The 72,089-nt window shown below is 32.4% G+C and overlaps 1 protein-coding gene across 2 annotated transcripts; it reads right to left on the reverse strand.

Moving 5' to 3' along the window:
• Positions 1–10,029: 10,029 nt before the first annotated feature.
• On the reverse strand, positions 10,030–42,851 carry LOC118199077 (peroxisomal sarcosine oxidase-like). Of its 2 annotated transcripts, none has more exons than XM_085817522.1 (8): positions 42,661–42,851; positions 34,991–35,139; positions 33,273–33,498; positions 23,885–24,073; positions 19,659–19,801; positions 16,008–16,158; positions 12,263–12,338; positions 10,030–10,355 (listed from the first exon to the last, which is right to left on the reverse strand). In XM_085817522.1, exons 1-8 carry the CDS (start codon positions 42,760–42,762, stop codon positions 10,186–10,188), a joined length of 1,206 nt encoding a protein of 401 aa, XP_085673648.1. In that variant the 5' UTR covers positions 42,763–42,851; the 3' UTR covers positions 10,030–10,185. The 2 variants fall into 2 exon arrangements, with proteins under 2 accessions (XP_085673648.1, XP_085673647.1); XM_085817521.1 differs by lacking the exon at positions 42,661–42,851 and adding an exon at positions 39,346–39,564.
• Between the last annotated feature and the right edge of the window lie 29,238 nt (positions 42,852–72,089).

Raw genomic sequence — 72,089 nt, forward strand, 5'->3', positions numbered from 1 at the left:
ATGCAACCATAAAGTAACGTTTTTAATCAACAGTCCGGTATGAAATTTCGAGCATAATCTAAAATGCAGTAACCTATATCTCTGGTCCTAGGGAATCTAAAATTAACAGTTGTATAACAATTCAAAGGAAACAACACGAATGCAAATCACAAGCATGTTTTTCCTTTTCGTTGTTTTAAGAGTATCTTCTTCCCCAAATATGCTTCCTTTTTAACGAGGAAAAGCCTATTTGGGGTTCTTCAATAGCACTTTAAAATTGAAGTTTTTAAATTCTTTCAGAGCGTTCTTTGCTTTCTGAAAAGCGACCCTGTATAACAGTGTATGTTCTCGAAAGCACTACATTACAATGCTTTTATATAGGGGAAAATCTAAGATCACTAGATTCGGAGTTTCATGAAGAAGAAAGAAGAACTGTTATCTAAGGTATCGGTCATTTATAGGAACTTTCATTGTTGGTCAATATTTGCTGATCATGTTGCTTGTAGGTGATATCATCTTATGGCATTTATTCGTAATGAATAACGTCTTTAAGATAACAAAATTGTTATCTTAACTTTCCACCGTGTTTTTGATGATTAAGAAATTTTAGCAGTTACAAGAAAGTCGAATTCCAGTTTCAGAGTCGTAAAGAAGAGACCCTGAAGTCCCTTTCAGAGTCTTTGTTTTTGCCTTATATTAATGATTTTGTAAAATTCAATTACAGAACATTTCAAAGACCTAATGATTGTTTTTTACGGGAGGTTTAGCTTTCTGTAAATTAGGTAGTTCTAGAAATTATAGTATAAATTTATTTCACGATATCAGATATCGTATTCGCCAATTCTCAAAAATCTGGAAATTTAAAAAAATATTAGACAAAAATGTACGCTTTAACAAAGAATAACAATGGAGAAGAAATCATAAGTCATTCAAAATGAAAAACAAATATACGTTTGTATTATATTTTTAACTCAGTAGCTTAATTACTTTAAAAATAATAATATCTGCATTGTAACTGATGACAATTTTTCTAAAAATAATTTTTCGGTACTCACAAATAGTTTCTTTATTGCTTTACCTGCAAAACGGGTTCTGGGTTTGGTTGTAAGAATTCAAGAAATGGAATTTTATGTCCAAATACATACCTTTATGATTTGCCGTATAAAAGTTAATCAAATAAACATTTCTAAATCGTTCATTTTAGTACTGTATTTTTTATTTTAAATAATTACAATATCCCACATCGGAAATTTATCTTCTACATCATCGATGAAATCCATCATTCGATCATCCATCATTCGATGGAAAAAATAACTTTATGATTAGAGAAATAATAATGTTTCAGTTCACAATATACGTTTTAATTTCTTGAGATTTAAAAAAAAAATTTGTAGAATTGAGAACTTCTGAAAGTTATAACACTTTGTAAGCTTCCAATTATAAACTGAGCTCGACGTTAGAAGACTGTTTAGTAAATAAGCATTACGCACTATAAAGTCAGGGAAGGGTGTAAAGAACCCTTTATTAACTGAAATCAGATTTCACAGACGGCACATATACTCGTGCTTACAAAAGCCAACACTTTTGGCTTCAAGCAAAAGGTAACGAATAACGAATAACTTAAAATTTATTGCAGATAGCTTAACGGCTTCACAGGTTAGCTATTGCGCAAGCTGGCTCTGACTCGAGAAGTCGGCATAAACAAACCTAATAGCAAGAACCACAGAAATCTAATCGCTAGAAAATCAAAGACCACACGCAGCTTTCAGGCAGGCAGAACACGCTGTGGTTTCACCTTCCGAAACTTCCCTTAAATACCAATTTCTTTCTACCTTATTTGAATACACGTTTGCTATTCGATTTGCATTCTGGCAAGAATGAGTGAGTTGAAAGCAAGAGACATAGGAAAGCTATTTCAGCATAAAAGAACTCTTAAGTAAATTAAATAAATCTCCACAGTGTAAATAAAGAAAAGGAATTATGTTTTCATCTGCAACACAACTTCTAGATAACTCAAAAGAGAGTTCTCACCTTCTATACCATTAAATAAATGGCAAGTTGCTCTTAGAATTCCATAAGGGTACTTGAAACAGTACAACACCCTGCTCAACTAAAGAACAAAATTTAACGTTGAGGTAATCATAACTAAATGAGGTTACTTCTACGAAAGAAAAGTGAGATAAAAATATGTATTGTTGAACTATCTCGGGTGGACTTTCTTCTTCGATTCGACATGAACAGTAAATGCAAATATTCTGCGGAGGTCATAAAATCGTTTAATCGTTTCGAACTGTGGTCTGGTAGATTCGGTTCTATTTTTGAATAATTTAAAGAAATAAGTGAGTCTTCACCGTAGCTACAAATGGGTACGATTGCATTATAAACTAAATATTAGCAGACGTAAACAATATATAAGCATACAAATAAATATTTGCTACTTATGTTGAATATGTCACTGTAATCATTAAAGTCACTAAATGTTCGAAAATCAGATTGATAAAAGTAAGTATTACATTAAAAATAAGAAATCAAATCAGATTATGTGAACTTTCACACATCTTGATAGACTTTAAATTGAAATTGTATATAATCCTGAAAATATGTGTTTAGTTGCGTAGTTCAATTTTTGTAGCATTCATATCCATCAGAATATGAACTAAAGTAATGGAAAAATCAAATCTTACACATTATTTAGATGCATTACTTGTAAAGTAAAGTAAAGAAGTTAATTTGATGAAATGTATGCTTTATACAATAAGGACACATAATTCAAAATGATTGGTCCAATTTTAAATAATGTTATCTTTTAAGTTTGGAAGTTCAGAGTAAAAAATAATATATATTACTATGTGTAGCAAAATGATAATTATCTAAATTACAATGCTTCTACAACTTCCTACAGTTACATGAATAATATCAAGATGATAGTCGAAATCTTTTTCTACTTGTTGCAGCATACATATTTGATGCTGTTTCCAATGTAAGAAAGATACAGTTTTTGAATCACTTTGAGCTTCAGAGAAATTCTGTAAGAATACAAAATCGTCGTTATATTACCAGAAAAATATTTTGTTTCAGGTTTCCTATTCGTATGAGTTGCCATTCTCAACAGGAACACATCACCTTTAATAAACCCAGAGCCAAAAAAGTATTTTTCTAAAAAAAAAAAAAAAATGGCATTCTGTATAAACATTTAGCTACAAGACTAGAAGAGAAACACGCTAATGTGACAATCAAAATCGTAAAATTACTTGACTTACACTCTTGAAATTGAATCCAACAATTCCCTCCCCTTCCTCGATACCCTTATAATCCGCAATGAAACTGATTTTAGCACCACTGTGTACCGTAAACCCTTTGCAGTTTGTTTACCATCCCATACCAAGTCATGCCACCCTGTTAAGCAAAAAACGGCTTCCTTTTACTATTATGTATTCCGTGCGTTTAAAGTTTGTTCCTCTGAATCTTTGCTTACCAATGAACTTAATTATTTGAGAGCAGTTGCGATTGACCGGGGATTTTCTCCCGTGATTATTGATAAAGCCGTTAAAAAATTTTCAGATTTCCATCAAAGAAGACATTCCACTATTAGAAATAATATTAATGACCTTGTTGTGCTTCCATTTTATCTTTCTGTTAGCTATAAAATTGCACGGATTCTCCAGAAATTCAATTTTCAAGTCGGTTTCTCCCCTATTAATAAAATTCACCCTTCGATTCTAAAAGATTGCGTTTCTGTCTTGAATTCTTGGGGAATTTATAGTATATCGTGTCAATGTGGTTTAAGATATATCGGCCAAACGAAAAGAGCGTTGAAGTTTCGTATCAAGGAACATGAATCTTATGTCAGAAAAGGCGAAATTAACAAGTCTTCAATAGCGTATCATAGTTGGACTTTTAACCATAATTTTGATTTTGGCTCTGCAAAAATTATCCAAAAGGCTCCTTCCATAGATGAATTGGGTTTTCTTGAGGCTTTTCACATTCACAAAGATTTAGCAGGTTTAGTTAATGATTTGAAGTCCAATCCAGTCCTTCCTGATGCCTTTAAAATTCTACTATCTTAATTCTGTTATTTTTGCCGATAAATGGCGTTACCTCGTCGCGTTTGGTACTACCAGAGAGTATAAAAATCCGTTCATTGTTGCTTTCCATTATTTGAAGTTCAGATTTTGAGCGTAAGGTGCATTTGCCCCTCGCTCCCTAATTTAACTTCGCTAATTTTTCATGCTCGATCTGATAGCCTGGCTCAGTAAAAGTAGGCGGCCAGTGCAACTCTGATTAAAAATGTAGTTATAACCACGTGCAGTGCTGATAAGGACCACGTGTTTCTGTGACTTCTTCTCCTTTATTTTCTTCTTTCTAGGTATTTCTTTCTTCTGATGAGGAGGGACCTTTAGCCGGTTTTCGAAATCGATTGAGTATTTCATTATACCTACGCTAAATACAAGGTTGTTTTTACGATTTTGATTTTGCTACAACTTAAATTTTTTATTGTGCATCAAGTTTACCATTAATGTTTAATTAATTAATGTTAATTATCACATACCATTAATGTTTACGCACTGTATGATTCAATTATGACAAAAACCCAAAACTTATCTACGTTCGAGTACGCGCAAAAATGGCACTACCTACGAGTAAAAATGATATTTTATGAAAGCATTTACCTACGATTTTAATCCTTTGCTGTGTATTAAGTTTTAGCATACCATTAATATATACGTACTGGATGATTCAATTATGGCAAAAACCTTAAAATTTATCTACAGCCGAGTAATACGTGAATAATAATTTATGAAATATGATTTCTTATCACCCATTACGAACACTATGAAAATGTCATACTGTAAGCCCATTTAGCTGTGGTAAAAATAAATTTAAGTTGAAATTTAAAATTTTTTACTTAAACCCCTCAACAGGTACGGAATTAAACTCATCTGATATCTTATCAAACATTATGAATAATCTTACACTTTGGTGTCTATCATCTGCCGGACTTTAAATTAACGGATGTCCTATCAGTACCAACTGCGCAAAAGACTTAGAAAAGATGCCTGACTTTACCAGTTCCCTTAAGAAATGGTGATATATAGGTAATTCAAGGAATACCCCCCGATTTACTTTTCATTTTGCTCACTTTCATCTAACAGTTAGAATGCATGAATATAGTTCCTAAAAACAATCCTTTATTCCTACAAATATAACTAGAAATCGTTATTTTCGTCTTCTTTATGCAAACCGCTTAGTTGCAAAATAAATGTTATTGAAAATGCTGTGAATTTAAGTAAAAACTGAAGTATATGAATAATTATATTGCACTTTTATAATGCTTAAAAGAATTACAAATAAAAATTTGTTAATTTCACATCGCAGATTTTGGTGTCTGAAAAATATAATATTTTTATTTTTGAAATATGTATAGGGTGACTCAAAAGTTAGCTAACATTTGAAAATTCACTAATTCATTTAATAATGTAGGTAGAGAGGTAAAAACTGACACACAAGCTTGAAATGTCATATGGTTTTATTGAAAGCAAAACAGTGCTTAAAACAGCCGATAAATGGCGCTTCATATGGACACAAAAGCAATAATTAGTATAACTATTGACTTTAGCAAAGGATATGTTCTTTATAACAAATGTTCAGTATGTCGGCCGTCATTCACTAACAAACGTATAGTCGGGGGACAATGTTGTGAACAGCACTGTACAGCATATCTGAACATATGGTGAGAAATTGCTGTCGGATGTTGTATTTTAGCATCCGTAGTGAGGTTGGACGATCACGGTTGACTTGTGATTTCAGGTAATCCCACAACCACTAATCACACAGACTGAAATCCGGGGACCTGAGAGGTCACGTATGACGAAAATGGAGGTTCATAAGGAAATCTCTCAAACTCTTAATGCATGCTAAATAACTATAACTAGTCCTTGCCTGTGGAGTAGTTTAATGACGTCTTTTTAATTCCCAAACTGTGTTTAGAAATTGTATATAATCCTGAAAATATGTTTTTGCATTTGTTTGAGTAGTGCAAAATTTGATGCTTATACTGAAACTTCTTATCCATGTAACTCCTAAATATTTGATTTGTGTAACTTCATCGAAAGAAATGGCCTAATATTCTGAAATTAGTATTCATTTTTAATTTATCATCATAACTTTGTTCTTGAGAGGGTAAATTCGAATTTATAAAGTTTAGACCACTGAAAAGAATAACATCCAAATCTTGAGATAAAGAACATGAGTCAACGAAATATGTGCATTGCACAATTAAAAGCAGATCACCGTAAAAACAATTTAAAAATAGTTTTGAAACACAGCTAACTCGATAAAAATATTACGGCTTTCAAGATTCCAGAGAAGGGTCCAGGAATTGATTCTTAAAGACAGTCCTTTTCCAAACCACACTATTTAGTAATATTAACTGCAGGAAAGCTCTGTAGGGGAAGTAAAAAATCCTTGATCATGTATAACATGTGTTTAGGAATATTATCAGTTTTAACAAATTAATGATGATCGCTCACAAGCTGTTGTGACTGTAGATTTGCAGTTAGGCAGCCAGAGAAAGGTTCAGGGATTGGTTAAAGGAATTGGTTTTAAAAAAAGGGTTTTTTAAAATATCACTTGAAGGACTAAAATTGGGCTATAGTTCCATTATATGGTTTGGCTTAATGTCTTTAATTACGGAAAGGCACTCGAGGGCTATCTGTCAAAGGGGAGAGATGCCTTTGTGGAGGACGCTCTAAGGGAAACTGGCATGTATACGTGTTACACATAGAGGAAAGTATGAAAACGCCTATGCAGCCAGTCTTTTCGCCGGACCTCGCACTTAAACCAGTGTTCAGCAACTTTACCTCTCGGCGGCTGGTGGGCCCAGTTCAAGATATGAAACAATTGAGGTAATTGTTCAGACTTCAAAAATTTTGATCACATTACTCTCTGTAGGTAAAAATATACAAAAATTAAAAATGTCAAATATACAAAATTATGTTAAAACATTTTGCTGGTTATGTTGAAAGAAAAATTTAATCAGAACGGCTTTCCTTAGCTGAATTGAACAAATAAAATCTGATCCGCACCCATACAAATAAAGATTCCCCGAGATATCATCGGTTAAACGGTATCACGTGTATATGCGATGTGTTATCGGTATCATGTGTATATGCGTATTAAATTTTCACAATATAAATTTCTGATGAAAGCCTTTTATCTTAAAAAATATAGAAAAACGAAATAATATATTTCTATTAATATAGAAAAAAGAATTAATATATTTCTATTAATATAGAAAAAAGAAATAATATATTTCTATTAATATAGAAAAAAGGCTTTTGAATTCTATATTCTAGGTTTATTTTTAAAGGTGTGGTTTATAAAACCAATCATATGAAAAGTTTTTCTCTATTGGATTCAAAATGTTTTTTCGGAGCCAATTTGTTTACTGCAGAACTAGCTAAATGTGTTTTTAAATGTTCTTTACTAGGCATACGAACATTTTTCTAATCCTAATTACACTCGCAATTCAAACTCTGAATTTAAACTTTTACACTTTTGATAAACGATTTCGCAATTTAAAAGTCTATCTTTTTAATTCATTTATTGAACATACTGAGTTATTCAAAAGTGTTTTATCACGTCATCGTTTTGAAACATTGAATAAACTGATACAAACAATAAGAAAAACAATAATGAATCTCAGTTTGCTGTTTTCCTTCTGGTAATACAAGGAAAGAAATGTAACTTAATTATCACAATAAAATTTCATATCATCGTTCGAAATGCTTATCGCTTGTTGATGATCACTGTTCTACTACATTTTCTTAAATCAGAAAGTGTATTGCATTTCAATCAGAATTTTTGTTTCGGCTTCACTTATTGTACAATCATGCGCGAGGATTACATCAATGTATTTGTTGTCAACTTTCAGTTTACTCTATTTTTGCTAGATAATTCTCTCTCAGAACGATCTTCATATCTTGAAAGTCATTCTAGCCCTTATCAGCAGTAATGCCATTTCATTTTCACGAGTAATCCTGAAATAACACGCAAGATAACTTTCAGTACATTCAGCGTTTTTGCTTTCGAAGAAGTAGATATATGAAAAATTGAATTTTTATTGAAAAGAGGGAGATTTCTCATTACTGATGGAGGAAGATACCAGAACGCACTTTCTCGATTTGATAGAATATATGCAAGGTTCTTAGGTTAAACTAACAGTTATTATGATTTTGATCTGTACTATAACCTTTTTTCCGTATTGCTCAACAGAATTCAAATTAGCTTTTAGATTATATAAGATGAAGGTTTTGAGCATTGTTTTGAGTTGAAACTGGCATTCAAGCTGCACTGATAGGATTTAGCTAGCTCATTCTAAAGATGATTATTCTTTTCATTAGTAGTGTTTTAGCTAAAATAAAGTTCTTTATAAAACCAAGTAGAACTGCGTAGCTACTATTCTCTACGCTCTTGTTAAATAAATAAGAACTCCGAAGAAGGGTTAAAATACCCTTTCATTATAAAGTGAATATAATAACAGATGGCACCTCTTGGGCGTTCAAGAAGTCAACACTTTTTGGCTTAAAAGAGAAAACATAAAATTAAACTAAAGCTAAGTAGAATAAACAGTTGACAGTTGAGAGCAGAATCTGAACACCCGTGCGGCTTATTTAGACTATTCGGGTCTAATCCAGGTTCCGCAACTATCGGGGCAACGCCTCATGCGCTCTATAAGGGCATACATTGATCCTGTATACATGCTTACATAGTTCATACATACACATGCTTGCATAGTTACGTAGTTCATAATATATGCTTACATAGTTGCATAGTTCATAATATATGCTTACATAGTTACATAGTTCATAATATATGCTTACATAGTTACATAGTTCATACTATATGCTTACATAGTTACATAGTTCATAACATATGCTTACATAGTTACATAGTTCGCAATTTATGCTTATATAGTTACATAGCTCATGACGATTTACGATGAATTAATTCAAATAATGGAGATGATTGACTGTACCGAGATATACTCACATTGCATCCAGTCTCGTACATAACAAGAAAAAAAATTAAATATGAAGTTAGGCCCTTTTGTTTTCTGCAAGATTTCCTACGTGCAGTCTTATCCCAATTCCCCATAAAACGTAAACCAGTGTAATCCTCCGTAATCGATAAGATTTCATAATTGATTACAAAGTAATCATAAGACCTCATAATCGATTACAAATATGAAAGTATATCAGCTATTCCCCATCGACGACGAAAGGACAGTTCTGTGCAATCCGAAAAAACGGCGACCAAGGATAAAAGGTTTTGCTTTTCAGTCTCCTTATTATTAAAAGTTTCGTTTATGTTTATGTGATTACGGCAAACCCTTGAGGGCTATCTGCCTAAGAGTAAGGATGCTATTAAAAGTTTCGATACTGATAGTTATCAGCGTTATGTTGGCTATAGCCTTATATGTTATATAGAGGTTGCGTTGCGTTATGTTGGCTATAGCGTTATATGTTATATAGAGGTTGAGTTATATCCAAATTAAAACAGAGAATTAAGGGGCTATAGTAAATTAAAAATTCAATTTACATATTTCATTTTTTTACTTGCTCACATACCTTCAAGCATATATATATATATATATATATATATATGTAAATTTAATTTTAATTTACTGTAATTTAATTTACTTTCAGCTAGCTGTTGGTATGAAGTAGAGCAGTAACTGACAATGTTGAAAGTAAAATGGCAAACTAAGTATTCTCTCAAATGTTTTCAGAACTGAACGAAATTCTTTCTGATACGATTGCACTCTAATTACAATTGAACGGCACTCACAAGCTGGTTTAACATAAAAATTGGTTAAGTGAAAAAGTCTTTGACGTAATTTTGCGAAAAATGCATGGAAAACGTTCGGAATATAAATTTGAAAATCTGAAAGTGAAAATATGAATTTACTATTAAAATTTTTAAACAAGCTTATGATTTTTGTTGCCGATTTTCCGTTTACTTTGCGTTAATCTTATAAGCGAATATAAATTACGCAACCGAAGATCATATTTTTATTATTAAAGTAATTAAATCACAAAACGTTCGTCAAAATGTTACAATTAAAAGCGATTCAAATAATTTCGCAAAGTCCAAATATAAGGAGACTTTCATCATACAGTTTCTTGATGTTTTTTAATGTATATTTCAAAATGATTTGCAAAAGATGAATTTCGGTTTTTCTTCCGTTCTTTCTTCGGCCTTGTATCCATCAAATCTAGAAAGTTTGTAATGAGATATGTCCAAAAAAGGATCGATTCCGGCTGCCAATTCGCTCAATAGTCTACCAACGACAGGAGCAGTCTTGAATCCAATTCCTATAAATGAAGCAGATTCATTTACATAAATAAAAAATTGCAGCTTGATAGATGCATATATGTTTATCATTTAGAGCATAGTTGGATCAAATACAACAGCTTTTAAATAAAATAAGCAATTTTCCATAACATGCATTTATCGTTTGTTATGATGAAAGATCAAAAGGAAATTATGAACATACTTACAATACTTTTGCAAAGTGTATTTTGTAAATTCACGTACAAAACGGATAACACAAATTCTATGCAAGAAATTTCTCCTTCAGACACACCATGATTATCTCAGCAAAGCATCAAGGCCAGATGGGAAGCGCAATAATATAATATGTGTAATCGATACCACGTAACTTTTTATTCTTAAAGCATATTAGGCAGGCATTGATGGAGTTTTCCTACAGCTGATAAGATTGCGAAAAGGTATTTTTTTAAGTGGCAGAACTTCTACGAAACGAAGTAGTATCACCCAAACTCTCTCCTTCCTGTTGTCGAAAAAATCAACACTGAGACTCAGATTGCAAGAACTAAGCCACCTTTTCAAACTTCAGACATCTTTTAAATACGCAAACATGTGGACTTAGAGCTTGTCGTTTCTACTAGCAGTCCTCTAGTAGACCGCGTCTGATTACCCTAAACCACCTTATTGCATTTATAGCGCAAAACAAATGCAATAAATTGCTCACTTATAATTTCTGAGGACTGTATGTCCACAGAAATGAATGGGCCTGAAGTGAATAGGAGTCTTCCATTTACTGTAGTCGCACGATGAGCTCAAGCAGTTACTAGATACCGAATACTTTAATGTACTACTAGATCTTATCTACAGTTACCTAAGTTATGTCCACGTTCACAACGAAAGAAGGCGTCTACACAGCTTAGAATAATAGAGATTGTCCTTAAGGAGTCGATATAGGGCCGAGGAATGAGATGACTGCACAAACCTCCATTGATTAACTGGCAAACCGGAGGCTGGAACGCAAGGTGCTGGTCTCTACAGCCAAAACACAGGTCTTGATTATAACCCCCAGCAAGCTTCATGTAAGAACACCGTTTATCAAACGTCATGCCAAAAAACATAAAATCATAAGATAATCATAAGATATCTCGGTGTTAAAGCAGATGAGCGTCTGAACGTATGTTACAAATTACAGAGAAACTTCATAAGCTGGCTAAAAGCATATTTAAAAAACGGCAGCTAAAAGTATGTATAAAACAACGAGTGTGTCCTTATGGATGCTCAAGATCTACCAAAAGCGTTGTTTGACATGAAGCGTCAAAAGGGAGAACGAACATATCGTATCACACGGAGAAACATCTGAAATTTGCACACCAACCTTATTCTCTTGAGCATCAGCCTAGGAACTATCACGACAGCTCATATATGCACAGCTACTATATGCACAGTACTTTCGAAAACAAATGTGCGTTATATTAACTCCTCACGCTCTCATTATCACTAGAAGACGAAACTGTTTTGTTAATACCGTCTCTGGACAGTTCCAGAATTAATAATATAAATTTAATCAATTAACATTAGCATAACCAATTATAAAAAGTCAGAAACTTTTGCAGAGTTTTTTGTAACTAGTTAAACAACTTGTAATACATTCCGCTGTATCAAGCTGTTTCATGTAACTATTTCATTCTTTTTCTTAGTATATTGAATCATGTTCGTTAACAGTCACTGGAAGCACGCCCGACTGGAACTCAGTAGCTCTTAATTCAAATCTTGGAAATAGCACTGTATATTTTTCGTGTTTCTCGCTTTTACAAACCTGATGACTGTATAAAATTAGCCTTAAATAGGGCATACGATTACTTATTTCGGTGCAAAACCTTATGATGCGAATATTTAAGATTTTTCAGGTTAATGCAGATGATATTTTATTATTTATTACTCCATCACTTACCCGAAAATCCAGCTCCTATAATAATATTTTTATACTTCGGTAAAGTATCAAGAATGAACATTTCATCGGGAGTCATCTGTAAAAAAATAAATAAATAATAAAATACATACATATAATTCCGCTTAATATGCAGTAAAATCGTTTCCTACCAAGTCAATGATTGTATAGAAATTATAGGATTAAAGGAATTAGAAGGATAAGAAATTATTAGGATTATTTTTTTATCTATCTCATGTCACATTATGAGTATGCTCTTACGTTATGAACACATTCATAGTACGTATGTCGTGATTTATGAAAAATTTATTGGTAGAGGGAATGCAGATAGGAAAGTAACATTTCCGCAATGTCAATATACGAGCAAAGGTTTTGTACTCGAGATTCTACGTTAGGTGTATTTTGCTCGGTTCTGGTCTTTATTACCTATGACTTGAAAACCTTTATCCTTTATTTGCCTTTAACATTTAATAAAACATTTATTTCTTGGTTATTCAAAACAGTAATATTAGAAACTTATTATATAACATATTTCAACTAATGAATCAAGTTTCTACCATTTAATAGAGTTTTAGAAATCCACATATAGAGGACTGCGATCTACATTTCGCTTAATAATTTTCTTGCAATGATTAGATCTTACTTCTGATGCAAAAAATAAAATTCTAGTAGGAAATTTAGAACTTTCAGAAGATAAATAATGAACGGTATTTGAAACGTTTAATTAATTGCACTTATAGTGTTAATGCTAGAAATCCTAGTTGCCATCGAGCATTCTCAAAAGAATATTAGAAACTATTTATCTTTTCAAAGGATTTTGTTGCATTGACGAAAATTTGCGTTGTAATTTAGAAAATAAATTTCTCATGTACTGCAAAGGGAAGCAGCTTTTTCGAAATCTCAAAAATAGTAGTATATTATTCAAATAAAAGAACAATAGCGTGAAAGAGAAGAGACATAAATAACGAGCCTTTCAAAACCTACAAAAAATATTAGAAGTTATCAATTCCCATATCAAACATATTAGAAGACATAAATAACGAGTCTATGTAGTTACAGATTGGCTATTCCCAAAATATTCCAAAATGTATTTTCATGGAATAATTTCATCAATACAACAAAATCACTTGAAAGATAAATAGTTTTTAAAGAATGAATTTTCTTTCTCATCATTTTTACTTAATTCTCAGTACGTATAGCTTCACTTTAAACTCCTAACCATTAATGATGAAATAACATTGGTTGTTTGAATGGAATACTTGGGAAAATATATGACTTGGCTTCGAATTACACTTACGAAACAAGTTATTGGCGAAAAATCTATTTTAAAAATATGTCTAGCCTTTTTTATTGTAAAGTATTGAATTTCGTTATGTAATCACATTTCCTATTTTCCAAGTTCTACAGTTTTCTTTTAAATGTCTTTTCTCCTTATTTCTTCAGTCGATAAACGAACTAAAGAAGCATAGTGTCTGCTAAGAAGAGGAAATCATTGAATGAAGAAAATAATAGACAATATCAGTGCTAATATCCTTTGTAACTTATTGATCAGATTAAACAATTGTTTTCAGTACACATGTAATAAAGATGCATTATGAAGAGTAAGCTGCATGATATATTATTATTAATGCATTACAACATTTCTCTCCTTCAGGTCTCTTACGAGAGCATTGCCAAGATGGGAAACAATGTTTATGCCTTGCCTTCATTCTTATACATTTGTCCTTCGAAAAATGTATAATTAGAAGAATTAAACCTACAGCATGAAAACTGCTGCTTAAATGGTACTTATTTTATTAAGAAATTTGTTGTGATTGGTAAGCATCAAAGTACTATTAGGAAATAATAAGTGCCTTCAGTTTCACTAGTAAGTTATATTGTTGAAACAAAATAACTTTTGTATAATCCGAGTTAAAAAACAAAACATTTATTTTACATATTTTTAAAGAAAGAATGTTCTGAAACGACATGTTTCATCTACTAAATCAAAAACGGTGTTCTAACTTCAAAGCATTACGGAATCTTTGTTGCCACAAATCAAAAAGAAACATATCGAAGAATTAGAGAAGAGCTGTTACCACATAAAAAAGGAAATATAGTTACAAAAATGAGGCAATACTTTACACAATAATAAAACAGAAACACACTTTCGAAAAATAAACAAAAATAATAAAAAAATACAACAAGTAAAAATATTCTTTTGATTATGCAACATATATGTTACGATTAGAAATACACATCGCCCCATATTAGGCAATGAGTCATTCTATTCTATTCTAATTTCTAATGAAATTTTCTTTCTGAGCGGTTTTAAGCTGAATACTTTGATGTTAGAATCGTCTATAATCTAAAAGTTCCTATTTCGCATTACGTTGTATGCTACTACAGCATTAACAATGCGAGTAGCCTTCAAATTTAATAGTTCTGACAATCGGAGCACAAGACCTTGATTTAATTGATTTCTTTTAAATTCTGTATAATTATAGATACCAAGAGTAAAAGTAAAAGAATAGTGCCGGCTAGACAGTTTCCTCTGCTTGACCCTAAATACATCATGGCTAAGTGCTGCAGAGAAACCATTTGTGCCCCAATTGGCTTAAAGTTTTGATATCCACAGCCCAATTGTAGAAGAGCTAGTAAGAGTTTCAGTGTTGTTTGATTCTAAGAGAAAATTAATTTCCGAAATGTATTTTCCTGGAATACGACAACACAAATTACGTAATCTTTTATCACGTGTATCATTTTTAGACTTTAAACAATATTTATTTTAAAGAGAAAAAAGAAAGTATAATAAAATATGGGGTGCGCAATAAGCCAGAAATACTTGATAACGTGCAGGATGAAATGTGTGATCTGAAAAGGAATATAAAATTAATTTACCCCCAAATTTGATGAAAATATATTCCAACTGCACAACATGCTTTTATTTTCGCTATCTGTCCAAAACTTGAAATAATTTATGACCAAAATGCTTTTAAGGTATAAATTACAACACTCTGTCATTTACCATTAAACTTACGAAAATTAAAATAGATTCCAAAAATTAACTGAAAATTGCATTTTTATAAAATTTATATAGGGCATATTTTTTTGCGTTATCATTTAAAGAAACATTTTTCTTTAATTATTTTTTCTGAATAGTGAAACAATATCAAGATTTAATTATAGGAAAAAATAGATAGCTGGCTTCATTGCGATTCTAACTGAAACCTTTCCATTAACAGCACATTAAACACTTATTGAACATTGGTTGAAGGAAAGCACATGGATGAATACTGTTTTTAAATCCTTCAGTTAGTTAAGCAATATGTTGAAAGATAAAACATTTAGGTAGCGTTGAATAATGAAAGCTCTGAGAAGTGAAAGTTTCTCAAGCAGATAAGAGAGTTTTCTTCTCGACATCCACTCCTATATACGCATGGACAAAGATTGCTCCCAAATGTACCGAGCCACAGCTTCCTTAAAAACAGTTCTTCGGCGGAAAAGTTCATACAACTATTCCATCTTAACATTCGCTACATCTGACACTATTGCCATTTCTGTTTCCAAAGCTTTAAGGAAACTTTAGTTCATCTTATTAGAGGAAATGATGTTCAGGCCATATCACAAAATGTGCTAAACGCACTTCAAAAACGTTTGGGCAGCATTCACATCCTAATGTAGCTTCTGGAATGGGATCATAAATACATAATGCAGAATAACGGGTTTAATTCAATTAAAGAAAGAAAATGTCAATAAATATTCTTACCGTGTACATGCAATGTTCAACCATAGCCAGTTCTGGTTCCAGCAGTGGTAAATGTTTTTTAATGTAGTCTTTGACAGTATTCACCAGTTCAGTATCTATTTTCGTATCTTTGTTATCGGGATCATACAGAGGAGAACCTCCATGCACCGCGACATGTAAGGAGAAATAACAATAAATGTATGCAACTGTAAATAGACAGGCATAGTTGCCATTTTTCCACAGATAAGAAGTGAATGATGTGATAAAACTAAAATATATCTACTATTAGTACATATTTGAATGTTACCTAGCCTTCTGTTACGGATATAGTAGTGACCTACAAATGATGTTAGGAATTGCATACGCAGAAAAGTGCTTCACTCGTTTTTCTCGATGGCTGCTATTTTTTGTATGGAGGAAGAAATAATATGAAGATATTATTAATATCTGTAATTCCTGCCAGCAGTAATTAGTAAGGTATAACATCAAATATCAACAGAGAAGTCGAAATTCGAAAGACAATTTAATTAACGACAAGACACATGATATGAAAAGTAAGCATACCAATGTAGAAGTACGCCGAATACGTTGTTATACGTGGAGTTTATTGAACAGGTTAGACGAAGGTGCCTTAATACTTCCATCCCAAATGTTTCATAAAGAATATTTTATACAGAAGTTTGCTACTTTCTTGGAAAAATGCTACCTTTGGCTTGTTTGTGTTATTTAAAATTTCTGCTTTACGTCAGAGGGTGGATCTCAGTTTCTGATATATTAGCAAGAATAAGTCATGGTGCGAAGAATGTTATTCTGTAATAGTTGCATTTTGTTTGTATCATTAAGGTTAACAGCAGCGCATGTGGAAGATTATAAGAGAAAGTAAGTCGAATGATTGTCCTTGAGAACAAGCATGAAGAATTCTTTTATAAGTGAGCAATTTGGATGTGACATTCCTAATACGGCGCATCCAAAAAAATATTAGGATGCGAGAATAACACAGGACGATCTCCAATTATTAACTAAATTTATATCTAATTAATCGATTTATACATAATACCGCGAATATTTAAAAATTTAAAATTTAAAAATTTAAAAATAAAGTTAAGAAATTAAAAAATTTCTTAACTTTATTTACTGCAAATGAGATACTACTTAGAATTCACCTAGGCGTAATAAGAGAAAAAGAAGTGATCTAACTATCCTCTTACACACGTAGCAAATATACGAAGCAAAAGAATTTTTCGCAACGCGCCGGGAATTTTGCTAGTTATTCATTTGTTACGAATGATCGAACTCATCGGTCATTGAGCCGTCTCATCATCGAGAACTTTGCTGCAGAGGGTGACAATTTTTCAAAAAAGAGAATTTCTGTTCCAGGTATGATGAGTAATTTCTCGGAGCACAGATCCAAAAGACATCCATCCCTCTATCATGAACCTGTCGAGAGTATTTTCCGCATGGACTCATAATGTGACTTTGTGCGAGAAGATAATTTTAAGTGCCACCAAGACTCACAACAAATATACAAATCTCTGTCTACTCCGGAGTTAACGAAGCCGAACCCAAAGATATGCCAGAACAAGGTAACGCAGCCAGCTACCCTACAACCATGTCGAAAGGGCTGTTTGGTAACAAAACAAATTCTGATATCTTGTTCAACCACGGACTTGTAAAACATTTATATCTCTCATGCAGATGATGTCGAATAAAGAATTTCAGAATTTAGAAAATTTTTTCTTTCTTTTATTAAATCATTGATAGTTGAAAAGAAAAGTAAAATCTTAAATACTCTGCTTCACAGGATGCATCCATTCACTCTAACTGATTAAATAGATCAATGAAGTAGGTACATGCATATTTGAGTGCCGTATAATTCCGACTGCAACTGACAATTCAGACTTTTATTAAGTGGAATTTAATATTGAAAAACAATCTTTTATTTAATTTATATTTAGAGCGTAGATGTGGCTAATACGATACGTTTACCGATGAATGAATTTTCAGATTAAAATTTTAAACTTTCTAGGATTTCACCTTTGGCTGCAGTTCTGAAATTACTTTCTTTAGAATACCTGGCTTATCTTCCATGCTTATGTACAACAGGCAACAAAGGTACATCATGTTGATCGAGCTGTATGGAAAACCCTAAGAAATAGATGATTCTAGTTGGGATACTTGTATCAGGTAAACTACATTATAAACAATAACAATTTATTTTGAAAACAGAACTTATGATTAATTAATATAAGCTCAAACGAAAGAGTGAATGTGTATGGAGGTCTTCTGATAAGTATAAAGTGGAAGGTCATTGGGATCTGACCTTTCCATTTCTAACACGAAAAAAAATCACAATAAAATGAAAAGAAATAGATAAGTCCGATGAATTAGATCTGACAACACAGTCAGAATCAGAATTGAACTAGAATGCACATGAGAATCAGCCAAAATATGTACCAGGCAAATAAAAGTTTGAATTACCGTAAAGGAAAAGTACTTACGAACCAAAAAATGGAGGCACTTTCAAAATCTGCCACCCAGAATTATGCTCTATGTTTATATCTAAATAACGAAGATTTAAATTAAAACGAAAGAAAAGGTAAAAATTACTAGATATTCATTTCCTACAAGCTTCGCCAAGGAACATAAATTGCTCACTTACGTATGAATTACACAATCACTCATCTCGGATTGCCATCTGAAATACAGATCTGAATAAAAACATAATGATTATTTAAAATGAGGCAAATGAGACAGATTTAAGTGCTCAATAAGGTTTTAGGACTGAAAGAACTTCTGTTTAAATGAGGCAACAAAAGTAGAATCTAGTGCTGAAAGCTTTCTCACAGCTGCAATATGATGCAATAAAATAGGTTAGAATGTTAAATGGAGAAGGGATTTTAGTATGTAGTTTAGCTGTATGGCAGTCGTACTTAGAAATTAGAGTAGCTGAGAGAAAGCTCCTTATCTACTGGCAAAATTAGATTAAACTGTAGAATAAACTGAATCTTTTGTTTCCAGCAGAACAAACTATAAATTTCTAGATTTCCTTTGACGTTCTAGATAATTTTGTGATGCTCATATTTTGAAATAGCTTGGTATGGCTTCATATGTTAATCAATACACTTCCCTTCATAAATCAATATTTATAATTAAATGGTTTAATAGGATTGATGTAAATAATATCTATTACTTTCCATAGATTACCATGTGAGCAAGTTTAAGCTCTGTTAAAAAAATGTGAGAACGTGTGTGAATGGCCTTAAATCACTGCTGACCATCAAAGAATGAATGTGCAAAATTCCATCTTAAACTTTCCAGAAACTTGTGGAAAGTCAGTCGCAATAATTATAGACTGTAACAGTAGCGAAGTTCCTTTAAAAATATATTTTAAAATTACTATCATTTTGGCAAACGAAAATCTCAGGTTCCAGTACATTTGTTAAAATACTGTAAAGTCAAATGAGTCCCAAGGTAAAATGCCTTGGGTACTCGAATAATGGACACATACTTCAGATTTAGAAAAATAGCTTTGCATTTAAATTTATTTACGTGAGAAGTTTAGTTTAGATGACAATGTAATTACCGCTGCACTCGTATGTCATTATCATTGGAATTTGTAATGCTTTGTGATATACGCGAAATGCGGAGAGAATATTGGAAAAAAGTGTACTTACTTTCATGAGGCCAGGATGCTCAATACTTGGCAGTCCAAACACGTGAGGCTCGGATATATGAAGAAAAGCTGGGAACCCTTTTTTTCCATCATAAGCACCTTTGATCTTCTCTTTCCAATAAAACGCCTTCACAGAAAGTGGCTGAAATGTCAAGAAAACGGTATAATTTTAATTACTTTATAGCACAATGAAAAATGTTATTACTATTATATTGATTATTGTTGCGATGTATCTCATGTGTGTAACAGTAACATCAGAATAAACCTACGAAGTTCGACGTGGCTAAGAGCTAATGAGATTGCGCCTGTCGTTTGCACGGATCGTGGTCATCTTATAAGTTAAAATACGTCTTTGATCAACTCCGTCCTAATTCTGAATTCTCTTTGAGGCAGAGTCAAAGACCTCCTACTCTTCTTACTGTGCCACCAAACTTCTGAAGAGACTTCGCTTTGGCGTGCATTTACGAGCTTCCTCCGAAAGGACACTATACACATACAAACATCCAAGCCTTCACCGGAGTTCAAACATACAGTAGCCAGCGTCGCTAATCACCATGAGTATGAACAACCATAAATGTAATGTGACTGGAATTTTGATAGAAGTCTATGTAGTAAGGGCTTATTAGATTTAAATGTATTTGCCAAAAGGAAGTTAGTACATGGTCTGCTAATATCAAAACGAGATATTACGTGCAAGTAAAGAAAACTTTTACTTTGGTTGTAAGGATTTATTTTATTCTAACCAATTACTTTTAGTTTTCGTTTCCTTTCCCTCCTGATTTCAGTTTCCTGCCGGAAAGTGAATTTTGCAACGACTTAGTATTCAAACTTAAATGTGTTTCAGAAGCAGTATTTAAGCTGGGTGTCAAGAGTTCAAGAGTGTAATAGCGGACTTAGTACCGATGTTTATGCTGCGAGTTTGAAATTAGCTCTCTAGTTCGAAATCTTACAGTTTATACTGATATTTCTCGGTTCACCTTCGCTGTATGCAGTCGATTTAGCGTTAGTTATTCAAAGGAACCACTCGTTAGTTATTTCAAAATTTAATAGGAATTTAAATTCTTATTTTCCGTTAATTTAAGTAGCCACAAGTGGTGGTGAATTGTGAGCACCAATTGCGAACGTATGTTCATTTTAGTTTAAAATAAAAGATTATTTTAAACCTGCTTATCAAGTAATTTTTCGTCAAGACATAGCGAAAATTCGCTACTTCGTCTTCGACGTAGAGTCCAAGATGTGTTGTTACCAAAGAATACCCAGAGATTCTATAAGGTAAGAAATGAAAGTGTAAGAGTTCCTACGTGAATTTCTTTTGGGAACATAATATCTCCAGGAAATTAAGAGCCCGTTAATGGAATCCGATCACTGCCATTGAAAGGAAGTCTGAATTTCTAGAGTAATATTCTTACAAATGACAACACATTTTAATGTGATGACATTTAAGCTAAAGCAAAACAGCAATATATTGATGAAAAATCTTCAAGCTGTACGAAAACCTCAAATTCCTGTTAAGTGCAACCAAAATTCAAAACACTGCTTATTATCTTTTAAGATATTATAGTTGAAAATAAAGAATTCTGCGTAGTAATAGAAGTCACATTGTCATTTTAAATGGATCATCTGAAACATCTATTAAAGGATACATCTAGTGAGGCTATAAGGTATTTCTCCCGCCTTCTTAGCATGCCTTCGTAGTGTGGTGGTCTGCACACTGGGCGCGTATTCCAGAGGTCCATGATTCGATTCTCGGCGAGAGCGTTGAGCCTTTTCACCTTTCCGGCTACTAAAATACCTAATGTCTCTACAAGGCTATATTATAAAATATATTATGTTCTGTTTGCTAAAATTATTTTTTGATATTTCCGGAAACATTTAAGCATTTTTTTTTTACTTTTCTAAGTATTGAAGATGTAATATGTACTGTAATGTTTTTGAAAACGTAAATTTTGTCTTGTTATATCATACATACACTTCATGAAATACATGAAATGTGGATGGTTTTAAGCAATATTCGCCTGTTCGCTTTCTCTGAGTATGTTTATTGCGATTTAACTAAATTTCGGCATCATTCGCGTAATTTTATTGTTATTGCAATGAATGGAAAATATCAGAGTTATAGTGAACAAGGAATTTGCCTTTGTGCAACAGAAAACTGCTAGACAGAATACAGTGTGCACTACAACATACACAGAAAAACTAAAAATCACTGTTAAAAATTTAGAAATACAGGGTAAGAAAATAAAAACAGCTGTGGATAAAATACTATGAAGAGTTTATAAGTGAATCTATAATTTTCTAAAGTGGATTGTGAAGCCGAGACAGCTTCTGAATCAATCTGATACGATATTTTGTGAACATTTGTTGACGCTTTATTAAATTATATCCAAGACAAGAAAAATTCCTTTGATTGTTTACAATTATATATCTGCAATTCAAATTACTTGCGGGTGGAATGAAAGGTCTGGAAATAGTTGCTGGATCTATTTTTTCTACAAAATTAAAAGAGGGTTTTAAGAAAAATATTTTAGATTTAAATTTCATTTACTAAATAGTTACCGAAAATTACATAAAAACAGTTACAATAATGAAGCATGGGGAAAAAATTCCAGTTTATTTTTAATTCTGTTTGAAATCCAAAAGTTGGTTACCTACAAGAAATTTCTATTGGTTACGTTTATGATTCAAAACGACCGATAGTTAACTATAACATTTTAAGATATATCTTTATTTCAAATTCTAATATGTCTAATCAATCACTCAATAATTTTTTTAAGCTTATAAAAATTACGAAAACTTACCAAGTGAGAAATAATTTGAAAATAAATAACGAAAAACCTATTATCTTTCTTTTATTTCTTAAATTTGTCTTCGACCCACACAGAAAAAATACAATTGTATTTATCGTATTATTAATCTTAAAATCGTATTTAATTAATTATACACTTTTTTCAATTACTTAATTAGAAAGAATTTTTATATTTATTGTAAGTAATTATAAGCTTTTTTATAATTACATAATTATAAAGAATTCTTTATAATTACATAATTATAAAGAATTCTTTATAATTATTATTGTAAGCAATTATAAGCTTTTTTATAATTACATAATTATAAAGAACTCTTTATAATTACGATAAGAAATTATAAACTATTTATATCTTACTGCAAATTCCAACTGTACCTCACGCTAATTCTGTTAACCCGGTTCTTTTTTTCAGACGTATTAATTTTCATCTGCAGAAAAAAACTGTTCCCATTCAAATGTGCTCTCAAACAAAGTGATTATCCTGTAAGATTTTCACTGCGTAAATCTCAGTTACTGTAGAAAGTGACGAGACTTAAGAACTAGATAGCGAATAATCGCTTAGGTTCGAGTGACAAGAAACAACAAGATAAAAGGGTAACTAACCCTTTATTATTTCAATAAGATTTAACAAAACTCCGCCTTGGAGTGTACAAACAAAACCGACACTTAGGCTTGAACTTAAGAGACTAAGAATTAAACTAAAACTAAGATTAACTAAAGAATTATAGCCGAAGCTATCAAGATTCAAATCGAGTTGGAACCTTAACTTATTTGACTGCGAAGCTTAGCAAGGGCCTGAGTACGGCCGAGCGTAGTAACAGCTTTGAGAGAGAGAGTGGACAAAAAGGCAGACGCGCGTAATTCAGAAACTCTGATTCTCTCCGACTCTGTAAGTAACTTCGTGGATTAAATACCGCTCATCCTAATTAAATATTCAGCAAGATTCCAAAACTACGTTCTGGCCGGAAGTACTAAGTTGAAGTTAAGAATTTGACAGGAAAGTAACCTAGAATTTAACTGTTAATAAAATTAACATAATCCTTACAATCCTTATTGCGAAATTCCTAACTGAGGTACTTATCTTTTGAGAGTTTCAAAAAAATTAATCAAATCTTTGAACAAAATTTGTAACACAGTGTAAATTAATTATTTATTTGTAGTTTTTCAGAGTCATTATTCATGTTTATTTTTAATGCACTGAAAATAATATAAAATTGGACTCAAAATAATTAAAATTTTAAACCATTCTTCAAATTATTTCCACAGTAATTAACTTTATAATTACTACATGAAATGCAGAGAGCAAGAAATACCACCTATTAGTGGCACACCAACATTCTACGTGGAAATATGTGTACCTAGCATCCGCATAACATTACTAACGGCAATGTTAGAGAAAGTAAATCTGATGATGCTGACCTGCAAAGGAAGAGAAGGTATTAGATGAGGGGTTAGCAGTTTCTGCGTCCATGGTCCTGCACATACCACCACAGAATCGACTATCACATCTCCTTTTTCAGTCGCAACCTTTACTTTATCACCTTGAGGAAACACTTGATGTACCTTGCATGCATCCCAAAAGTGGCCACCTCGTTTGCGGAACAAGTCCTAGAAAAATAAGATAAAAATTAGCATAAAAACGTGTTGGTAGTAATTAAATTGTCCTTAAATCTGAGCTATAAATAAGTGGAGATTCAAAGCACTTTAATGTAAATTTTCACTTCAATTTTGATTGAATTTGCGCTCAACTGAAAAATAACAGTTAAATTAAATATGAATAGTAACAAGTTGTTCGAACTCATCATAGCCATTTACCTTAGTGACGCTATTCATAGATTCTTTCATTTTCATTTTAGTGTAGGACGCAATTTTCAGTTAATAACAAAAACCTGGAACATAGAATACAGACAAATTACACTACCGCTAAACTGCCAAAGCCAAGAGTCAGTTATAGTTAGCTTTTAATTTAAATAATGTTTCGCATCTAAACGATTCCTATTAAAATAAACCTCACTGACGAACGAGTAAGAGTATACGTGCCAGTTTCAAAGTCTTTATATCTGTTCGGTTAATCTATCTTTACATCGATTTGGATACTACTTGCAGAAGAAGAAAAGAACAGAACGCTTCTGTGCCCTGCAAGTCACAACAAGATTCTCCTGTAGTTGGATGTCTCCCTTCTTAAACTGAGATTCAAACACTGCCCATCCAGTCTTTAAAGACTTGGACACAGGGGCTAAATTACAGCAGCTGACAACCAGCATTGAGAAGTTCCCATTTGAAGAGATACGTGATATGGAATTGATTTCCAAAATATGCGTAAATGACGAGAAATGGCGATTTGCTTACAGCAACATTCAGCATACTAAACAACTCAATACAAATTGGTCAAAAGAAAAGGAAAATAATAAATAGAAGAAATTTATAGAGCTAAAGGTTACTGAAACAAAACTGAATATACATGTATTCAAATTTGTATCATTAGTTTTCAGTAACCTATATAAGACTTAACTTACTTTACTATTTGTGTAGGATTTTATGTATGGGACTATATTATGGGTAACTAATTACATTACTATTCACAACACATATTTAATTCAATATAAAATTTTTACAAGTTATATATAACATTAATAACGCCTTATCTTCTTACAGAACTCACCGTACATCTTACTCGTCCTTAAAGAGAAGCTAGAGATTTCTTTCTTTACGCAAAGTTAATAGTTACGCTGCACTGGCGCAAGATTAAAATACTCAAACTAGAATAAACTGGAGATTATTATACTTAAATATGGAGTTAGATCTTTTTTTACATCCCTTATTCCGACTTTCTGCAGTGATTCAACTTCGACTTCATTACTATATTCTTGACATCTTGAATCACAGTATAGTATTTGATCATATTATATCACTGTTGTCTTTGGTAAAAATAACAATCATCATGAACAAACTGGAACCTGAAAAGAAATAAAAAGAAACAGAAAGGGAGAAGGGAAGAGTTAATGTTGACGAATCCTAATTGTCTTCATCTTCGCAACTCTAGCATCGTGAACGTACATTTCAAATTTAACATTTCTGGAAACTTAATTTCATCTTAAAGGAATACAATTAGGGTAATCAAAATCGTAAAAACAACATTGTATTTAGCGTAGGTATAATGAAACACTCAATCGATTTTGAGGGCAGCTAAAGATCCCTTCTCATCAGGAGAAAGAAATACCTAGAAAGAAGAAAATAAAGAAGAAGGAGTCTCAGAAACACGTGGTCCTTATCAGCACTGCACGTGGTTATAACTGGATTTTTAATCAGAGTTGCACTGGCCGCCTACCTTTACTGAGCCAGGCTCTCTGATCGAGCACGAAAAATTAGCGAAGTTAAATTAGGGAGCGAGGTTCAAATGCACCTTACGCTCAAAATCTGAACTTCAAATAATGGAAAGCAACAATGAACGGATTTTTATATCCTCTGGTAGTACCAAACGCGACGAGGTAACGCCATTTATTGGCAAAAATAACAGAATTAAGATAGTAGAATTTTAAAGGCATCAGGAAGGACTGGATTGGACTTCAAATAATTAACTAAACCTGCTAAATCTTTGTGAATGTGAAAAGCCTCAAGAAAACCCAATTCACCTATGGAAGGAGCCTTTTGGATAATTTTTGCAGAGCCAAAATCAAAATTATGGTTAAAAGTCCAACTATGATACGCTATTGAAGACTTGTTAATTTCGCCTTTTCTGACATAAGATTCATGTTCCTTGATACGAAACTTCAACGCTCTTTTCGTTTGGCCGATATATCTTAAACCACATTGACACGATATACTATAAATTCCCCAAGAATTCAAGACAGAAACGCAATCTTTTAGAATCGAAGGGTGAATTTTATTAATAGGGGAGAAACCGACTTGAAAATTGAATTTCTGGAGAATCCGTGCAATTTTATAGCTAACAGAAGGATAAAATGGAAGCACAACAAGGTCATTAATATTATTTCTAACAGTGGAATGTCTTCTTTGATGGGAATCTGAAAATTTTTTAACGGCTTTATCAATAATCACGGGAGAAAATCCCCGGTCAATCGCAACTGCTCTCAAATAATTAAGTTCATTGGTAAGCAAAGATTCAGAGGAACAAACTTTAAGCGCGCGGAATACATAATAGTAAAAAGAAGCCATTTTTTGCTTAAACAGGGTGGCATGACTTGGCATGGGGTGGTAAACAAACTGCAAAGGGTTTACGGTACACAGTGGTGCTAAAATCAGTTTCATTAATTATTAATTTCATCAATTAGGGTAAATAAAAGATTTTGTAGCTTGAAAAGTCTTCGGTTATTAGTTGCATCAGTCCGAGTTTAAATGTCATAATCAGTATTATTCTAGACGTCTGCTTCTCCTTGAGACCGTTTTTTAATGTATCCTGCCAAACACTTGTATGTAATCGCTTTTTTTTTCTTTTATAACGCCAGAAGTGTCATTACTCCTTTTTTTATAATTCTGTAGTGTCTTTAATATTTTGATTTTAGCTCGAGTTTCGTTTCAAATTGAGTTCTTTTGTTTGTTACTAAACCATCAATTTCATAAGATTTTGGAGAACGTCTTCGAAAGTTATACTTTTTTAAAATTTTCTTTCTGAACTTAAACATTTGTTTCTAGTTCTGCTCCAATTGTTTCTTTAAGTTTAAGACTTTGTTTTACATTCATTTTGGTATCAAATAATAACTCAAATAGAGTAGTGGTTATGCCTCGTTTAAAAGGTGAATTAATTAACTTTTGCATTTCGCTGACATGTTTTTCGTAGAGTCGTCTAACGGTAATTTTAAATAATCTGTTATTATGTGCTTTAATTTAAACACTCAACCTACCTGTCGAAAGAAGGTAATCTAGTAGTAGTTATATGAGGCTTAGTGCATTCACTGGCACAATATTATTTTAATTCGTTTAGTGTGAAAGCAGTACTTATATCCGAAATGATTTTTGAAGGTTTTCCAAAAGCAATTTTCCACACTCAAAATAATCATTAATTTCTCATTAAACAATTCGAATTAAAAATTCAAAATAATGAATAAGTTTTAGTTTATTATTACCAAAGTATACCAAAGCTAAAATCACAAGATTCTCCTGTAGTTGGACGTCTCCCTTCTTAAACTGAGATTCAAACGCTGCCCATCCAGTCTGTAAAGACTTAAACGCAGCGGCTAAATTACAGCAGCTGCAACCAACATTGGGAAGTTCCCATTTGAAGAGATACGTGATATGGAATTGATTTCTAAATAGGCGTCAAATGACGAGTAACGGTGATTTGACTACAGCAACATTCAGCATACTAAACAACTCAATATGAATTGGTCAAAAGAAAAGGAAAATAATAAACAGAAGAAATTTATAGAGCTAAAGGTTACTGAAACAAAACGGAATATACATAAACGTATTATACTAGGTCAACCAATTAATTTATAAACATTTTCTGATACTACGTTTATATCATTTCCCGTATCTATAAGAGCTTTTTTTTATTCAATACTTACCAATAATATATAACAATTTTATCGACATCTTATAACTGTTTCTTGTTTACACATACATGATTCGTGATGCTTACATCTGTATATTTCTTACACATTCTGATATTACGTGCTCAAATAAATTGCATTAACTGCATTTTTTACCTTTACCTTTTATTTTTGCAAAAGCGTCTCACATGACCAGAAATCCTGCAGTTGAAACTGCATATAATTGTTTTTATTTTACTTCCAAAATGTACTTTTGTTGTAGATCTAGGCTTAATGGATTTACATGTATCATTATCCAGCTTTATTTTGTCATACATTTTAAGCTTTTCTTGAAATTCCACGAAAAATTTACAGCCCTAAGAAATTTATTAATTTTGTGTAGAACTATTTATACCATTAATAATACAGCCTATTTAAACAGCATTTTCAATATTAATTTTAGAACACAGATTTTTTGTTTACTACGAAGTATTCATACGGAGTTTCATTTCCTTGCCTTTTACGTATATAACAATTTGTGTAACTGAGCAGAATGGTATTGAATACCATATAAATTTAATAATAAATCCCTAAATGCATTAAACGAATTTTCTTCTGTTATACTTTGAATGAATATTTTTGCTTTTCCAGTTAAAGATGTTTTAATAAAATTTAATTTTTGTCATTCGTTTGGCTTTTAACAAATGTGATACACCCTCAAAGTATTCAAAAAAATTATCAACCCAATTGTACGTATTATCATAAAATTTGAAAATTAAACTTTCAATATCGTTAACACTTACAGTCTTATTTGAAAATTGTAAAACAGAAATCACTTTGAAAACTGTAAGCTTGTAACAGCTTTATTATTCGGGTTAACATTTAAAATAGAACTGCTTTGAACTGTGTAATTTTAACGTGCATCAGACATAATATCATGATTTAACATTCCATAAATTATGTTATTTTGTAAAACAGTTAAACGGCACAAATCAGTTATAAGGTTTTCCTCCCTCTTTCTTAGCATGCCTTCGTGGTGTAGTGGTCAACACGCTTGACGCGTATTTGAGAGGACCGTGGTTCGAGTCTCGGCGAGGGCACTGCTCATTTTTCGCATCTCCCGCATGAAAATAACCTAATGACTCTACACAGTTTGCATTCAAATTATGAATCTCGGCACCGTTTGGGGTAACGAACATTTATAGTTAGCTCACAAGGTGGATACAAATAACAAAATTTTGAATTTCATAAAGCTATAGAAAAAGAAACATTTAAAATATGTAATCCCTTTTACAAATTTAAGGATGCTATTTAGTTTTGAAATCAATTCCTAAAATTTATTTATTTTAAAGACAATATTTGATTTCTTTTAAGCGAAGTGGGGGGGGTACAGGTTTCAGTCACGAATATTCATATCACAAATGCAAATATTTTTTGTCTTTTTTAATAATGTGTTCATTATTTTTTATCCAGTAATGTTCAGAGTAAAAATTGGAATTATTGGCTATGCAATTATAAATTGTTAAATAATTTTATTTCTTTGCACGAAGTAAAATGGAAACATTGTAATCGCGAAAAATTTCCTGTAAAATATTTCAACGAAAATGTCCATTTTGACGAAATGGATGAAAGCACGGTGTACGTAAGAATAGAATAAAGGACTGTTTTTCATCAAACGAATTATAAAACTGCAGACAAAAATATGTATAATTTAATAAGTCGTAATATGGTGTCAACATCATATCTTTTTTCTTTTGCGAGAAAATTAGGTTTTAGTGTTTCTAATAAAACTATTTTGGTTGAAGAAATGTTGCACGGAATTAATGATATTGCATGAATTAGTTACATTGTGATTACTGTTTTGTCTTTATCACAAGTACCTCTTTTAGTTTTGTTTTGATAAATTTGAAAGTTGCGATCGTTGCTAGAGTTGTTTACATTTTTCATTTCGTTTCTTTAAATCTTGCTTTTGAAAATTAAACATTTTTTTAATTTGTAACAGTTTTGGAAAATATTAATTTAGCTAATTGCTCCTAATTTGACCGATTTGTCTGACTTCTTTGTTCTATATTCTATCTTGTTCCTAATTGTGAAAATTCGTATTTGTACAATAATTTTGCTCTCGGTAAAGTCGAAATGGACTATTTAATGATAATTTATTAAAAAGAGTTAAAAATTAATATTTTACAGGTCATTTTATTGCATTCTGTATTTGTTTAATAAGAAACTGTTATGACTTATATGAGTTTAATTAATTACATTTATTTTTTGTTTGGAAGTAACTTTTAATTTATTTCCTAAACTTTTAGTCACCCAAACATAATTCAGAAGTTGGTTCAAGTTAAAATTTTCGCCTGCCTCTTGAAAAAAAACCAAAGGATTTTAAACGGTTGGTTATATTTTCGTATGCTATTTCATTGAGCTTTTTCTTTGTTCTAAGTTTGGTTGTATTTTTCTTGATATACAGTTAACGACTGCTTTTGATTTCATTAGTATATCTTGAATTTTTAATAAATTTCGCTGCAAACTACGCGAATTTAATAATTTATAATCTTAATTTTTGAAATTTCTTATCTCTCGTTTATATATATATATATACTAGTAGAAAGCCTGGCGGTCATACGAAATGACCGCTGTTTTAGATATTATAAATTGATTATAAACAGATGACTACTAATGCAAACAAATGTTCACCTTCCCCCTGACACGCTCAATTTATGTTCAGCTGAAAATACAATGCCGGAATAAAATCGGGCAAAATTTTAAACTCTTTACGCGAAAGGATATTTAGCATAGGAGTTTCGGTAAACCTACCTAATGAGATGTACTACGCACAACTCGTTAGTTGGTTTCGTCTCCTTTAATTTCTCAACATTTGCAAGTTTCTAGGTAATTCATATGTAAATGTAGTTAAATGCATAATAAGCAACAATTGTATGAATTAAAAATATTTAAATGTTCTTAAATGCCATGATAATTTAATTAAAACAATGATAAGTGCATGTATGGTATCAATATGGACTATTTGAATGCCGTGGCAACTTCACCCCATTGGCTAGTTACAGTTACGCAAGCAACTAATATCGGCGACTAATTAAACTATCGGCGACAGATACTTAGGCCGCATATAACAAAGATTTGTGCACACGCGCAATCGCACTCATCTTTTGCGCAATGAAATCTGTTAAAATACATACGAATATTTCTCAAAATTTGATAAATTTTTCTTATAAAATTTCTTTTGCTGGAAGATTTTCTGATCATGTTGCATTTCTTTCATAAACCGCTGTTTGAAGGAATAAAAGGAGGAAATTGTACAAATGTTCAGTAACAAAATATTCAAATCCAGTTCAAGAGAAATATTTTCGACATGCTGTTGTCTCATAGATTTGAAGCATTCTTATATTGCTAGTTGATCCATAAAGTTCATGATGCTTTTCGTAATAATGTATTTTCATCATTTTTATGAAATTTTTTATATAATTAAACAACAAATATGAGAATATTTCGTAATGCACAAAATTCGTGGAAATTTCTGCACATTTATAAGGATGGTTATCATTATCGTTCTATATATGATCATAGTTTTAGCATATAAATTTGCGTCTTTCTACGCAAATATAATATTTGTACACAGTATTTCCACAGGTACCCTTGACGGGAACATATAAAACCGAGTAAAACTATCCTCGGAAGACAAGATGGAAAGGAACAAGTAGTGACGTTCGGTGATTTATTATCACGGCTAATCATCATGATAAATGATGTTACATTGCAGCAAATGAGGATAATTCAGAGGAAATACATTTTCATTAAGCGCTTAAAGTCACGGAACAAAAGCGGTTTGGAGCTTATAGTCTCACATATAAAAGTATTTTTCCGAAATGAAAATGTTTAATAATGCGTAGTCAGCTCATAACTTCTGAGGTGTTGCAACTGATTAGAACTGTTTGTTCTCAAACCTAACGCCTGGCATTAATAAGTTATATCTAATTATTACTTATCTTCTTTAATACTTCTTAACTAATAAGACATAAGATAAGTCTCAAAGTTAAAAATAACATAAAATTTTATTAAGCATGATCTATGGCAATATAAATAAAGTAGAATTTAAGTAAGTTATGCGACTTTTTATCAGCTGTCAACAACAGTGACTTGCAAGCTAAAGGTCGACTTGATTACAAAAACATCGATTTAGATCTCTAATACATTTTGGTTGGATGAAAGCTAGCTAACTCTCGAACATCTACAGCAAACCTTTCGGTAGCTCTTAATTTCTAGCGTCCTGCTTTTAGATGTTAAAAGCGGGATCTGTCACCAAAACGGCAGTCCTCAGGAGCGAATTCCTCTAAACTTGCGTTAAGATTACATCCTAGTTTTAAACTGGATGTTTGCCGTAAATTCCGCATAAATATCTGGTTTTAAAGATAACTTCAGAGGAGATAAAATGCATACAGAAAAGAAATTAACATAAATTTAATTCTTATTAAAATTTCTCTCATAAATGCCAAATGTCCTTTAGGAAATTTTGAAAATATTGTTCTAAGTTACGTTGATTTGACTGTGGACAGCTTTGTTTTAAAATTTCTAGCAGTAGTTATTCCTGCAGATTATTTATTTGTGTGCATAAACTCACAGCACAAGCCTCTATGAAATTAAAAATATCCAAACTGGAAATTAAAAATACTGAAAAATTTAAAATAAAAATTAATAAACGCACTAAGATACGCAAAAGGAATTAAAATATGCTAAAATAATATTAAGATGAAATCAGAAGTCGTTCGAAATATCATTCACTCTCTAAGACCTGAACCGTTTTCTTGGCACGTCAGATTCTATCAAAATATTTCCTACTAAAGTTGAACAATTTTAAGTATATTTTACATCTGTAGCTTCGGTATTTCACGAGACACATTTAGGATTAGGAAAGAAAAGAAAGTTGTATAATTATGTTATGGGATAAGGGTTCCATTTTTGTATCTTGGGAAACACAAGTCCATCGCAGCGGCAGAAAACAAGACACCCCACATATATCTGCTTAAAAAAAAGATCTTTTCGTGAAGGATTTTCTAAACGAAGTTAACTCATACTAAAAGGTAACAGTTTTCTTTTGGAAGATATATAAGTCACGGTTATTTAAAAAACTTAAATAATTAATAATAAATTTAATATGCATATGGATATCGATATACTATTAAGCAGTTTCAGTAATGAAATTTAGGAGAATTAACACAGGCTTTTAGCTAGCAAAATCGGTTTGCTTCGCTGACCGAATTCTCATTTGAATCTAGAAGTATATTATGACTTCATGAACTTACTTGAATGGTGAGAAGAGCGTCTTTTGCCATTATGCTTCCCCCACTTTTTTCAAGGTAAGCACCTCCAAGAGATTCAAACTTGAATTTTAGGGCATATTTTTTATTCAGTTGGGCAGTAGTCAACTCTTCGAAATTTTCGAGTGAGACTGTTTTTATTTGCTTCACATACTCTCTGTAATTATCCTTATTTTCCGTAGATGACTCCAAACCTACAAATCCAGATTTACTGTAAAATTTTAGGTTAGTCAGAATAACTTCGGGTAGTATAACAATGAACAAAGTATCATTTATAGAAGGAATAAACCTAAATTCAAACAGGATTTAGACAAAAGGGATAAATAAGACATAATAGTATAAGAAATATATGTAAGATAACAGTTACCACTGAAATCTAAGGAATTTAAAATTATACACATAATTTCGAAGTATATCTAAGAAACAAAAGCAGAAAAATGTGAAGATATTTTTTAACATAATTTAGAGATCTATACATGTTTTGACGGCTGTAAAGGTTTCTAAAGCTGAAGTAGTGTAAAGTGATGAAACATGCTATTAGCATGGAAAATAGTTTTGATTACCGTAGAGGAATTTTAAAACTAAGAGGAAAAAAACCCGAAAACATTCTGAAAGGGTTCATATTTTAATGGTCGTCTGAACAGCTACTTCTAAAATTTAATATTGTTTCTCAAAGTGATTATCGCCAAAGATGGCCCAGGTGGAATTACAAAGCATTCATTACCTTCGTATAATTAATAATAATTAATTCATTCAATCGAGATATGAGAAATGTAATTTAAATTTTGCGATCAGCAACTTAGAGTCAAAAATACAGAACTGCTCCACTATTGACATCAGTACAAAGTAACAAATGATTATTGCATTAGTTCACAAAAACTTGAGAATTGCATGTATTTATACGATTCGTAAAACATGCAACCTTTCCATTTAAGTTATATATATATTCTTAATAGTTTATTTACTATATATTTAATAGTTTATTTACTATATATTTAATAGTTTATAACTCTATATTTTTGATAGTTTTTGTACTGAAAAATATCTTGACCGTATCAGAATTTCTTAGATAAATAAGATCCTGCGAATTGAAAAGATCCTGCGAAATAGAGGGTTTAGATAAATAAGATCCTGCGAATTTGAGGGTTTCTGGCTTTGGTTAGTGCCACTTGACTAGCTGAATGACTGACGGACAAGTTAAATAATGGATAGCAACTGCATTATTAGTGCGCATAAAACATGAAATGAAATAGAAATAATGTAAAAAATAAAAATAAATGGAATAAAGAGATAAAATAATAATGGTTCACCATTCTTGAATTTAAGAGAAATCAAATAGTACCATTTTCTACCTAAAACTGGTGAAAATTAAACTCAACTGATTTTTTAATAATATTTGTTTGGCAATATAACAAATACGATACTCGAAACGTTTTTCTATTACAATACTTCAAGGTTAATTTACAAGGTTAATTTAATCTAATTTTCAGTTGAATATCTTAAATTGTTTATTGCATGCAAAGTAATATTTCACATTCTGTAATGTTTCATTTAATAAAATACTAGAAGTAATCTTCATATAACTTTAGACATATTTTCGTCATTTTGTCTGTTTAACTAATAAGATCTTTTCTTCAAACTTTACTTTCTTTCGTCCCTGGCAGAGAATGAGAAAATAAAATGTTACTGAATCTTATACTTACATAATGAGCTCCTTCTTGGTATATGTTTCTACCTCTTCCCACATATCATACGCAATAGGCATCATATTGGTGATAAAATCTTCTTTGTGGCCGATACGAATGATGCGACTATTGCCTTGAGAACTGTTCTGGGTGTAAGGCTTGCTAAACTAAGAAATAATAATAATAATAACAATAAGATTGCACACTGCAAAGATTAAATGAAAACAGCAGCAATAATAGCAACAGAAAGAATAAACGTTGGATCAGATTTTAGCTTAACCAGAAAAACGGCATAAGCTGCTTCTCTGGTGGTTATAAAACCTCCAAGGCCCACCGAAAAACGTCCTTTTTCTTAATTAAAATGATTTTTGTTTTAAATGTTTGCCCCTTCTTTTAATCTATACTATTAAAGTTTATGTTTGTTTTTGGTGATAACTCCTCCGGAATTGCGAGGAATTGAGTTCGAGATAAGTACCACTTGATTCCAAACATTCGTGGGAAACCATTTCGACAATTCTAATCTTTTCTATTGCAGAAATAATAAGCGGTAATATTTTTTTATTTGTTGGACATTTCAAAGACCTTTGTCGGTCATTTAAATTACGACCAGCTTTTTCTTCTGCTACATAGAGTTCTTTGAAAGACGAAAATATGTCTAAAGTTATATGAAGATTACTTCTAGTATTTTATTAAATGAAACATTACAGAATGTGAAATATTACTTTGCATGCAATAAACAATTTAAGATATTCAACTGAAAATTAGATTAAATTAACCTTGTAAATTAACCTTGAAGTATTGTAATAGAAAAACATTTCGAGTATCGTATTTCAGGGAAAATTTTCATTTTGACAGCTTTCGATTCTTTTTGAACGATGTTTTTGGGTTACATCTGTACGTACGGGGAGAATAAATAAATTCTCTTTAAAATGATATACACAAGTTTGCATTTTGCGAAACGTAACATTTTCTATAAGCGTACAAAGTTCAAAAACATAAAAAGTTCCAAAGGTGTCCACAATTTTAGCCACCACTGTAGATTTAAAAGAGGTGTTTTCGTGACGGCTGTACGTATGTACGTACATATGTATCTCACATAACTCAAAAACGAATAGTCTCAGATTGTTGGCAATTTTGTATATGGGACTGCTATAATATATAGATATGCTGCTGCCTTTTTGGTTGCAATTGGCCGCACAAAAAGTATATAAATATATGTATATACTCACTCTGTTACCCTGCTCAGTGAGCTAAGTTTTTTTATTCTTATATATTGGTAAATTGTGCATTTTGTGCTTTAAAAGTGATTGATTTATATTTTACTATGTTCCGATTAAGGTTTTCATACCTTTGTTTAATCTGCATGCAATAATTGTAGAATTATCAAAAGGTTGTTCCAATAAGCTTAACGATGCCGCCACTTGTTTACATTTGAAACTTAGTTGCATAGTAAATTAAGTCTGCTTCTACACCAACTTTAGTGTCTTTTTGCCGAGTGGGGCCAAACGTTTTGTGTACCGAAAAATCTCTCTTTGAGCCAGATTTTTATTAATTTAAACTGTAATTTTAATTGTCAAAATAGTTTTTTAACTGATTTTAACTCTGTTTGGTGTTTTAGGTTTTCCTGTATTTAACAATTTTTAATCAATACGTTTTGGGTTTTTTTGCCTCGAAGTGATAACTGAATTGACTGAACAAGAAATATATCTCTAACCAAATTCGGGAAAATATGTTTAAATGAAATGCAGGAAAAATGTGCAAAATTTAATAAGCCATACAAGGAAGTTATATGGTGTTCAGAATTTTTTATTGACCGTAATTTCGTTTGAGCTCAGTCCAGTTTTATCAGAATGTTATATTACCTTAAATATTTGAAAAAGGAATAAATGTGAAATTTGGAGTGCTGGACCTAAGGATGTTTGTTTGCTTAATTCAATACGGGAAAAATACTCGATATTTTACGAAGGGGGAAAGATGATTCCTTCAATGTGTTTCTGAAAGAAATTAAGCCGTATTTCATTACACATTAATAATTTACAAAAAGATTTATTTTACAGAGATTTCAGTCTGAATTAAATTTCGAGGGATCACAAGCTTAGTGAATTCGACAGCTGGTATACATTGATCGAAAGAACATTTATAGGGCTTACAACGCCTCCTACGCAAGCGGAACAAAAGTGACGTCGTTAAAGCTACGTAAATGCTATGGAGAAAAATGTTGGAAGTTTCTAAATGCCCAAAATAAGAAAAAAATTAATGTGAGCAATAATTTCAATGTTTCAACATTTAAAAGCTATATTTTACTCGTAAAATGGAACACTATGCTTATTTCACAGTCTTCTAATTAATATATCGGATGCTGTAATAAACTACATTTGCAGGATTAACCGTGAAAGACAAGAAACAGACCTTCGAAACAGAATGACGTTCTATTTCGTTCTTGCCGGACGCTGAAGAATAGTTGTTCTGAACCCAACCCACTCTTTTTCGATCAAGCACTTCCACGTTTGCTTAGAGCAATAGAAATTTACCGCAGTTCTTAGTGTTGGAACCCAAAAATCTACAGAAAATTGTGATTTCGGATTTTTGTATTTTCAAAATCTCTACACTTTTATCTTTCTAAAAATACCATTCTTTAATCTCTATGAAAATTGGGAACGAAAAAATTCTAGTTTTAATTTGTCATCAAATGCTTTGATAAATGAGGAGTTTTACATAAAAACGCGTTATTCTCAAAACGGGATTTTTTATACTCGATGTACCTTTCCTCAGGAACTACTGCTCACAGGTAACTAAAATTTTTATGGCTTATTTATTAGCTTTCCTAATATTTACTGAAAGGAGCCTTTTATGATAAACTAAGAGAAAAATTTGAAAAGCATTTTTTTGAGAAAAGTGCTAAATTTTTCTATGCCTAACAAAATATTCTGTAAATTACTTTAAAATTCAAAATGTTTCAAAAGCTCATTTCAATATAATCAGATAGGTATACTTTAATTATACAAACAATTTCAAGCATGTATCTAGAGCGGATGTTGAGAAAAAGTACATCGAATACGACCAATTTAACATTGTCGATATAGAGGTTTCTGACACCCCTTAACAGAAAAAAGTTTTTTATAAAGCTGAACCAAATTCTGTGTCTCTGCTAATTTTAACACTAGTTTTATTTGCTTATTATTAAATGACATGCAGTTATTTTCTCATAATAATTCAGATGCTTCAAGTGTTGCTAAATCGACATGAACGGGAAAACCATGAATCATTATACTAGTAATACGGGATATTTCAAGAATATTCATAGTGCAATAAACAGTTCAAGGAATGAAAGCTTTTGATGCTTCTCATTTAGAAATCTTGCATTAATGTATTTAAAAGTGGTGATTTAGTACATCTAAAAGCCAAAAATAAATTTAAAAAGAATTTTGAAACATACTCATGTAAAGTTATTCTCAAGACATATTAACAATCTACTATCCTAGGTTAACCAAAGGGGTTAAAAACGTGACATGTTAACAATCTACTATCCTAGGTTAACCAAAGGGGTTAAAAACGTAAACCACAAACCTTTTATAAGACAATCCAGAAACTTTTGGAAGGCTAACTTTGTAGAGTCATTAGGTATTTTTTGAAGCAGGAGTGATGGAAAACGAGCAACACCTTCGCCGGGGATCAAACAATGGACCTCTACAATATGCGCCTAGCGTGCAGATCACCACAGCACGAAGGCATGCCAAAAGGGCGGGAGAAATACTTTATATACCCTCCCTTTTAAAGGGCTACTTGGGATTTAGTTGACCCAATCCCCAAATCCTGGGTGTGGAGAATCATCATCCACTACCTTTTTAGTTCGGGAGCCACTGTTGAGTCACTAGGTTTATTTGCTGAAGAAGGAAAAATGAAAAATGAGCAGCGCCTTCGCCGGGATTCGAACCACGGACCTCTGGAATACGCGCCCAGCGTGCAGAGCACTAGACTACGAAGGCATGCTAAAAAACCAGGAGAAATACCTTATAACTTATGCTAACAGTATCCTTCAAACATTTCAGCCCGGTTAATCAAGCATAATTAGGCCGGTTTATTAAAATGTAAACTACTAACCGTTGACCATCCAGTAAATTTTGGAAGGCTAACTATGCTAACAGTATCCTTCAAACATTTCAGAAAATTGCAATATATGCAGATGTAAGCTCAATAATCTAATGCTTGAAGGCGTTTAAAATGGAGCTTGAAAATCCCTGGAACCATGCACTACATATAAAAATTGTAGTTAAAGGTTAAAATTTAATAATCCTAGCAACTTTAAATGATTTAATATCACATGATTTACAAGTATTGCCTAGATATATGTTTTCATTAAAGAGAAAACTTACTTGATCCAAAAGCAGAACAGATTTTTCTAAATTCACTAAATGGAGAGCTGTCCATGTCCCTATAATTCCCGCACCAAAAACAGCATGGTCGTATTCGCACATTATAAAATTTGAGTGAGCTGATCTCCAAAGAATAACTAATCTTTCTCTTGAATAAATGGCCTCTTGGACGCTCAGAAAAGACTAGTACGTTTGCATCACGTGCATGATTGCTCAAATGGAATGAACTGCAAACAATTCCGATGAAGAATAACAATCATTTCTTCACTTTCGTCCGTAGCTGTTCTAGTATCTCTTTATCATAAATTTCACAACTTTTATCAATATTATAGAAATACTGTTTCACAATATGTTTTGTCTAAGAACCTTCTGTTGCCATGCACAAATATGACTTAATATTTTGCTCAACATGGGAAATAGAGCAGGCTTTGTTATTTCCGTATACACTTTTGGTACGAATATGTACAGTGTAAAACACAACAAAATTTATTCAAGTGTGGTATGACTTAAGGAGATGTATTACAGTCTGTAAGCATGTAGGGTTTTCTTTAGTTAAGCTAACGTATTGTTCAAATATTTGCTATCTTTTCTGAACTCCTTATATTCTCTCGCATTTCCTCGTCAGGACGTAAATTTAAAGCTACTTGAAGTGTGTATTTAAACGAGTGAATCTTGGAGTTTATTCAGAACGTGTTTTGGCTAGCCAGCGCACATTTCGATTCTGACCTTGCTATGGCGCAGACTTGCTTTTATGCCTTTTGGCCATTTGAATAATTATCACGTCGGATAAGTCTGTCGAGTCAACCTAGTTCAGTCGTAACTTAAAGTGCTAATCTAGCACTATTCGTTTTAGACTTGAATTGATTTGTGTAATAATGTTTAAGTTCCACTGAAAGTTGTAGGTGTTATTGTAAAGCACGAAGTTCTCCCCTATCTGTTCTTAGTTGAAATTAACTGTCAAACATAAGCATTTCAGTGGGTTATTTCCCCCCTTCTTCTGTGCTGGTATTCCTTCACCCCTGTGCGAGAAGTCGCCAGGCGTGAAGGAATACCAGCCAGTTATGAATTTCAATAGTTCAAGATAAAATTTTTTTAGCAAAATAGTAAATTACTCTGTGAAAATAATCGGAGCCTCTCACCTGCACGTCCATGTCCGTATTGCCCATCGATACGAAACAAAAGACTTTTTTTTTCCGAAGGTGAGGACACCACCAACATATACTATAAAGATGAAATTAAAAGAGTAGAGGAAAAAAGTATTTTTTGTTGAAACAACTGAAATAGAAATCACTTTAGAAGCGAAAGAAGGATTTAGAATTGAATTATTTAATGTAATGTGCGACAATATTACTCAAGACCTTAAAAAATAATTAAATGTTAAGGAGAAACAACATCGGTGTTTAAATGTTTTTCACCCTAGATAAGGAGGAAATCAAAATGTCAATTGACATTTTGTGTGAAAAATATAGGAACTATATTGACGAAACCAAAGAATATCTACAAAACAAAATTATTCATTTTCAAGAATTGTGCGAAATTTGAAACGAAAACACGATTTATGAAACCCAGACGGCGAAAGCAACTTTATCGAATATTCTAACTCTATTGCAAATTTATTTAACGATACCCTTTCCTAACTCGTCAAACAAACTATCTTTTTTGGCCCTAAAAGGAATAAAAATATTCTTAAGGTCTAATTTAAGTCAAGAAAACTTTGATGCATTGCCACTATTATATATAGAACATAACGCACTGGAGAAATTTAATAGTGATGCTATCATACGTCAGTTTGCCAATATTAAGTCACGAAATAGAATGTTATAATTTTTGTTACATTATATGTTATATCTTAGAATGCTATTTTTATTTCTAATTTTTTATATTATATTTTAGAATGTTGTTTTTATTTTTAATATTTTTATAAGAATACTGATTTTTAAAACTTTTATATATATTTTTACAATAAAACCTAAACATTAAAATTTTGTTTTATTTGTTAGCGCATCGAAGAACCCCTCATTGAATTCGCCAGTGCCAAGAGGGCCCGTAGATCGTCGGTGCCCAGGGCCCAAAATGAGCTTAAACAGGCACTGAGCATATATGCGAAATCAGCCGGAAAGACTGATGATGTCTTTTTCACTTAAATATTGAAACTTAGATGTATATATTAATCACAGAGTTCCTCAAAATAAGCGAAAGAATTTTATGAAAAAATTTAACACTGTGAAAGGGTGGGAGAATTGCACTTGTATGGAATATGGCTTTTTATAAAAAAAAGTTTAAAAATTATAAAAATTTGCTGTAGTAAATTACTCTCTATATTACTTATATTCACATTATATATTTCTCATACTCATATTAAACAAGAAAAAACGCAAAAGCCAACCTGGTAGTCTGAATCGAACTGAGCACAAGTCGTAATACCAGTATTATTAACCTGTATTAACCTTTCGGCTACTAGTAGGTCCAAGCAATCTTTTTTATTTAATTCATATTTTATGACTTTTCATTTTGCTCTACGGTTTCATATAAAATATCAGAGTTCATATTTTGCAGCCTAGTAGTATATTTGCAAGCACTGTTTTCTTAAATAGTGATTCCAGTTGAGTAATTCAAACTATGAATCTTAAATTATTCTAGAAAATTCTACGAAACCTGTTTTGAAATTATTGACGGAAGGATTCTGCACTTCTCGACTATAGCCGCTTTGTTATCATTCGAACGTTATGCGAAGACGTTTAAGAAACACAAACGACAATTTTGATATTTATAAATGGCAAAGAAACTGCTAATAAGAGCCATGTTAAAATTTCAGTATTTTCATTAACATTCCAACTAGTATATTGAAGTATAAAAATATCGTAAAGAATACTCGATATATTGCCCTGATAATATTTTATTGCAACTTAAAATTGTTCCGAAGTCAGCAATAATTAATTCATTTTTTCTGGCAATAATTAATCGATACAACTTCTATCTCTATTTTCCCCTTGTTTAAAGAAGGAGAAAAGAGAGATGTCATGATGTCAGATTTTTCTCACGTTCAGAGATTAGGTATGAATCATAAAAATTCTGTTACTTTTTTAATGCTTAAGAGCTCTTGCAGTATTTAATAAAATATCACTTTTTGAATAAATACACTATAGTTTGCAAATTAAACGCAAAGAATGAATTTTTTAATGAAATTTCCTCAGAGGAATTAAAACGCAACTAAATGCCTTAAATGGTTCGTCAAATAAATGCAAATGTAATAGAACTAGTCAGGCAAAAACGATGTATAAAAATAACGAAATTAAATTTAGCAAAGAATTATACCTGATCTAGAAGCAGAACTGTTTTATCTAAACTCAGCAAGCGAAGAGCTGTCCACGATCCTACTATTCCAGCTCCAATGACCGCGTGGTCGTATGTGCTCATGATGTGATCTTTCGAAAGAGCGATCGACAACTTCTAGTTGTTCTCTGTCACTGCTAAGGTAATGGATCTTTTTGACCCTAAGTGAATGTAACAAATGATTTCACTTTATATACCCATGACAGCATTGTAATAACCAATCAAAAACTGGCTTAAATTTCTGTAACTACTCAAAAAACGGCTTAGAACAGTTTCCTTTACGTCAGATAGAGAAACTAGACATTTTCCGATAAAAATATAACGATAAAATTATCATTTCTGGGCAGAAGATAGCAGTGACATATTGTTTAGGCCTGTTTCCTAATTTTTTAATTTTTTATTGTTTTAATGCGTAATTTCTCTTTTAACAAGAGGAAGGAATTTACTTTGGGAAGATGATGCTATTTTTACAGATATACTGACCTAGAGTATGCGGTAAAGCTGACCGATGTATGTCTCTATGAAATAATGCCAGGTATTAAAATGTTTAGGACTAAATATTTTCGTTTGATTTAACTGTGCACTTCATGATTTTAGTTTAAGGAAATAATGATTTAAGATTTTAAGATAGATTACCGAACTGAAATCCGATCTTTATCTCAGCAAAAATATTTCTTTTAAGAAACTGATTCTGTATTATACAAAATTCCTCTGAAAATTATGTCAGAATTACATAACATAAATGTTCTGCCCGCGTGAGAGGATGTAGACTGTAAATGTAATGACATAAGATAAAACTTTTCATGCTTGAACTTTTTTACATACTTGGATTTACATTGTTACACACTTATATTTGCTTGACGTAAGAGCTCTTAATTAAATGTTAATATCAGCTTTAGTTCAAAGGAACGTGGTATTTAAAATTTTTTTTTTGTTATTAAATAATTAATATGTGTTTCTGAGTCGCACTGTGGAAAGACGATAGCATCCGAAACCATCAAGTTTTGCCATCAAGTATATGTCGTACTGTACACGAACATGTGCACCTGAAAGCTCGAATATTTTTTATTTCCAACTTTCCGTTTACTTGTTTCCTGTTTTGTGAGAAATTAACAAATTACTGATTTACAAACTAGGCTATATGAAAAGCAATATGTTTTCCCTCTCCAAAACAAAATACTTTTATATTTTATCATGCTGATGTGTGGCCATTTAGCAAAGACTAAAATATTTACGCTTCACATTTAATCAACATACACGAAACTTTAAAATCAGTGTGTTGCCACAGCTTGAACTAAAATAGTTTTATCTATATTTTTAGTACTTTGTGTCCGTGTATTTGGCAAAGCGTAAAATATTTAACTTAACTTTCAAATTTAAATTAGCCTATTAACTGATGCACACGCTCAGTAATTTAAATGTAACAGATACAGGTCTTAATAATATTTTTAATTAATCTTACTTGATTTGAATGGCTTGAATAAAAATGCATTTAATTTATTTTGTGATTCATTAATAAAAAATTTCACGAAAATGTGCATTTTTTTCGTTATTTATAAAAATTTTTCTAATGCTATAATTGATACATCATTTTTAAAATTTATATGGACTTTTGCATTTTCAAAGGCAAATTTTTCTCTGAGTTGTTATACTACAATAAAGGCTTTAGGAGCAAGTGGTCTTGCTTAGCTGCACTCGTGCTAATGATTCGTCCAGAAATTCTTCAATATTTACTAGTAGGTTTAACTCGTTCCGTCTATACTATATATTTTGATAAGCTCATTTCTTGCTCTCTTTCGATGTTCTTTGAGAAATATTTGCCAGGTTCCATTCAGTAGCTAGAGAGAAAAAACTAATTTTTATACATAAATAATATATATTGTTGCGTGGGTAAGGCGTCGTAATAGACTGAATGCACACAGCTCTCATAAGACATTGGAAACCTGAAAAATCTAAATAGTGCATAGAATAATCATTTTTAAAAATTACTGTTGCGAAATATATGGTTTCAGTTCTGTCATAACAAAAATAAAAATAATAATACAATTTAATAAAATTGGTTTTTGGCATAACTTGTTAGAATAAATTAATGTCTCTTTTGCATAATGAAACTAGGAAGTGTAGAAACGAATGTTCGCCCATTGGCGAGAAATTAGATTGGCGATAAATATATATTGGAGAGAAAGGATTCGCCTTATGCCTAGTATTTGAACCAGAGTATCAGTTACTTAATTTAATTTTTTTTAAATTTTATTTTCCCAGCCATGCTATCTTACGTCCTGGGATATATTCCTGTAACAATTGCCTAACAGGTTTGAAGATATTTGTGAATGATGAGTCATGTAAGTTCTTTTTCAGCATCTTCAATTTTAAATGTCTGTGAAGACTGTTAATTTAATTTGAGTTTTACTCAAGTTAATGTAGACTCTCTTATTGTTAAAAAATGATATCATAGTTGTTTTGACAAATGGTTTTTTAATGAAGCTGGGTAAATAGAAGACAGTGAAATCAAAACGCCTTAATAGTGTTAATGAACGACATGCCATATTTGTTCTTTTTCATCTCTAAGAAAATTAGTTTTCTAAGACTCGCGACTTAGAGCTCACTCTTTTATGCTTTAAAAGGCAATAGATTGGTTGTAAAAGTATCCCTCTGGAAAATTATGAATATTATTAATATTTTAAGCTAATTCTCCCAGAGACTGATTCCTCCATTCATTCTTCTAGATTTGTTGTTATATTTCGTGAAATTCATACACATGTAATTTTCTATAAATATTTAAATTCATTTAATTGCATTCTGGATTTTGTATAGTGTTCTAATATTTTATATTATTATATCAGTCCAAAAGGGCTTTGTTCCTGAAGGATTATTGATTTTGTTTTGCGATTTTGCATTGAATCACTATAAATGTCCGCTTCACTTTTCAAACTGTTGCCACCAAATGTTAGAGACCTGTGTTATATTTGAAGAAATTAAATAATGAAACATCTACATAAATGTATGTCTATTTCTCGCATTGTGATAAAACAACGGTACAGAGAGCCATCGAATTTTGAATGACGTAATCCTACCGCGTATGAGGACATGTGGAAGCCCAAATGTGAAATTTGGAATTTGTTTTAGTATCGATTTCATATTTTGTAAACCTTTAATGAATTTTTGAGTAACAAACTCAACGATTTGAAAGCGTGCAATGGTAACAATCTACAGGGGGAAGAAAAAACCTTTTTATCTCCAGCGCGCGGAACTGTGTATCGGAAATTCTAAAGATAGGTTCATTTTAAAATTATTTTGCGACATTGCTACTGAACTGAATTTTACGGTTTAAGTGCGCAGAACATGATATTTAAAAAATAAAGGTAACACACAAAACGTTAAAAAAAGGCCCGGAATTTAAATTCTGAAACGTTTTAGATTTTTATTTTTCTTTCTTTATTTATTTACATGCAGCCAGCAACAAAACTTATCGTTAAGACACAATAACACGCCGAATAAATACTAATTCAGAAGTCAAACAACAAAAATCAGCGTTAATTTACAAAATTTTCACAGGACTAGTTTCGATGGTTTTACCGAACCATCATCTTCAGCTGCAAAACCGCAAATGAACAAGATAGGAAATAATGTTTAGATAAGATAAGAAAGCCTGGACAAGAATAAGCAAGTGCCGCCATCTGTTGGCGAAACCAGAACTAAAACATAATTTCTCTAAAAGCCGAAGGCAAATTTGGATTGGAATTAGGATCGTTAACTAGAACAGAAAGATTTTTATGAATGTGAAATGCCTCTAGAAAATCCAGTTCTCCAATGGAAGATGTTTTTTGAATAATTTTGGCAGCAGAAAAATTGAAACTGTGATTTTCGGACCAACAATGTTGAGCAACAGAAGACTTCTGTGTTTCCTTTTTTCTAACATATGCCTCATGTTCTTTGACGCGAAATTTTAAGGCTCTCTTAGTTTGGCCAATGTAAATTAAACTGCACTGGCAAGGAATCCTATAAATACCCTAGGAATTCATATCCGGAATGGGGTTCTTGAGTATAGAAGTTGGAATTTTATTGATGGGAGAGTAAACAACCCGAAAGTTAAATTTCTGCAAAATATGTGCAACTTTATAGCTAATTGATGGAAAGAAGGGAATGACAACAGAATTTTTTTAATCTCCTAAAATAAGAGTGTGGCTTTTAGTGTGTTGAGATGAGAATTTTTTAACTGCTTGATTAATAATGTTGGGTGAAAAGCCCCTGTCAATAGCTATTGCTTTTAAATAATTTAGTTCTTCATCAAGGGCTAGTTTGGAGGAGCAAACTTGAAGAGCACGGAAAACATAGGAATAAAATGAAGCTAACTTTTGTTTAGTCGGATGACATGATTTAAAGTGTGGTGGAAGGCAAACCGATGAAGGTTTACGGTAAACTGTAGTACTGAAGTTGGATGTGTTACGTCTGACCAGAATGTCGAGAAACGGAAGAGAATTACAAGTCTCAAGTTCAAAAGTGAACTGAATAGCAGGATCAATAGAATTCATTGTTGAAAAAACTCTATTTAAATCATCTTTATTACCTTCAAACAGGGTAAAAGTATCGTCTACGTAGCGGAACCATGCCGGGAAGTTTAAAGTTTCAAATAATTTTGATTCACAATAATGCATGTAGATATCAGCCAGGATGGGACTGAGGGGGCTTCCCATGGCTAATCCCTCAGTTTGCTTGTAATATTTATTTTGGAAAACAAAATGTGTTTGTTTCAAACAGAGTTGAGTGAGAGAAATTAGCTCATCAATTTCGATGCAAGAGAAATGAAATTCGCGAAGTCTGGTTTCTAGACATCTTAATGCACCCTCCACTGGGACATTGGTGAGTAATGATTTTACATCAAAAGAAACCATGAGTAAATTACGAGGAGAAATGTTTTTAACCTTGTTTACATACTCTATTGAATTTTTTATGGTGTAAATGTTATTGTCTAATAGAGTGGAAAATCTAGAAACTAAATATTTAGCTAACGGATACGAGGCAGTACCTAAATTTGATACAATAGGGCGGAAAGGAATAACACTTTTATGAATTTTGGGAAGAGCATATAATCTGGCACAATTCGCAACAGATAGGATAAGCGAATGTTTTAAGTTGCTTGAAATGATTTGCGAAGATTTGATCGCAGTTTTTATTTTGGATAAGTCCGAAGGTGAAGGATCTTTAGGCATCGGATTATACGGTCCTTCGTTTAAGAGTTTAGTGACACCATCGATGTAAGTGTTCTTATCCATGACGACTATCTGGCCACCTTTGTCGGCCTTTGAAATGACAATATCCGGGTTAGAATGAATCTCGCGCATTGTAGCTCTTTCTCTCGCAGTTAGATTTGGTTTCAAAGGTTTATTATTGAATTTCACATCATGAGCGATAAGATGCCTAATCATTTCTTTCTGTGAATCTGAAACTTTACTGAACTTGAAAGCTTTTTCGATAGGAGCCAAAATCTTTGGAATCGAAGGTTTACAGGTTTGTGAGAAGTTAAAATTATATTTTAGAATTCTCTCTTGTTCTTCTGAAAGACTAACATTAGAAATATTAACTATTGGCTTGATGTTTACAATGGGAAGATTTTTTGAACTACTTGGACTGGAAGACTGTAAAAGAAGTTTTTCGAATTTAACTGCAAGGGTGTTTTTATGACGGTTAACTGCATTCTCCGTTCTAGACCAAGACTTTTGTTCAAGGGCAGTGAATTTTGGATATGTTTTAGCGAGTTCCAGATGAAGCTTATAGAGTTCATGTTTAATTTTGGACAATTGTTGACGTGTATCCCTTATCACGGTCCGAAGTAAGGAAGTTTGCAATTAACAGAATTCTTGAAACGCGACTCGAAGGTTTTTGATTAGATTTGATTTGAATAAAATTGGGGATCAATTTTTTACATTTACATTTAAGTAAAAAGTCAAGATGATTCAGGAATTTTTGCCGTTTCAGGCGTAATTTAGTGAAACGATTAACGGATGAAGGCATGATAAACAATGCAGAAAATCAAACTAAATTAACTGAGCAATAATAAAGTACACACAAAATAGCAGAAAAATCCCTCACTGAAATGAATAGAAAACAAAATGTTTGTAAGCAAAATGCATGAAATCAGACAAGCAAAGCACAATATCCAAATGTACAAAACATAAACATAACTTGAAAATTGCAAAAATGTACTCACCGAAACTCCTACAATCACAAAATGGCGGCCACACCACGTGCAAAAAAGAAAGCAAAATGTAAGCCTGTTTGGGGCTTCTATAATTAAGACACAATAACACGCCGAATAAATACTAATTCAGAAGTCAACAACAAAAATCAGCGTTAATTTACAAAATTTTCACAGGACTAGTTTCGATGGTTTTACCGAACCATCATTTTCAGCTGCAAAACCGCAAATGAACAAGATAGGAAATAATGTTTAGATAAGATAAGAAAGCCTGGACAAGAATAAGCAAGTGGCGCCATCTGTTGGCGAAACCAGAACTAAAACATAATTTCTCTAAAAGCCGAAGGCAAATTTGGATTGGAATTAGGATCGTTAACTAGAACAGAAAGATTTTTATGAATGTGAAATGCCTCTAGAAAATCCAGTTCGCCAATAGAAGATGTTTTTTGAATAATTTTGGCAGCAGAAAAATTGAAAGTGTGATTTTCGGACCAACAATGTTGAGCAACAGAAGACTTCTGTGTTTCCTTTTTTCTAACATATGCCTCATGTTCTTTGACGCGAAATTTTAAGGCTCTCTTAGTTTGGCCAATGTAAATTAAACTGCACTGGCAAGGAATCCTATAAATACCCCAGGAATTCATATCTGGAATGGGGTCCTTGAGTATAGAAGTTGGAATTTTATTGATGGGAGAGTAAACAACCCGAAAGTTAAATTTCTGCAAAATATGTGCAACTTTATAGCTAATTGATGGAAAGAAGGGAATGACAACAGAATTTTTATAATCTCCTAAAATAAGAGTGTGGCTTTTAGTGTGTTGAGATGAGAATTTTTTAACTGCTTGATTAATAATGTTGGGTGAAAAGCCCCTGTCAATAGCTATTGCTTTTAAATAATTTAGTTCTTCATCAAGGGCAAGTTTGGAGGAGCAAACTTGAAGAGCACGGAAAACATAGGAATAAAATGAAGCTAACTTTTGTTTAGTCGGATGACATGATTTAAAGTGTGGTGGAAGGCAAACCGATGAAGGTTTACGGTAAACTGTAGTACTGAAGTTGGATGTGTTACGTGTGACCAGAATGTCGAGAAACGGAAGAGAATTACAAGTCTCAAGTTCAAAAGTGAACTGAATAGCAGGATCAATAGAATTCATTGTTGAAAGAACTCTATTTAAATCATCTTTATTACCTTCAAACAGGGTAAAAGTATCGTCTACGTAGCGGAACCATGCCGGGAAGTTTAAAGTTTCAAATAATTTTGATTCACAATAATGCATGTAGATATCAGCCAGGATGGGACTGAGGGGGCTTCCCATGGCTAATCCCTCAGTTTGCTTGTAATATTTATTTTGGAAAACAAAATGTGTTTGTTTCAAACAGAGTTGAGTGAGAGAAATTAGCTCATCAATTTCGATGCAAGAGAAATGAAATTCGCGAAGTCTGGTTTCTAGACATCTTAATGCACCCTCCACTGGGACATTGGTGAGTAATGATTTAACATCAAAAGAAACCATGAGTAAATTACGAGGAGAAATGTTTTTAACCTTGTTTACATACTCTTTTGAATTTTTTATGGTGTAAATGTTATTGTCTAATAGAGTGGAAAATCTAGAAACTAAATATTTAGCTAACGGATACGAGGCAGTACCTAAATTTGATACAATAGGGCGGAAAGGAATACCACTTTTATGAATTTTGGGAAGAGCATATAATCTGGCACAATTCGCAACAGATGGGATAAGCGAATGTTTTAAGTTGCTTGAAATGATTTGCGAAGATTTGATCGCAGTTTTTATTTTGGATAAGTCCGAAGGTGAAGGATCTTTAGGGATCGGATTATATGGTCCTTCGTTTAAGAGTTTAGTGACACCATCGATGTAAGTTTTCTTATCCATGACGACTATCTGGCCACCTTTGTCGGCCTTTGAAATGACAATATCCGGGTTAGAATGAATCTCGCGCATTGTAGCTCTTTCTCTCGCAGTTAGATTTGGTTTCAAAGGTTTATTATTGAATTTCACATCATGAGCGATAAGATGCCTAATCATTTCTTTCTGTGAATCTGAAACTTTACTGAACTTGAAAGCTTTTTCGATAGGAGCCAAAATCTTTGGAATCGAGGGTTTACAGGTTTGTGAGAAGTTAAAATTATATTTTAGAATTCTCTCTTGTTCTTCTGAAAGACTAACATTAGAAATATTAACTATTGGCTTGATGTTTACAATGGGAAGATTTTTTGAACTACTTGGACTGGAAGACTGTAAAAGAAGTTTTTCGAATTTAACTGCAAGGGTGATTTTAGGACGGTTAACTGCATTCTCCGTTCTAGACCAAGACTTTTGTTCAAGGGCAGTGAATTTTGGATATGTTTTAGCGAGTTCCAGATGAAGCTTATAGAGTTCATGTTCAATTTTGGACAATTGTTGACGTGTATCCCTTATCACGGACCGAAGTAAGGCAAGTTTGCAATTTAACAGAATTCTTGAAACGCGACTCGAAGGTTTTTGATTAGATTTGATTTGAATAAAATTGGGGATCAATTTTTTACATTTACATTTAAGTAAAAAGTCAAGATGATTCAGGAATTTTTGCCGTTTCAGGCGTAATTTAGTGAAACGATTAACGGATGAAGGCAGGATAAACAATGCAGAAAATCAAACTAAATTAACTGAGCAATAATAAAGTACACACAAAATAGCAGAAAAATCCCTCACTGAAATGAATAGAAAACAAAATGTTTGTAAGCAAAATGCATGAAATCAGACAAGCAAAGCACAATATCCAAATGTACAAAACATAAACATAACTTGAAAATTGCAAAAATGTACTCACCGAAACTCCTACAATCACAAAATGGCGGCCACACCACGTGCAAAAAAGAAAGCAAAATGTAAGCCTGTTTGGGGCTTCTATAATTAAGACACAATAACACGCCGAATAAATACTAATTCAGAAGTCAAACAACAAAAATCAGCGTTAATTTACAAAATTTTCACAGGACTAGTTTCGATGGTTTTACCGAACCATCATCTTCAGCTGCAAAACCGCAAATGAACAAGATAGGAAATAATGTTTAGATAAGATAAGAAAGCCTGGACAAGAATAAGCAAGTGGCGCCATCTGTTGGCGAAACCAGAACTAAAACATAATTTCTCTAAAAGCCGAAGGCACATTTGGATTGGAATTAGGATCGTTAACTAGAACAGAAAGATTTTTATGAATGTGAAATGCCTCTAGAAAATCCAGTTCTCCAATGGAAGATGTTTTTTGAATAATTTTGGCAGCAGAAAAATTGAAAGTGTGATTTTCGGACCAACAATGTTGAGCAACAGAAGACTTCTGTTTCCCTTTTTTCTAACATATGCCTCATGTTCTTTGACGCGAAATTTTAAGGCCCTCTTAGTTTGGCCAATGTAAATTAAACTGCACTGGCAAGGAATCCTATAAATACCCCAGGAATTCATATCCGGAATGGGGTCCTTGAGTATAGAAGTTGGAATTTTATTGATGGGAGAGTAAACAACCCGAAAGTTAAATTTCTGCAAAATATGTGCAACTTTATAGCTAATTGATGGAAGAAAGGGAATGACAACAGAATTTTTATAATCTCCTAAAATAAGAGTGTGGCTTTTAGTGTGTTGAGATGAGAATTTTTTAACTGCTTGATTAATAATGTTGGGTGAAAATCCCCTGTCAATAGCTATTGCTTTTAAATAATTTAGTTCTTCATCAAGGGCTAGTTTGGAGGAGCAAACTTGAAGAGCACGGAAAACATAGGAATAAAATGAAGCTAACTTTTGTTTAGTCGGATGACATGATTTAAAGTGTGGTGGAAGGCAAACCGATGAAGGTTTACGGTAAACTGTAGTACTGAAGTTGGATGTGTTACGTGTGACCAGAATGTCGAGAAACGGAAGAGAATTACAAGTCTCAAATTCAAAAGTGAACTGAATAGCAGGATCAATAGAATTCATTGTTGAAAGAACTCTATTTAAATCATCTTTATTACCTTCAAACAGGGTAAAAGTATCGTCTACGTAGCGGAACCATGCCGGGAAGTTTAAAGTTTCAAATAATTTTGATTCACAATAATGCATGTAGATATCAGCCAGGATGGGACTGAGGGGGCTTCCCATGGCTAATCCCTCAGTTTGCTTGTAATATTTATTTTGGAAAACAAAATGTGTTTGTTTCAAACAGAGTTGAGTGAGAGAAATTAGCTCATCAATTTCGATGCAAGAGAAATGAAATTCGCGAAGTCTGGTTTCTAGACATCTTAATGCACCCTCCACTGGGACATTGGTGAGTAATGATTTTACATCAAAAGAAACCATGAGTAAATTACGAGGAGAAATGTTTTTAACCTTGTTTACATACTCTATTGAATTTTTTATGGTGTAAATGTTATTGTCTAATAGAGTGGAAAATCTAGAAACTAAATATTTAGCTAACGGATACGAGGCAGTACCTAAATTTGATACAATAGGGCGGAAAGGAATACCACTTTTATGAATTTTGGGAAGAGCATATAATCTGGCACAATTCGCAACAGATAGGATAAGCGAATGTTTTAAGTTGCTTGAAATGATTTGCAAAGATTTGATCGCAGTTTTTATTTTGGATAAGTCCGAAGGTGAAGGATCTTTAGGCATCGGATTATACGGTCCTTCGTTTAAGAGTTTAGTGACACCATCGATGTAAGTGTTCTTATCCATGACGACTATCTGGCCACCTTTGTCGGCCTTTGAAATGACAATATCCGGGTTAGAATGAATCTCGCGCATTGTAGCTCTTTCTCTCGCAGTTAGATTTGGTTTCAAAGGTTTATTATTGAATTTCACATCATGAGCGATAAGATGCCTAATCATTTCTTTCTGTGAATCTGAAACTTTACTGAACTTGAAAGCTTTTTCGATAGGAGCCAAAATCTTTGGAATCGAGGGTTTACAGGTTTGTGAGAAGTTAAAATTATATTTTAGAATTCTCTCTTGTTCTTCTGAAAGACTAACATTAGAAATATTAACTATTGGCTTGATGTTTACAATGGGAAGATTTTTTGAACTACTTGGACTGGAAGACTGTAAAAGAAGTTTTTCGAATTTAACTGCAAGGGTGTTTTTATGACGGTTAACTGCATTCTCCGTTCTAGACCAAGACTTTTGTTCAAGGGCAGTGAATTTTGGATATGTTTTAGCGAGTTCCAGATGAAGCTTATAGAGTTCATGTTCAATTTTGGACAATTGTTGACGTGTATCCCTTATCACGGACCGAAGTAAGGCAAGTTTGCAATTTAACAGAATTCTTGAAACGCGACTCGAAGGTTTTTGATTAGATTTGATTTGAATAAAATTGAGGATCAATTTTTTACATTTACATTTAAGTAAAAAGTCAAGATGATTCAGGAATTTTTGCCGTTTCAGGCGTAATTTAGTGAAACGATTAACGGATGAAGGCATGATAAACAATGCAGTAAATCAAACTAAATTAACTGAGCAATAATAAAGTACACACAAAATAGCAGAAAAATCCCTCACTGAAATGAATAGAAAACAAAATGTTTGTAAGCAAAATGCATGAAATCAGACAAGCAAAGCACAATATCCAAATGTACAAAACATAAACATAACTTGAAAATTGCAAAAATGTACTCACCGAAACTCCTACAATCACAAAATGGCGGCCACACCACGTGCAAAAAAGAAAGCAAAATGTAAGCCTGTTTGGGGCTTCTATAATTAAGACACAATAACACGCCGAATAAATACTAATTCAGAAGTCAAACAACAAAAATCAGCGTTAATTTACAAAATTTTCACAGGACTAGTTTCGATGGTTTTACCGAACCATCATCTTCAGCTGCAAAACCGCAAATGAACAAGATAGGAAATAATGTTTAGATAAGATAAGAAAGCCTGGACAAGAATAAGCAAGTGGCGCCATCTGTTGGCGAAACCAGAACTAAAACATAATTTCTCTAAAAGCCGAAGGCAAATTTGGATTGGAATTAGGATCGTTAACTAGAACAGAAAGATTTTTATGAATGTGAAATGCCTCTAGAAAATCCAGTTCTCCAATGGAAGATGTTTTTTGAATAATTTTGGCAGCAGAAAAATTGAAAGTGTGATTTTCGGACCAACAATGTTGAGCAACAGAAGACTTCTGTGTTTCCTTTTTTCTAACATATGCCTCATGTTCTTTGACGCGAAATTTTAAGGCTCTCTTAGTTTGGCCAATGTAAATTAAACTGCACTGGCAAGGAATCCTATAAATACCCCAGGAATTCATATCCGGAATGGGGTCCTTGAGTATAGAAGTTGGAATTTTATTGATGGGAGAGTAAACAACCCGAAAGTTAAATTTCTGCAAAATATGTGCAACTTTATAGCTAATTGATGGAAAGAAGGGAATGACAACAGAATTTTTATAATCTCCTAAAATAAGAGTGTGGCTTTTAGTGTGTTGAGATGAGAATTTTTTAACTGCTTGATTAATAATGTTGGGTGAAAAGCCCCTGTCAATAGCTATTGCTTTTCAATAATTTAGTTCTTCATCAAGGGCTAGTTTGGAGGAGCAAACTTGAAGAGCACGGAAAACATAGGAATAAAATGAAGCTAACTTTTGTTTAGTCGGATGACATGATTTAAAGTGTGGTGGAAGGCAAACCGATGAAGGTTTACGGTAAACTGTAGTACTGAAGTTGGATGTGTTACGTGTGACCAGAATGTCGAGAAACGGAAGAGAATTACAAGTCTCAAGTTCAAAAGTGAACTGAATAGCAGGATCAATAGAATTCATTGTTGAAAAAACTCTATTTAAATCATCTTTATTACCTTCAAACAGGGTAAAAGTATCGTGTACGTAGAGGAACCATGCCGGGAAGTTTAAAGTTTCAAATAATTTTGATTCACAATAATGCATGTAGATATCAGCCAGGATGGGACTGAGGGGGCTTCCCATGGCTAATCCCTCAGTTTGCTTGTAATATTTATTTTGGAAAACAAAATGTGTTTGTTTCAAACAGAGTTGAGTGAGAGAAATTAGCTCATCAATTTCGATGCAAGAGAAATGAAATTCGCGAAGTCTGGTTTCTAGACATCTTAATGCACCCTCCTCTGGGACATTGGTGAATAATGATTTTACATCAAAAGAAACCATGAGTAAATTACGAGGAGAAATGTTTTTAACCTTGTTTACAAATTCTATTGAATTTTTTATGGTGTAAATGTTATTGTCTAATAGAGTGGAAAATCTAGAAACTAAATATTTAGCTAACGGATACGAGGCAGTACCTAAATTTGATACAATAGGGCGGAAAGGAATACCACTTTTATGAATTTTGGGAAAAGCATATAATCTGGCACAATTCGCAACAGATGGGATAAGCGAATGTTTTAAGTTGCTTGAAATGATTTGCGAAGATTTGATCGCAGTTTTTATTTTGGATAAGTCCGAAGGTGAAGGATCTTTAGGGATCGGATTATATGGTCCTTCGTTTAAGAGTTTATTGACACCATCGATGTAAGTGTTCTTATCCATGACGACTATCTGGCCACCTTTGTCGGCCTTTGAAATGACAATATCCGGGTTAGAATGAATCTCGCGCATTGTAGCTCTTTCTCTCGCAGTTAGATTTGGTTTCAAAGGTTTATTATTGAATTTCACATTATGAGCGATAAGATGCCTAATCATTTCTTTCTGTGAATCTGAAACTTTACTGAACTTGAAAGTTTTTTCGATAGGAGCCAAAATCTTTGGAATGGAAAGGCTTTCTTATCTTATCTAAACATTATTTCCTATCTTGTTTATTTGCGGTTTTGCAGCTGAAGATGCTGGTTCGGTAAAACCATCGAAAGTAGTCCTGTGAAAATTTTGTAAATTAACGCTGATTTTTGTTGTTTGACTTCTGAATTAAAACTTATCGTTTTAGAAAAGTGTATATACACGAGTCATTTAAGTTTTCTGACTTGTATTTTGATGATTTTTGTTCTCTGGGCTATTTGCATGTCCGGGCAATACAGCGTATTTTGAATGTGTATTTTTAACGAATGCATTACGAATATTTCACTTTGCATCTTTTTAAATATTTTTGCCTTTGGTGAAATTTTTTTCGTAAAAGATTTAGAGGGATATTTTTATTCACATATTTTCTATTGTATTATTTTAATTTATTGGATGTTAGGAGAAGAAATACGAGATCTAAAAAAACTTTTAGAGTCATTTCTTTCAAATTAAAATGCAAAATGTTAATGAATTATTGATAGATACTGGTCGCAATGTTTTTTATTATCACTTTTATTGCTAACTGTATAACCATCCAGCTCGATCTAGGTGAATGTCATATTGGCAGTAAAAGTTAACATCACAGATACTGCCAAATAAAATCCTAAAAAAAAAAAAAAAAAAAAAAAAAAAAAAAAAAAAAAAAAAAATGCTCGCCTTTGATGTAATCTAGAAAGACACAGGATGTGGACATTTAACAATTTTATTGAATATGGTTTGTAAAAAAACTCTTATCAGGATACATGAAGAAACTTGAAAAAATTCTTTAATTCGAATACAACTCAAATATACTAAAAATTTATAGAACACTTTGGAAAATTCTGGAAGGCTTTAAAAACTTTCAGTTATATCTGTGTAATAATTAATATAAAAAATTATCTGTAAAAACTTATCATCTTTCTTCCAAATAGCTAACTAAAGAACCTTCTTAGCTAAACTAGTTAGGGTAGCAAATAGTATTTATATTATACGTTCAGGTATTAGTGATAATAATCAAAGAATAAATTTTAATTGTGTCGATTTTTTATGTTAAAATGTTTGTACATGTGGATAATACCTAAAATCTTGTTTTGTGTAGAATATTCCATTTGTGAAATAATTATTAGGCAATATCATTTCTCGTTAATTCAAAGATAACTTGGCATATATATTACATCCCATCCCAAGAACAATCGCAGCTTTAGCGTAAACAGTGATAAGAGAAATTGATGTAAAAGACATGTGGCTAAAATGAATATTTTTTGCAAATAGCTTATAAAAGGCTGAGCACTATTATTTAGTATGTTTTTAATGTTATTTTAGCTGCTAATTTTCTATTAAAGCAATTGGCCGGAAATGAATACTTTATGCTTTTAATGGGTTATTTAGATGACAATTTTGTGTAAACTTTGCCACAAAAGATCCAGTTAATATAGGCTTTAATTTAAACTGACATTCAGACAGCACTGGTAAGTAATCAATAAGTACACCACTTTTGTTACGTTAAAGTCTGAATACAGAAATTATAAGTCCAGGTGAATATGGAAAAGTGAAGACTCACATTTGATGCGAATTGTTTGAATTTGATGCGAAACATTTCTTAAAAAATTCGTTTTTAATAAAACATTAGTTTCCGGTTTAATAAATTTTGTTTTCATAAATGAATAAAGATACGGGAAAGATAAATGATTGAGAAGGCTTTCAGGTTTAGGTTACAAGTATCAGATGGATTATGAAAATCGTAAAAACTAACACTTATCTTTACTATTGAGAAGTAGTCCAGCTGACAATATCATACATTGAACTCTGTACATTCACTGATTATATATCAATGATGTCATACGTTTATGTGTCTCTGAACCGTGACAGTGGTTAGCGACGCTGACTGCCATACCGAAGGTTTCGGGTTCGAATCCCGGTGAAGAGATGGATGTTTGTAGAAGCATAGTGTCTGTGCCACATAAGGGCACTCTAAATTCGCGGCGATTCGAAATTTCTCTCGAGAGGTTGTAGTAAGGGAAGAGAAAGAGGAGATCCTCGAAACCTTCCCCCTCTAGGGGTTCTCTTTCAAAATTGGGGGGTGGAGGCGAAACTGAGTAAAGTAGTACTGTCATTTGTATGGTGCTCAAGGCTATTGCCAACGATAGGCGCAATCTTACCCTCATTGGCACGATGAATTGAAATTGCGTGGGCTTGTTTTGATGTTACTATCAGACAAGTGAGATAAGTCACAACAATAGCAACATAATTTTATGTGCATGATTGTCATCCTTTTGTGTGTAATCACAATAGCATGAATACTTTGTTTTATAGATGGTGAATAAATATGATAGAGTAAAAATGACAGATAAATTTGAGAATATGCCGGATGATCAAAGGCATCAAAGATTTGCTTTCTTTCTTTCACTTATTGCTTTAAAACAGGGCTTCTTAAAATTTTTTCAGTCGCGACCCCTTTTTATCATGAGATTTTTTTCGCGACTCAGGACCGCATAATATTTGCGAAAATTGTGCAAATCCGACACACGCATGAGTAAAACCGTCAACGTTTTCACTTGAACTGTAATATTGCAGTTTTAGGTAATTAACTCTAAGAATTATAAGACATAGAACAAGGTGAAAATTTTAAATATACGAGAACAGACGAAATGACAACGTCACGTGCAAAGCAAGTGAAATAATCGTTTATATAATAAATATAATCGTTTATATAATAAATATAATAAAATGTTTTTGTTTTTTCTTTGTCTGTATTATCTTAACATTTTTCAGATACATTATGTAAAAATATTTGGTAATTGTAAAATTATTATAATAAGTTCAAGAAATATTAAAACTGCTAAAATTTTTGGTGACTTCTTGCTCCATGTCCCACTACTCCCATGGGGGTCGCGACTCACAGTTTAAGAGACTCTACTTTAAAAGAAATAAAGCTGTTTAAAATACATAGGAATAAGAAGAGATCTTTTATAAACGGAATTTATAGAAGATACAATATAGATAAATCATTACATAATCTTGTTCATGCCATTTTTAAAGATATGGTATCACTTTGGAAATCCTAAGGGCAAAACTAGCAATACACGTAAATAAATGAAAAAACAATTGGAATACACGTAAATAAATGAAAAAAACAATATTTAATAACTCAATGAAATTTACAAAACAAGAGGGATCAAAATGTTTTGATGTTAGTAATTATACCAACACAGTTGCCAATATCCAGATCACTTAGAGGGAAATTTACAGGTCAATATGTTTTAAGGAAATATTTTAGCAAACCTTCTCTGTTTCTATAAAACATGCAAATGTGGTGTTCATTTGTACAACGCTGTGTTTTGTACATTATTTATTTTGAAAATGCTTTCGAACTTTTTTTTTCCTTTTGCTTTTCGTTTTGACTGTAGTGAAAGAATTTAAGTTATTGCATTTATCATTGGCTTAATTATTTATCTTTAAAACACATCATTTTCATAAATGAAACTGAGCAAACTTACAAAATGTTATTTTTTATTACTTCTTTATTCCCCTTTAAACTTTAATTTCAGCATCTTCTTCTCTCAGGTCAGTATGATAGGCTGAAGTATGCATTTGTGTTTCTAATGCGTATGATAATGCCACACTTGCATTATATCTTTACGTTCGAACTGTCTTGAATGTAAATTTAATTGCCTAGCTTATTCAGAAATTTATTCTTCAATATCTTCAGAAATAATGGGTACATTTTATTTAGTAACTATTTAGTAACCATTTTTTTTATCTAGTAACTAAATGTGGAGGAACCAAATGAACAGCTAAGCGAATAATCGCTTTATCTCAGGAATAGCGATATAAACTCAAGAAGCGTTAATTACCATTCATTTCTCAAAATAAGAGTTAAACATTTGGCCCCTTTCTCAAGGCAAACAGCAACGCCTCCACTTGGGATTGATCTCAAAATAATAAGACTAATGCAAAGATTTAGCCGAAGCTATCAATTATGTAAGTAGTTGGGCCCCTAAATATCGAATAAGCTAGCGAAGCTATCAAGAGCCTGAAATACGATAGAGCGTAGTAATAGCTTAGAGAGAGACGTAGCCAAAAGGCGAACGCGCGCTAGTCAGAAACTTTGAGGCTCTCTCTCGAAGTCAGTGGAATTACGACTTAAATCCGCTCTTACACATTTGCATTAAACGTTATTCTAAAAACACATTCTGGTAGGAAATTGTAAGCTGAAATTGGGAAGGACAGGAAAGTAGCTTTAACTAAACTGTTAAAAACTTAGGGTAAATAATATCACGGATGATATTCATAAAATTTATGCAATCCGTAAAAGTTTCAAATAATCGTTGGGAAAACAAAGGTCCAAATATCTGAATGAGATTAGCACTCATTTATCAGAATTTGTTTCACTGAAATTATCAGGAAAGATATTACCTAAAATTTATATAACTAATGCGTAGTGTTATCTCTAACAGATTAGTTCAATGCCATATAGTACATGCTTAATTCAACTGCTCAAAAATAATAGTTGCTTGTTCATAATAATGGCTGTATATGTTAATGACTTTATCATAAAAATAAAGATGATGCCATACAGTAAAATATATCGCATTATTTATTTCGTTATCAAAGGTTTATTAAAAATTTTAATCACTTCATCAAGAGTTTCAAATTCACGCAAAAGATATTTTTAAATTTCTCGTCATTCTGGTTCAAAGCATTGTTCCAAGCATTTATTCAATACAAAAATAAGCATCCGATTGGAAATCTAGAACATTACTCATTACTAATCTTTATTACATATATTTAAATCTGATGCGCATTTTTTTTCCAATCTGGCTACTGTACAGCATTTTTAAGAGATACGATGCTTTTGCACAGGATTCTAATTTTCATGCCAGTATGCAAGGAAAATTGTACCAGAGAAAAACAAATAAGGAAAACTTTAGCTTCAAAATGCGGAAAATCTAGTTTCATAAGATTATGAGAAAATTCTAGACGCTTTAAGAACATATCATGAATTAAATTTTGTATAAAACTATAAGTACTACTTATATATTATTTATATGTATAAACTTAGAAACTGATCATTAGAGAAATCAGATATAAAGCAAAAATAAAATTAAAACTAAACTAAAACTTGATATTACGCCCAAAGAAGCATTTTTTGACGTTTGTGTGTTATCTTTAGTTATTATCTATCATGTTCTTCGCACTTAAACTATAAAATTCAATTCAGCAGCAATATCACAAAATATTTAAAAGAGCATGTCTTTAGAATTTCCGATGCACAGTTTCGCGCATTTTGAGATGAAAATGTTTTTTTTTTTTTTTTTTTTTTTTTTTCGTACAGTGTTACTATTGCTCGCTTTGAAATCGTTGGATTTCTTAAGTACAAACTCATAAATGCTTTACAAAATATGAAATAGATAATAAAATAAATACCAAATTCTGGCTTACAGATGCCTATATTCGAGTGGAGATGTATATTTTTCAAAATGGGATGGCTCTAGGTACCGTTGTTTTATCACAATACGAGAAATTTACATACATTTACGCAGATTCTTCATTATTTAATTTTTTAATATAATATAGGGATCTAATATTTGGTGACAACAATTTAAAAAGTGATTCGCCGATTATAGTGAATCAACACAAAACACCAAAACGAAATTAATAGCCCTTCTGGGCGAATTACTCTTTGGGCTAAAAATCTGCCATCACTCAATCAGTGAGCGTTGCTCATAAAGATATGTTTATTTGAAACGCCACTTAGTAGTAGGAAAAGCTTGCAGTTTATTAGTGTAATATCAGGAAAGATATTACCTAAGCAAACTTCAAGCTCACCTTTTGTAATTTCTGACGTATTACTAGAGCAATATGTGGTTTTGTCGTGCAGCTGTCGAAGAAGGCGCTTCTCATTGAGTTTATGGATAAGGTACTGAGCTCAACACTGTTCGATTACACTGCAGCAGCTCTAGAAATTTCAAAACAAAATTTCAAGATAAACAGGTGCAGCTACAAAATTAATTGGATTAATATAATATCCTCAAATTTTAGGGAAGAGACGTTAAAAATACATTTTTCAAAAACCAGGAAAAAATTTAAATAGGAAATCAAAACAACTCTGTATAAAAGGCAGTAAGAAACAATGAAAATGGTAATAAACTTCTCCTAAGCTTATAAACTAATATAATATATCTCCTAAGCTTATAAACTGGATTTTAAGCAATGAAATGTAAAAGAGAGTAACAAGTGAGGATCAAAAGCTAAATGAATATGTTGCTAGAGAAACAAACGTTGAGTTGTAGCAGTTCTGATTTAATCAAATGAAAAATAATAGTTATCTTTTAATTAACAACGGGAAAAAAATCATGGATAATTTTAACTTTTGGTCCATTGGAGAAATACAAATTTTTCTTACTGTAAAACTAGAAGTGGTAGAGAACGAGAGAAGCCAAATAGATATTAAGTTAATAGCAAAAATAGTCTTCACCTATTTGGAGTATAATAAGAATCGAATATAAACGGCGTTTTGTTAATAACAGTGAAGGAACACTAACATATTTGTAGTTGTTAAGAGTCTCGTATGTTACTTTTTTTCAATTTAAGTGTTTTCTACCTTTTATGATTTACGTGTGGGCTGAGTACAATCTGATGTGGCAGAATTTTCTTAAAGTAAAATAAAACTTAATTTCAAATTAAATTTTAAGTACATTTTAACTTATTTTCAAATTTTAATAACGAAATATATATCAAAACATATTTACTCAATAGTTATAAATAACGTAAAGGAAAAAAATTCAAATTTATAACATTTGTTCTTCTCTATAAGAAAATAGCTCTAGCAAATATCTATTAGCTACATTTTATAATTAAAACTTACAAAACATTAAATAATGAATTTTCGATCTGACAGTTATTTCAAATAATTCTAGTACGTTGAAATAATCACAAAAAACTTACTTTTACTATAAATTAAAATAAAGAAAATAAGAAAACTTTCTAAATTTTCAGACAAAACTTTGCCACTGGAACGAAACTTGAAAGTAAATTATAACAATCGTTTTTTCTTTCTTTTACTTATTACATTTTTCTTCGAGATATAAGAAAAAAATGCGGAGTTGTTCCAGCGCTAGCTTTGTGGTTAATTTTAATGTAATGATTACTGCAAAGTATACTAGTGATTTTCTATTATCCTAATAAGTATTATATTACAATTCACTTTGAATTTAAGATATATCTGAATCTATAATCCATGAATTAACAAATACATAATCGGAAACTATTCGCCAGCCACATGACGTTGCTTCAGGCCTGGCATGCGTGTTGCCCGTGAGACAGTTTGAGATAGAAATATAGTCACGTTAGTGCTGCCATCTACGGACAGAACAATAATTTAAAAAGCTTAAATTCACAAGTTAGATTTTATTAATTTAGTTGCTAGAGTTGTCTTTAGGGACACAGAGTCGAACTTTAATAAAAACTTAAAACTATGCTTCGTTACTTGAGTAATGAACTTCTGTAGTAGTCTCCTATCAGAAAATTTATTTATATGGAATATATCAAAAGAACATATCTTAGTATACAAATCGCATATACTCCAAGGAGGTACTCCCGTCCGTATTATCCCGTCGACCATTTTCGCCAAACCCGATATTATTGCCAAAATTAGCTTCTGGGCCAATAACCTGAAATAATTTTGTAATCCTTAACTACGCGAGTTAAATTTCTTTAGCGTGTTGAAATATACTGCTGTTTTCTACTCCGTTGCAAAATAATTCGAATTTGGGATTTGCCTAGCATCGAAGGGATATTTTTTTCAGAGTGACATATTTTTCAGAGTAAGGAGTCATTTCTTCTAAGAAAATGTGCGTTAATGACCACGATATGGCGTTGTGTATCAAAACTGATAAGTAATGTCTGTGCGATGTAAAGGGGTGCGATAAACGAGTAGCTATTCGAAAAGACACGTGGTTAGAGGGCTCCAAATCCCGTTTCTGACTGCCCTCCAGTTTATTTACTGCTGGTCGCAAATTAACATCACTTGAATAGAGAGAAAAATAGCCGAATTTAACATGAAAGACAATTGTTGATTGGAACAATTATATGACGGAGATGTGCACCCATAGTCTTATACAACGTGATTCGAAACAAACAAGAGGTCCGAACAAAATTGAAGAGATAAATGAGAGCCTTTTTTATAAAGCGCAAAAACCAAGTCGGTTGTATTTTTTCAGAACAATGGATATTTGGACGACTGAGCAGACAGACTAACGAGTGTTTCATCGTAAAGGTTCCCAATCGAAATGCAGTAACTCTAATGGCTGAAATTAGTAACAGCATTGTAGAAGGAACAACAATTTTCTCAGACTCACGGAAAAGTTACAAAACTTATGAATTAGAAGCAGCGGTATTCTTACACTTTAAAGTGAATCACCGGTATAATTTTGTGGATCCTGAAACTGGTACACATGCACAAAATATATAAAGATTGTGGGGTTTGGCAAAATGAAGAAACAAGAAACACCCTGGAACTACCCGAAAACACTTTGATTCGTATTCAAGCGAATTTATGTGGTGGAGAATGCACAAGGATAATGACTGTTTGTTTGCGCTTTAAACGTTACCAAGGATTTTTGCCCACCGAAATGATTTATAATAATTGGTTCGATTCAAGAATAATTCAATGTGTAATTATAAAAAACGACAGGTTTTTTACTTTGTTTTGATTCCTTTATTATACTTTTTATTACGTATTATTACACTTAAATTTTTTGTTATTATTATTTTATTATTATTATTATTTGATAAATTTAGTATTGCGTTTAGAATGTTTATTCTGAAATTACTTTTCATTGTGATGGTGCCAAAGGATTTGCGCATTTTCACGAGCGTTTACAGGTCGATGGAATAATCCTAAAGTACCAACAAGGATAATAATTTCATCTTGGAGAAAACTGCGGAAATTTCTTGGAGTAACTCCTAAATATTCCCAACAATTTCACTATCTTGAATATATTCGTAAAAATTTCATAATATATAAGTATAACATTTCAAATAATAATAATAATAATAATAATAATAATGTTTAGGATGATGATGAGAAACAGAGAACTGAGAACCATTTGAGAAGCAGCGTTACAAAACTAAGATGTAACTAAATACACATTGTTATAACATATTTTTAAATTATATTTGTATTTATCGATTTATGGATTAGAAAAATTCTGGCAGTGTCTTCATATCATTATGTGAGATTTAAACTTCTATTTTAGTAGATGGCATTTTTATAGGTTTCATTTAAATACTCAGTGAAACATTTCTTTTAATAAAACATTATATCTTAGAGGCTCTTAATCCTGTTTTTAGTTATACTCAGTATCTCTTAAAAGTATGAAAAGTAGTACACTTTACAAGGATTCTCAGAAGTAGAGTTATTTTCGAATATATAAACTTCGGTAGCTTGAGGATAATATGCGAATTAATTAAGGGTTTTAAAACACGTTTATGAGAAAAAACAAACAAAATATTATTTTTAATGACAATAGGTTACATTATTTGAAGTAAATCCCCTACCCCTCAGTTTTAAGTTCCATTACATTGCCACAAGCCGAGGTTTCTTATTGTAACACATAAAAATATTTCTGCATATTTTTCCTTAATGTAATTCTATAAGTTTTGATTCCTTGAATGTAATAGATTCAGAAATATCGATATGATACCTAAAAGACAACCTATGTTCATAACTTGCAGTTTTTTTTTATTAAAACTGTTGCCACCTATTACAGAATTTTCTGACATAGTGAGCACATGTTTGTAAATTCACGTACGACGTAAAATCTCGACCGGTCTTTTAATTAAATTAATATTATATAATGACAAATGATATCAAAATTACATTTCTGAACAATTATATGAAACAAAATGAATTCCAACGTGATATATAAAGATACCTACTAAATAAATTGGCAATAAATACTACATAAAAATATATTCATATGATCTAATGTGTAATTCGAAAAACTGTCACAACTGAGCGAATATTATGCACAAATTTCTGTAGAATTTTTTTTTCTTAGTTGTACGTTGCTGACAGCAGTGTGTTCCAAATTTTGTACCGCTTTCCATCCAGTGTTCCAGTCGCTGAGAGTAATGGACTAAGGTCTCTTCTTCTAATTATATATTTATTCTCATTCTAAACGTCGTCTGAAAAGAAATGTGATTATAACATTGCAAATAATGCCCGCAGTAATGTTTTAAATTCAAATTTAAATATTTTGATACTTAAGAAAACACATAATTGTGATACGCAGAAGTATTGAGCGATAACAGGAAATGTGATATAAATTATCAATGGATTCAATATTTTCTTTAAGTAGACTAGAATAAAAATTACATAAATACTTTTACGTTTAGCACTTTTATGTATCATTTTGAATTCCATAGATGGCAGCACTAAACATTTGAAGGTAATTGTGAAGTTTGCGGATAGATCTAGGTCCATGAATATAATAGGAATACATTTATGTACCATTACTTTTGATAGCAAGAAAACGCAAATCCGAAAAAACTGACAGAAATGTGCTTGATGAATTTTGAACTTGTAATGATAGTGCAAAAGCAAATGCTGCTGCAAAATCACCTTTCAAAAGTCAAATATAAAATTTAAGTTCCAGTGAGTGCAGGAGCTTATTATATGCCGAGATATCATAGCAAAGCTCAAAGGTCGTTTGTTACGGACACTTCAGACAAGGAGATTCAGTTGCTAGTTAAAATAACGTAGAATAAGCCGAGTTTCCCCGATTCATAAATAATTAATATCTTGTATCTGAATATTTAAAAAATTGTCAAATACTTAATATTCAGCGCCCTAAAGGTTTCCAAATAATAAGAAATGTTTAAGTCGGGACAAGTTATTATCATAGTACATATGAATGGAATTTAAAGAGGAGCACATTTAACAGTTTCGTATGCAGATATCTTTCATCATTACAGGTTTGATCGCATAATCTGCAGAGCTTGTATTTTAATAAATTTGTAAGGAGTTGAAAAGGCAACTACCTGAGCAGAGCGCAATACATTCCTGAAATACGGTTCTTTATTGGAACACTTGGCCTAAAACTAGAGGAAATGCAGTAAGTAGCTTTCGGAATGTTTCCCTGTCACAATTATGTTATTCAGAGCTATTGACATATTTTCCATGAGAAGCAGGTATAGCGAAAGATTGTTCATGTTTTACCCATATAGGTGTAAGAGAAGGATTTTCTGCTGTTCATTCAAAATACTGAGATTTATGGAACAATAATGACAACTACAAAATACATTAAAATGTTTTTTTCAGCATTTCAAGTAAATTTAAGAACTTCTACTACATCTAGAAAATCGTTCATATCTGAGGACGGCAGTGCGTGTACTCGAAAAATAGATAAGGATTTCCACTCAGATATCTAAGTACATTCCTGCTAAGAAAATAATCAACAGAAGCAAAACAAAATCTCTTTAGTGTATATGCGTGAAACTGATCCGAGAGGTTGGTGTAACACTAATGTCACACTGCAAACAATAAAACAAAGCCATATTAAAACACATACATTGCGATAATAACATCGCGAAAGACCAAATGAGTAGGAAGAATGTGTAATGGAAAACGCTTATAAACGGGTATGGTACACTTCAGCAGAAATGCATACTCGACATCGGCGAATCAAGCTGGCTGGTGTCGTTGATCGCTTGCTGTGGCAGTAGCGCCCATTCCTGTAGTGATGCATGTTAGAGCTCGTGCGACTTGTTTTCTATCATCCCAAAATGCCTCACACATGTCCTATGGGACTCAGGTCTGTGGAACTAGCAGGCCGCGGCAGATGTGGAATAGTTTCACTCTCCAGATAACTCAGCATCCCCCCACGAACTCTATGCGGGCGGGTGTTAACGTCCACAAATATAGCGTCGGTACTCATTGCAGCAATAAAAAGACTCACAAGATGATGTAGAAATTCATCGTGACATCGGACGATCGTAATAGAAACACCAAGAATCACGTAGGGGATAGTGAGGCCCTTCGTTGCTATCCTAGCTCATACAAGTAAGCCTCCTCCTCTGTAAGGGTCTCTTTCGACGATAGAGCCGGATAAGGTGTCACTAGCTCTCCATATCATTCTCCTTCATATCATCATAATGTCATCAAGGTATGTGAGACAGGCTTCGTAGGAAAGACCTTTTAGTAATGTCTCCATGATACGTTCGAATGTAGCCGGCGCATTACATAATTCAAACAACATCTTATTGAACTGCCAAATTCATGTCTAGTAGTAAATGTTATCTTTTCTCGGCCTCATCAAGGGTGCCAGTATCTTCTCTTTATATCAAGAGTCGAATATGACTTGCTTTCAGAGTACCCAGAATGTTATCAGTTCTATGCTGACGGTAGTTGTCATTGTCCGGAAGCTCGTTCAAATAGTAATAATCATAGGAAACTCTTGCTGAACAATCTTTCGTTTTTCGGATCGGGACTATGGAAGAAGCCTAAGGACTCGCGGAAGGGTCTACAATGTCACATTCTTACATTTCCTGTTAAAGTTTTTCTACCTCCTCCTGTTTAGCAATCTGTAAACGTCTTGGATTTTGCTTCATTATTGAACCAACGTCAATCGTATGCCAACCGTATGCCGAACCAACGTCAGAAGATTAGCGGGAGAAAGCATTTTGAAATTCTTTAATGATACTTTCTGCAGCACTTCTCTCTTCATTGCTTAGGTGCGCATTCTGCAATAACTACGATGTTAGGCTTTCCGAAGACGGACGCTGTTGGAATGCTGGTTCGTTTACATCACCAATCGTCGACACGGCATTGCCGCATCGCCATCACGGCTTTTTTTTGTCACTGATGCTGGCAACTCTCATTGGGATGCATGTTCTCTTTAATTCGAGGAGTACCGAGTAATACTCCTCGATCGATTTGATCACTAGATCCAGTCATTTAGGTAGTCCTTTGGAATAACGAGAATATTGCCTCCTGTATCGATGGTCATATTGCAACGAACTCCATTGAAATGTTCTGAATGTTGAATCTGAAGCGCTTTAAAATGGTTATCATTACCTTGCTAAGTCAAGTTGGCTAACTTGCCCCACAAGATGGCCACTAATTTATTTCCTGCATCTTTGCTGAGAAGCTGTTTATTTCCGTGCTTTGGGGTATTCTGTATTTTCTTTGTAAATGACCTTCACCGCCACAGCAGTTCCAGCACCATAGGGTCGGTTTCACGTCACCTGCTATTGTGTCTCAAGGCATTGGCATGACTGGGTTAAAAAGTAAGTTGATCCAATAATTCCTGAACATCAGCAGTTCTGATTGGGTGGTGGTCTCTAGGGGCTACTCTGCGGGTTGGTGAGCTGCCCCGAATTTCATGGCTTGCACTAATGCGCTTTTTAAATCCTTGACATCCGCTATTCGCAGAGTTTTCTGTTATTCAGTAGCCCGAATGCCATCGATGAAGTACTTCAGGGACAGGATTTGCCTTGTTTGTAAAGGGCAGTCCAAAAAAAAAAAAAAAAAAAAAAAACGATATGAGATAATAGTCCAACATACTGGCGAGCTCCTGAAGTGTTCCTGTGGGCGAAATTTTAATTAAAGTTTGTTATATCGTTTTAAATATTTCTCACTAAAGCGCAGTTCCAATGCGCCTGATAGAGTCTAGCCTCTGGTTTTCGAGCAGATTTTAAAGGATATCTTCTGCGTCTTCTCTCAGAGAAGCATCGAGGTGGCAGGCCTTAGCTTAAGAATCCCATACATTTGCGTTCGTCACTATAGGAAATTGTCTGGAACACTTGCCTGAAGATCTTTCCATTATACGTGGATAGATTTAGAGAGGGACGAGAAGACATGGTTAGGAATTTAAAAGCGTCAAGATTATGCCCATTTGTCGCAGTGGATTTCTTTAAGCTGTCAATGTTCTTGGCTGGTGCAGCAGAAACTCTCTTACAAGTTTGATGTTAGGCAGTAAACACACTTTCTTCGATTTGTTATTGGGCAGCAAAAATTCTTTCTTCGATTTGTTGTACGACTGCAGAAACTCTTTTTTGAATTTCTTCAATTTCGTCTCTAGCTGTGTCTATTCGTCCTTCCATAGTCTCCAATTTGTTTTCTTTTATGTCAGAAATTTCTCTTTTGATTTTCTCTTGGGCCTGCTTAAATCGGCCCGCTTTCATGCCTCCTTGGCCTGCTTCCATCTCTTCTTTGAATGTAGCAAAATCTGTCCGCAGATGTCTTAGTTGATCTTCAATCTCTCTTCTCAGCAGCATTTAATCCTACTTACATCACCAAGGATTCTTTCGTCAGTTCGAGTTTCCAATGGCGTGATTCGCACAGAACTGACAACAGCTTGAAAAAATTTACTTTCACAGAAAAAAAACCTTTACAGTTCTAGAACTTTCCACAAAAGTACTCATACAGCTCTTCTCAGAGTGACAGAGTATAACCAGTAGTTACCACTTTAAACTACTAAGAATGGTAACAGAAAGCAATGCAAAGCGCATTTAAAGAGCGAAGCTAGTGCGGAGATCTGAATCTGATCTAAAAAAAAAACTGAAAACTGATGCTTTTTCTAGGCCTATATAATTCCGCCGAACCCCACAGAAATCTCTAGTAACTGCCATTTCTCGACATTAACGAAAGGCATAGACAGTTAAAGTTACATATAAGGGCCAGATTCGGTTACAGTTACATATAGAGATCAATTACAGATATTCACTTACGGTACCAGTTAAAATTATACAGAGACCGGGTGAAAATGTCGCCAAATGGTTGCCAAGTTTGGCTACCTTTTACGATATGTCACGAAATATGGTTACAAATAATTAGTCGCCAGAATTATCGCCAACATGGCGATATCTCGCTAATCTAGTGAGATAATCGTTTACATCAATGTTAAATATACTTGCTTCTGTAACCTAATGTTTTGGCAGCACTTCACTTTTTAAAGCATTTCATGTTACATTGTACAAAAAATATAATTTCACATATAATTTCCCTTAAACTATTTATATATATATAAAAAATTCGTAGCAATATATCTAAATGTGATATTTATTTATATTAAGCCCTAACTATCGCGAGGATATACGTTCATATCAAAATGTATTTATATTTGCTGATACTAAAAAAATAACAGAGATGAAAATTAAATTATGATATTATTTTTCAAAGGATTTTTTAAAAATATATTCTAAACATTTTATTTTCTTTAATTAAAAACCAATTAAATTTCTACGTTATTCAACTGTCCTATAAAATGCAGTTTTTAAAATATGAAGCACGCTTCCGCCTGCTTCATTCTTTAAATTGCAATGAACTTAATGAATGTACCACTTACAATTGATCATTTATCAACAAATCTAATTTATTGTTCTAAAGAAAGATCTGCAGTAAAAAATAATATCAGTAGTTACTGGTATTTACTGGTATATACAAGGTATA

This window comes from Stegodyphus dumicola, chromosome 5, assembly GCF_044657685.1.
Source record: "Stegodyphus dumicola isolate Sdum_Otavi_A_Nest chromosome 5, ASM4465768v1".
Lineage (NCBI taxonomy): Eukaryota > Metazoa > Arthropoda > Arachnida > Araneae > Eresidae > Stegodyphus > Stegodyphus dumicola.

Coding starts and splice junctions, on each gene's coding strand:
- LOC118199077 (XM_085817522.1), bottom strand. CDS start 42,762: ATGAGCACATACGACCACGCGGTCATTGGAGCTGGAATAGTAGGATCG. Junction 19,802..23,884: donor TACCTTCTCTTCCTTTGCAG/GTCAGCATCATC, acceptor TTGACATTTCAG/CCACTTTCTGTGAAGGCGTT. Junction 10,356..12,262: donor TATAGGAGCTGGATTTTCGG/GTAAGTGATGGA, acceptor CTTCATTTATAG/GAATTGGATTCAAGACTGCT.